We start from the raw sequence: 71,714 nt of genomic DNA on the forward strand, positions 1-71,714 counted from the left end.
CAGTGGTTTAGGGCAGCTGCCATACAGCTCCCTAAGGGCAGGGGGTATCATACTGGGGTGTCCAGCAGTTTTCTATTGGGGCACAGAGGTTGGTATACTAGAGGGCCATGCAACTGCCTTTTGGGGCATTGGAGACGTATTGGGATGCTGCAGCCCGCCACTGGGAATGGGTTTGACATACATGCGGGTTGTCCCATTGCAGTAGGGTCAGAGTGTGGCAATCAATAGGGCAGCCCTTTTGTGTAGCACCACTGCAACGCTTTGTGACGTGGGGCAGTTTGTAGGGTGACCTACTGGTGTGATGTCATCACCCTGCTTTCTGTGACATCGGCAGGCAATTTCCCATGACATCATCATTAAGGTGCTTGGTCAGCGGCCAGTGTTTTTTGCCCTGGCAGGTTGCGCCAAGCCTTTCAGGCGGAAGAACGGGGAGTTCAAGACAGGCATTTAAGAAACATTAGTACCAAAGCGCCAGCCCCGAGCAGCTTGCATGCCTACCCCTAAGCAAGATGGCACCACTGGCTTCACAACGCTCCTCTACCATACGCAGAACTGAGCCGCCCCTAATAAAGATGGCGCAGATCCCACGGCTTGCCACTCGGCGGGCCAGAGACGCTTTACGCATGCGCAGCACTCCAGTTTCGGTCCCAGTGCCGGGGACGGGGCAGCCGAGGCAGTTGCGCCTGCGTGTGACCCGAGAGGCGAGGGGGCGGGGCCTAGTTAGAATTTTGGCGGGTGACCCGGCTGAGGGGAGCGGAGCTGGGCGCGGTAAGTGCGGGGGCTGCCCGGAGCAGGGGGGTCTGGGGCCGTTGGGGGGAGGAGAGATCGCGGGGGTCGGGGATCCGTGGGAGTCCCAGGGGCGGGCGGGGGTCGCCGGAGCGGGGTCCCAGCTGGGGGAGGGGGGCGAGAGGGGGAGTCCACTGGGACACGGGGGTCTGTGCTGGGGTCCCAGGTGGGGCAGGATCGGGGCTCTCATAGGGGGAGGGATCCCCTTGTCATCTCGGGGGGGGGGGTGGGTGGCTGAGGAGGAGTCCCGGGTGGGGAAGGATCGGGGGAGTGAGGGTAGGAGCGGGCTCCAGGGGGAGAGGAGATCAGGGTTGTGGATCCCTGGGAGCGGGAGGGGGAGTCCAGTGGGGGGCAGGTTCTGTGCTGGGGGATGTGGGGTCGGGGTGCGAGGGTGGCTCTGGCAGTGCCCAGGGAAGGGAAGATGCTGGGGGAAGAGTCCTGGATAGTTCTGGGAGGTGTCTCTGTCTGAATGCTCATGAGGCCGGTCACTGCTGTGAAGCATCTCACAGGTGAGTCAAAGAGATGTAGAGTCAGTCAGGAATGAAACCAGCTCCTCCCTGACACACAAGCACACTTATTAAGAAGTGGTGACATCCCCCACCCCAGCTACATGGGATGATGATTAAAATGTTATGGCTCCAGCTCCCTTTGCCTTGCTGCGTGTGGCTATGTGCCAGGATGGACCTTAGCATTGTTATTCTGTAGAAACCTAGGAATTGCCATGCTGGCTAGACCCCAGGTCCATGAAGTCCAGTATCCTGTCTTTGACGGTGGTCAGCACCAAGTGCTTCAGAGGAATGTGCAAGAATTTTGCAGTAGCCAGATGTATGGTAATCTGCCTCCCTGAAAGTCTTATCCTATGCCCTAACATAGAGGTTCTCAAACTGTGGTCCGCGGACTACCAGTGGTCCACAAACTCCATTCAGGTGGTCCACATGTGCATCTTCTCCAGGTATGCACCTTAGAGGATAGTTCCCTCTAAGGTGCATACCTGCGCTTCCACGTACAAGAGAATGAAGGGCCACCTACCTAATTAGTGGAGCCAAGCTGGCATGGCTCCACTAATGAGCTGCCTGGACCCTGGAGAGGATGCACATGTAAGGTGAGGTGGTGGCCTTGGGGGAAATAGGAGGTAGGTGGGAGGGGGCAGTTGGGTGAGAAGAGGGGGTGGAGGGAATTTGGGACGTGCAGGGCCAGAGAAAGAGGCGACTTTCCCCAGCTCCAGGGCCGTGGGCTGCCAGGTAGAGAAGGCCCTCCTTGTTGTACTTAAAGTACTGCACAGGATCTTTTTAGGGAGAATAAGACAAAACGCCACATTTATTAGTAATACATGTATTTCTTAACACTGTATCATATGCATATAATATATTACACTTACACTCACACGCACACACACAAACACACTCCGTCTTGTTGTTACCAATTAGTTGCTCCCCTTAACTTCACTGGCCAGGTGAGTTAGATGGGGGAGGGGGTGGAGCCGGGCTTCTGCCGATCCGGATCGATGCTCCCATGTTGACAAGACGAGACCCGGGGTCTTCTGCAAGACACCTCATTTTTATAGCAGCTTTCCTCTTATGCAAATCTATACCAGATTCAAACTCTGTGTCTGTCCATTGGTCCTTTGTGCTGCTTTCTTTTGAGTGTTGTCCCAATGCTGCAAAGAGGGTGTTTCCAAAAGAAGGTGCTTGCTTCTAACCCCCGAGGCCATCATGTCTGCTTGTCTTTAACGAGCCCACTTGACACGTTTTATTGTCCTTGGGTCTGGCTCCCAGCCCCTCTCCAACAGTTAAGGCTGTCTGGAGGTGCTGCCTTCCATGCCTTGCTCATCCACACCTCATTCATTCAACAGGGCAATTGATTAAGAGTGGAGGGGGGGAGAGCTCTTGTTCTACTGCTAGCAAAAAGAAATTTTTCTTCTATCTTATTCTATCCTTAGGGGCTATAATATTATACCAAGGGCAATGCAAAGTTTCTAAATGAGCCTTTGATACAAAGTCCCATGAAAACAGAGGTCACACATGGGTAGACCCACCACAAGGTTATATGAAGAGGTACAATGTAAAGTCATATGAAAATTATCAGAGATTTATCTACATCCTTCCCAACCCCAGTTTGGGGACTACCGCAGCGGGGAAGAGAGGGAGAGACCCCCCTCCTTTCCAGCCCCAGCTCAGGGGCTGCTGCAGCGGGGGGGGAGGGGGGAATTCTCTCATCGCATTAGAAAGATAAGACTACTGATATTAAAATGTGTTGTGTGCTTTTATTTGTAGAACAAAAAAAATTAATAATTACTTTTTTTTTATATAGTGCTTTTATTCAAAGCGCTTTACAGTAGTTAGCTAACGGTACAAACAACATTTGGAAAGATCATTAAGTTGTCCGCCGAGACCCTCAACAATTTTCAAGCGGTCCGTGGAAAAAAAAAGTTTGAGAACCACTGCATATTTAGCAGCCTATTATGTTTAAGACCTGAAGCTTGAGGGGGTAGCCCTTCCAAAACTCTTGTTTGCATTAAGTTTTAGAGCTCTGGGTATTTTGTATCCATATAAATGTTTAATTTCTTTTAAATCATACTAAATTCATCTGAAGAGAGCTTTGAAAGTTCTAATTTCAAATGTTTATAATTCCCTTTCCTGTGCTACATCAAAAACATTCACCTATCTGGGTGATAGTAATAGTGTGTTGGCCACCATAGTCTCTAAGCATTATTAAGGCTACGTTTTAGTCACGGGTATTTTTAGCAAAAGTCACGGACAGGTCATGGGCAATAAAGAAAAATTCATGGCCTATGATCTGTCCATGACTTTTATTAAAAGTACTAGCGGTGAAAATTCTACCCCCCTGAGAGATGTACATATACCTACCTAACCCCAGGTGTAGACAACACTAGGTTGATGGAAAAAGAATTCCGTCGACCCTCCTCAGGAAGGTGGATGGAGTACCTACACTGGCGGACATAGGGAGTGTCCACACTGAAGTGCTACATAATCACACGTGTGTGTGTGTATAAGAAACTATGCTACTTGATTTTAGTAGTTCTTGTTCTTCCTTCTCCCACTCTGTTTTTGCTGTCCCTTGTATCTTATCTTCTGACTTCAGGAATTAAACTCTTTGGGGCATAGGTCCATATCTGTTTTTCTCAGTAATGCTCCTAGCACGCTTTTGGGTGTTCCACCCCATTTTGTTTATCCACTTGATTCTTTAGTACGGACCAAATGATGTTTTCCCCATTAAATAAACTTTCCAGATTTTTGTTTGATCTCTAAAGCAGTGTTCAATGTCTTTGAAGAAATCTGCTTGTCCAGTAACCTATAATAAGCGATAGGAGAAACTGAGTTCTTCCCACGCACCACCACTTATTTTCTGTCTAATTAATAATAATATCAAAGTTTGGTACTCCAGATTTCTAGGGAAGTGTCCATCTGTTCGAATCATCATATACTGAAATAAAAACAGGTCCATCTATTTTAATGACTGCATGTTGAAAGAAGCATGAGAAACCTAGAAATAAGAGACAGATTTTTAAGAGTGAGAGATATTAACCATTAGAACAAACTATCAAAGGAAGTGGTGGATTCTCCATCTCTTGAAGTTTTCAAATAAACATTGGATGCCTTTCTGGAAGATACTCTGTAATCAAACACAAATTATTCGGTTCAACAGGAGTAACTGAATGAAACTCTATGGGTTGTATTACACAGGAGGTCCCAATAGGAGAGCCATTGGTCCCTTCAGGCCTTAAAAGCTATGAATCTATTAATGTGGTTGGGTGGTTTATTTTTTAAATAAGGAACCTAATGTTCTGATACAGGGGTCTCGAAACTTTGAGACGAGGGCCATATTAGATTTTTGAAGGGGCTTCGTGGGCCAAAGTGACTGTGGAAGAAATTAAATATATGCAAATATATGCAAAATTATAAAAAAAAAACAACACTACTCTACTGTGTCAGAGTTGCATTAAATTCTAAATCAGGTATAAAAGTTAATCGATGCAGGTACTGTGAAATCACACAAAATATTTGTCAATACATTAAAAATCATTTCACATTTTTTTATTTTATTTCTAAAAACTCACATTTGTATCATACAACTGCTGTTTGGTTCTATTAGTGATGTAGTTAAAAGTTAACCATTATGAAATTGTTAATTTCCATCTTCTTTACTCCATTTATTGGAGATGTAATTAAGCATCTGGTTTGTATTTTTACCCTAAGGCAGGGGTCCGGGCCTGCTTGGCTGCAGCAAGGACTCTCCCCTAAGTTGGCTCCCCTTTTGGGGGGACACTGGCTCCCAGAGGCACTCACCCCACTGCACAGCTCAGCTGAGCTACTCCCCCCTCCAAGCTGCTGCCGGCAGCCCCTCCCCCTGCCTGCTCCACGTGCCTACTCAGCTGCGTGCAGCCTGCCTGTTTGCTGCAGCCTGGCAGGTACAAGGAGAAGCAATGGCTCTCCCCTAAGTTGGCTCCCCTTTTGGGGGGACACTGGTTCCCAGAGGCACTCACCCCTCTGCACAGCTCAGCTGTGCTGCTCCCCCGTGTGAGCTCCCTCTGCTTGCTCATGCCTACTCAGCTGTTCGCTTCTCCCCTGTTGGTTGGAGGGCCGGACAAATGGAAGCCCCGGGCTGGATCTGGCCTGCGGGCCGTAGTTTGGAGACCCCTGTTCTGATACAATAAGAAACCAATGTGTGCCTAGTTTATGGACTAAGAAATCATATGTACATGCAAAGTAGAGGAGATAAGCTCCCCATGCTAAGGGAGGCTGTGTTGTCTAATGGTTAAGTCATGAGATTGGCTTCTCATCCCTGCTCTGCCATTAATTTGCTATGTGGTGGTATAGAAATGTAAATTATTTCAGTTTGAAGCTTTGAGAGGATGCTGAAATAATGAAGTGGCCGAGACAGCGACCATTGCTGTTTTAAATAGTTAAACACATTAAGAAATCTGTGATAATTTGTGTCCCTAGTTTATGCATTGAATCCTTGTTTTATTTGTCATGCAAGTTAACAATATTGTTGCTTTTCTCTCCCTAACAGGTGAGATTCTTCCTTTGGGGACTCTGCTGAAGCAGTCCTGTTGAAATCATGGATGGTGAGATCTGCAGTTTTCCTTCCCCCAGCATTTCCTTTTACATCTAGGGCCAATAAATGAGTGTAGTTAGTGAGTTAATGAGTTCAGAGAAGATGGCTGTAAACTGCATTTAACTAGTGTAAAATTAAATCACAGTAATTGTTTATTAGCAGATGCTTTTGAGGTCCAGAGACTAAGGCTATGTCTACACTTGCACTTTTGTCGTTAAAACTTTTTTCGGTCAGGGGTGTGGAAAAAACACACCCCTGGCTGACAAAAGTTTCACCAACAACTGTCCACACTCTTCCACCAACATAACAACTGCCACTCTCTTCCACCAGCATAGAGCGGCTACACAGGAGACCTTACAGCTGTAAGGTCTGTAGTATAGACTTATCCTAAATCCCCTACCAGTCTATTCAAAATGCCTCCGTCAAAATCCTCTTCAATTGAGCTGCCTTGTCACATCTTCAGCATCAAAGGCTAAATCACGCAATTGTTCTTTCCTCTGAATTTCATCTCCCCTCAGTCTGTTTCGTTCCCCTCTCTCTGCTCACATTTCTTTATTGCCTGGTCCCTTCTGGCCCTGCACATATTTCCTTGGTCTTTGATTCCCTTCTTCCCCAGACATGCTGCCCAGCTGCTTGGTCCCCATGCTCTCCTGAATATGCTCCCCTTCTCCTTTGATCCCATTGATATTTCCCGCTGATGACTGGCAGTTCCACCCCCACTATTGGCTCTGATCCCTTTGGACAGCCCCTGTTTCTACTTTTTCAGACCTCCAGACTCTTCTTTGTAATGAGGCTGCCAACAAGGAAATGCTAGCAAAGTGCGGCCTGCCAGCTTTCTGTGGGCCATTGATGGACCACAGTTTGGAAGCCTGTGCAATAAACCAAAAATTAATCTAGAACCAAAATAATATAGAGCATACCTAACAAGCTGTAGAAATCTCCTGTCATTCCCTGTGTTTCTGCTTGCAGCTCCAATCTACCTTTCTTGATCAACATAGCTGACAATTTCTGCTCCTTGCTTTGTTGTTTCCCGTGTAACTTTTTTTATACATAGCGAATTTTAAAGAAATAGTGTCTCAGACACATTGTTTTACATTAGACGAAGAGATTGGAAGCTATTCTGTATTCCATTGTTGTCTTCCTTTTTCCAACAGCAGTTTCACTTGGGGCTAACTTATGGTTTTATAAAAAAAAAAAAATCAGGGCTCTGATTACATCTAATTAGCGATCAACTTTTCTTTGTAATTAGATCTGATTGCAATATCTTGGGCACATATTACATTGCAGTTTTCCTTTAATTGGGCTGTGGTGACTCTTGGTTTGATTGGTTTGTTTCAGGTGATGATGACTTGGAGCTGTTGGCCTCCCTGTTAGAAGAGAATGAGGCAGCTGAGGATGGGACTACTCCTGAAGAGACCACAGCTCACTCAGATGAGGCTGGAGAACCAGATGAGTATGATGAGCTCTTTGACGCAGAGGATGATGCATCCTACACCGAGGAGGTTGATGCCGAGGAGAGTGAAACCAGTGAACAGAAGGAAAATGCATCTGCGTTGTTTGGAGATGTGGATGACCTGACAGAGGAAGAGGAAGAAACTGTACAGGAAATACCCTGTTCTCCAGCTCTCAATCAGGAGAAGGAGAAAAACAATCAAGATTTGCAAGGTTTGCTAAACAGCAATTTTTGTCTGATTTGTCATGCCCTTCAAGCTCATGACCTTCAAATATATATAATCTCTTTACAAGCTGTGGTGATCACTAGAGAGCTGATTAGGGCATACCAGAGGGCTCACGGGATTGGTTAGGGATATAGAGCCCTTCCTCTCAAGGTCTCCAGTTCAACTCCAGCCCTGTTGGGAAGTGGTTGAAAGCTCTCATGAAGACAGTTGAGTGGCCTGGGTTAAGTAAGCATATTGGGTTTAGTCCAGTTTTAAATGTCCACATGGCAAAATTTACCATCCCAAATGCCACCTTTGTCAACAGAAAGACCAAGGACTGAATGAGCCATGGAGACTGAACTACCCCCTCACCCCTAGAGATGGTTCTGGTTAGGATTGAAGTACATTAGCACACCAAAACAGGGAAGCTTATGTGACCACTTGTACCAGTTCTATGGATAAAGAGTTCTTCACCCTCTAAGGCTGTCACTCTGGTAGCTTTCACCAGTACAAAAAAAATCATCACACACTTAAACTTCAACAACAGGCGGTTCATCAGAACTGCTTCTTGTGTGTTTATTGATCTTTGGGGCTGAATCTGATTGGGTTGGTTAAAGTCTTAACATAAAAATCAGCATCAGAGTAACTTAAAGGGGTAGTATCAATGCTATTGTGACTATGCTAAGTTGAGCCATGCGAACACATACAGGTCGCTGGTATACGATCCAGTGCTGGTACTTTTGGGGCTGATACTCAGTACTCCATTGTTTGTATTGAGAGGGAAATATTAATGCACATGGCATAGCATCACCTAACTAGTGTTGATTGTATGAAGAAATACCTTTGTTAAAGAAAAATTCAGCTCCAGGCGGGCTGTTGGGAAAGTCTGTTCTCCCTGTGAATCTTACAAAACTTGAGCTTTCTTTTTATCATGGCTTCAGTCTTTTTTCTCTCTTCCCTTAGAATCACTTCTAAATTCCCATCATTTAGTAAAGCCAATACACTTCCAATAATCTTGTAAATCTTAATCCGTGCTGGTTTCCTGCTATCTTCATGATCTTTTCTCTCTCCTAGATGAACTGAGGAAATTGCAAGAGCAGATGAAGAAGTTACAGGAGCAGTTACAAATGACTGCAATTGGGCAGCCATCCAGCTCAGGCCCTCAGAAAAAAACCCTCGGTAACTAGGTTAACTAAACACATTTTTCATGTCTCTGCATCCAAACTTGTATTTATAGTCAAGTCTTGCAGACAGCTAGGTGTCTAGGCAAAAGATGTCAACTAGTAGAAGGGGGACAGCCCGGTTGAGAGAACACAGGCCTAGATTCTATTCCTTGCTGCTACAAATTTCTTGTGTCACCTTGGGCAAGTCACTGAATCACTGACCCTCAGTTTCCCCATTTTACATGATGCTCTGGAGGGTGTTGTACTGACTCACGTGCATAAAGCTCTTTGAGGTCCTCTGATGGAAGGCGCTACATTGGAGCCCATTGTTAGTAGGCAGTGGTACATTTCACACAACATACACATCAGATTGCTTTGTGGTGTTACTGTGAGTGATACAGCTGTGTGGTGAATGTGGTAGGGATAAAAGGGTCATATTTGGGGCTAGCAATGTGTGTTACCAGAGCTCCAGCTTAATGGTTCATATGTACCTGCTGTCTTGAGTTACTGGAGGATGAGTGGCTGGTTTCTACCCAGCTGTTACATTTAAAATGCAGGCTTCAGGAGCTGGCAGCTATATGGAAAGGTTTCCACATTGATTCCTGTATTTAATTTATACAAGGATGTGTTTAGTTTGGAGCAGTTATTAGAGTTTGTGTCCAGCCAATGAGGTCTCATTAATATTCTTTGTTTTTGTTGACCAGGTAAATCGCCATGTATTCCCTTCAAGGAAAGGAAAACTCCGAAACTCCAGGAGTCACCATGTTTCTCTGCTCAGCTCAACAGTCCTGCTTTATCGATAACCAAACTGGGAGCCCAGAAACCAAAACATTCACCATCAGGTATAGTTCTTAATAACTAGGTTGTGGTGCAGTTAAGCTGCCTTAGCGCTTTGCTGCTGTCTGGTAAATATTAGTTTGGGCTCTCATCTGAGAATATGAAAGTTACACTGTAGATCTGAGGCACTGGCTTAGTCTCTTAAAGCTTGAGTCATTTACAAGTGAACAAGAGCTAGTCCTTGAGATTCCACTACAGGGAACAATCCTGTACTGAGGAGGCAGGGCCAACTAACTGAATAAGTTTTTTCCATCACTAATGTGGGTAATATGGTCTAGATTGGTGTCCCTTGTTAAGTTTAAGTTGCTGTATTTTATAACTGAGAATATTGTTTTTCATTTTTTATGCACATTTTCCTTCTTTTCCCCGCCTGTTGTTTACAGAGAATAAGAGTCCTCCTCCAAGGCCAATATCAAGTTCATCATTTCAACCTCTCAGATCTACTCCTGGGAACAGGCCCAAAATGGCCACCAGACACCGGACTCCCCAAATGCAAGGGAGTTCCAGTGTGACTGATCAGCCAGTCTCTGTGGAAACTTTCTCTGGGCTCAGATTAAGGTCAGTGACCCAAAGCTGTTCTGGGTGTCAAGGGAACATTTTTAAATAACGGGAGAGATGTGATCCTTCTAATGGACTGTCCTAAAGGTGCTTCTTATGTCAAATACATTGTGAATGCGGATCTCGGGCTGTTAGATCAGGGTGAAATTTTTAGTTGGCTGTATTTTATAAATAGCTTTCTCATCCCAGAATGAATATTCTCTGATCAGGGTGGAATGTTAATAATCTAGCAGCAGTATTGGTCGGTAGTTCAGTAATTAGACAGCAACATCTCTGCTGACTTATTTACCATTTTTTGTCCTCTTCTACAGATGCTAACCATGCTGTTCTCACCTAGAGTCCATTTTTAACAATGTAGCAGTCATTTTATTAGACAGTGTGCTTAGAACTGCTTCTGTCACAATATGTTCAGAGCTGGTGGGGAGGCAAGGGAGACATGATGGAGCCTGCTCCAATCAAAATGAATGGGTGTCTTACTATGGACTTCAGTGTGAGCAGGAGGGGGCCCTCAGGAGCTGACCCCATATTCCCAATACTTGTTGTGATCACAAAAGGTCTCTTGCTACTTGAAATGGCTTTCCTCATTGGAAAGAGTGGTGAATTTCCAACTTGCACTCATGCTTGGGCAGCAATATTGTTCAGTCCTTGCTGAAATGAATAGAATTAACCACAGATACAAGTTTAACTTGCTGTGTTGGTATTTGGACACAACTAAATACATCAGCAGCCTTCAAATATTTGTATATGTTTAACACCAGTAACTGACAGGAATTGTTTCAGGTGATCTAAGGTTGTACAGCTAGGAGGAATGGGATGAAATCAGGTGCAGAACATACTTTTCATTGGTTTCAGAGTAGCAGCCGTGTTAGTCTGTGTCCGCAAAAAGAACAGGAGTACTTGTGGCACCTTAGAGACTAACAAATTTATTTGAGCAAAAGCTTTTGTGGGCTACAGCCCACTTCATCGGATGCATAGACTGGAACATACAGCAAGGAGATATTTATACATACAGAGAACATGAAAAGGTGGAAGTGGCCATACCAACTGTAAGATTATCACTTCAAAAGGTTTTTTTTCTCCTGCTGATGATAGCTCATCTCAATTGATTGGCCTCTTACAATTGGTATGGCCACTTCTACCTTTTCATGTTCTCTGTATGTATAAATATCTTCTGTCTGTATGTTCCAGTCTATGCAGCCGATGAAGTGGGCTGTAGCCCATGAAAGCTTTATGCTCAAATACTTTTCATTGACTTCTATTAAACTGTGGAGTGATCTACCGGGGGGATGCTGGGCTCTTTAAGAACAGAGCACTACATACTATACTCCCAAGAACAGTCCTGCAATGATGGTGGTTGGGGATGGGCTAGACGGTCTAATAGGTCTCTTGCTGTAATTTCATGAATATAAAAGCTATTGTACATGGTTTTTAGTCATCTCCCTGTATTGGTGCTAATGTTAGTGGTCTCTATATGCTCTATTTCTTAATGTAGAAAACCCCGTGTGTCATCAGTGGAAATAGACAGGAAAATGGCTGGACGGAAGCTGATCAGACTGTCTCAACTGCAAGGCAAACTGGCTGGGGGGAATCTGGAGGAAACAGACTGGGTAACATTTGGAGTCATAATAAAGAAAATCACCCCTCAGAGCTCAAATAACGTAAGCAGTTTTGTTCTATTCTCAATTAAATGAGGGTATTTTCACTGACAGGTTAATTAGATTTTGCACATTTTGTCAGCCAACTCCACATTCTTGTTTTAATTAAAACAAGCTACTATATTAAATTTGAATATTCTAGTAGTCTAGGTTAATTCAGTGCTGCTAGTGTCAGCTCTCGTATGAGAACCTGGATGTATGGCATAAAATTATCACCTACAGAATGCTGTATAAATCTGCTCATTCTGTTGTGGTATATGCATTCTGTAGGATTATTTCATCTTTATTATGACTTATATTGTTATGAATTGCTAAATTCACTAGCTTTGGCCCCCCAGAAGAGCAGCTACCTCTATGAAAGCAGAAGTCACAATATTAAATAGCACCAAAAAAATAAAACAACCAAACTTCATTTTCATTCTTTATCCTCCAAATTCCAATCACTTGGTCCTGCAGTCCCAAAAGGTGAGTTGATGTGCTAGCTCATGAAATCACAAGATAGAAAAGATCTGTTAGGTAACTTAGTTGTTTCCCCTTCCAATGAAGGATAGTTGCCTATTGTTAGGCTTGGCAGAATTCAGTTTTTATTATTTATAATTTTGACAGATATCAATGTTTATTTTTAAGCATTTTTTTTCTATTTTTATCCATTTAAATTTTCAGTTGTGGGAAATTATGGAGGGGACAAGCAATAACTATTTAATGACCGTAGATGTTGAGATTCAAAAAGTTAAATGGTTATAACTGTTAAAAAAACAAATTGTCAACATCCCATGTCAAAATATACAAAGTACTTAGCCATAAATCAAACTCTAATAAGTTTTCAAACAAAATTTTTATTTCTTTTTGTATTTGTAAATTTTGGTTATTATCATTGGAAATATTTTTGTTGGTTTGCCTGTAAGGTGAAATAGATGTTTGTTGACATTTACCAATTAAAATTCAATCCTTCCAAGCCTACCTATTTTACATTTACTAGGGCTTTGTTCATTCTTGTTCTAAAAGTGCCAAGTCATGGGGCTTCTACCAGTTCTCTTGTGATCATTCTACAGGCTAATATTTTGTCCAGCAGAAGTTTAATGGTTAGACACAGAGCTGAACACAAGGTCTGTGTTCTAGATCCAACTAGGTGGTCTTAGGCAAAACTGCCTCAATTTCATCATCCGTAAAATGGGGTTAACACGTAGTGTACAGGGTTATTATGGATTAATGAGAGTGTGTGCGAAGTGCTGTATGGCTATTAAGTATTGGTAACAGGAGCAAGAACAGCGGTCACAATTACATGTTTTACAATTACCTTTGTAAGTAAATAATGTTGCCACAGTGTTCCCTGGCCTATGCTAAGTATAGAGAACAAAGGCAAAATTGTAACGAGTTTCGTGCAGATGGCTGTAAGCCTGGGCAATATCAGTGGTTTTCTTATTAAGATCTTAAAGGGAAAACCAATGTCTGTTCCAGGGCAAAACTTTCAGTATCTGGCGGCTGAACGACCTGCGTGATCTGAACAGCTGTGTCTCGTTGTTTTTGTTTGGTGATGTCCACAAAGAACACTGGAAGACAGACCAAGGCATGGTCATCGGGCTGCTCAATGCTAATCCCATGAAACCTAAAGAAGGCTCGGATGAGGTAACAGTGGGTTTTTTTTCCCCTTGAACTCATAATTTTATTTGGGCTGTTGCTGGGAAATGTTTCAAAACACTTTGCCCAACTGATGATGGAATTCACAGTGCCCTCAGAAGGAAAAGTGCTTGGAAATTCATATCCCACCCTGCAATGCATTCTATAAAATACCTCCAGCCTTACCACAGCTCCTTGTCTTGTTTCCCTGGAACCCTGAGCATATAAAGCTGGAATTTCCTTTTCCTCACTTGACAATAAATAGATTATCTGTCGAGAGGGTGTCTCGTTTTTCCCCTTTCTTTCCTTTCCTTTTTCCCAATCTGAGCAGAAGCCTAGGAATTTTTACCTCCCTTTTCCATTAGGGCCACTGTTTTTCAGTAATTCTCCCTGTACATGATTTATGGGCTTATAGTGGTATTTGACCTCTTGTCACGATGACTGCCAATCAACTTCTGAGGAAGGCCAACACCCCTTCTGGTACAGGCGCACAGTGGGTTAGCCTGAACCCTCAGTGTACAGTGGGTTAGCCTGGTATAAATCTTTCAATTAAAGTGAACTGTAAAAGGTGCTAACTTCCAGTACTGACATCTGAAGCCCTCTGTCTATCCACAGAATGCATACAGCATGGTCTGTAACAATGCAGCTGGTCATACCAATATAGCTAAGCTCTGTTCCAAGGGTGACCATGTTCAGGGCTGAGCAGGTATTTGGTCTCCATGCCTGTTCAGTCTTTGGCTTCTCTGTGGAGAATACCAGCAGCCGGGCCACTTGATGGTGGCTTTAGTCGGGCAAACTCACGTTCTCTAGAAATTAGGACTGAGACCATCTACTGGCTCATAATACATCAATTTGCTGTCCTGTGGTAAATTACATTTGGTCACTACCAACCTAGACAGGAGCTGAACCAATGACCTGGAGATCAAAGGCTCTGTTTCATTGCCATCCTTTGACCCATCGAGCCCCTCTCCAGAAGTCTGTTTATTGAGCCTTGGGTTTACTCTTTGTGCTGTTTCTTTTTAGATGTGTTTGTCTGTTGATCACCCCCAGAAGATCTTACTTTTGGGTGAAGCTCTGGACCTGGGAACCTGCAAAGCTAGGAAGAAGAGTGGGGACCCATGTACACAGATTGTTAACCTGGTATGTATCTATTAGTCTCTAGGCTGTCATTGAGCTGTTATTGTTGTAGGTCACTGATGAAGGAAAATCTGGCTGGTGCCTTTGAGCCAGTGCTCTGATTCTGTGCATTATTATTGGATTGTAATTCATAACTTGTGTGTGTGTGATTAGTTGTGTCAATGGGCCTGCAGGTGGCTTGCCTCAGTTTCCCCATCTTTCAGGGCTCTCTCAATCAAATTGCTAAAACTCTCTTCTCATGTCCAGAAACGCACCTCCCTCAGGCAAGATTTATTAACAGAATATTCAAAATAAAATTTCTCAAATCCCCATCAAATCTTGACTCCTCATCTTCCTGCTTGGGGTCTCCCAGGCCTTCTCCGCCTCTAGCCTTTTCCCTGAAAACTCAGGGTTCCCTGCTGGAGTCTACTTACTCCCTGCAGCTATTCCCTGCTGTCTCAGGCCTCTGCTGAAGTATCTTATGCCCAAAGACTCTGCAAGCTCTCTCTCCGTGAGCATCCCCCCTTCTCAGCAGCTTCCTGCTTCTCTTTATAGGTGAATCATAGAATGGTAGGACGAGAAGGTTGCTCAAGAGGTCATCTAGTCCAGTCCCCTGCACTCATGGCAGAACTAAGTATTATCTAGACCATCCCTGACAGGTGTTTCTCTCACCTGCTCTTAACCCAGCTGGTTCTACTAACTAAACCCCACACCTCATCTTAGGTGTGGCAGTCAGGGCTAATGATATGAGACTGGCCGGCTCCAGGCCTTTAGGGGCAGGCCACCCCATTAAAAGTGGTAAGGTCAAGAAGGAGGAAATGAAATCTTAATCTAATCTAAATATCCTTTGGCCATCATATGCTATGTTAAGATGTGAGCTTTGACATCTCTGCAAGGGACCTTATGAGAGCACATCCCCTCTGATAATCTTTGGGTTCAGTTCTACCCAGATATATACACAAGCAAATGCATCTTGAAAACTGTTCCCATGTGACTAAGACTCAGTACATGCTCACAGCTCTGATGTCAAGACCACGTATCAAGAGTATAGTGTTGTGAAGAAGGGGGTGTGTGGGTGTAGGGAATATTTTAGTTTCCACTAGCGTCTGAGTTGGTGATAGTTCATCCAGGCTGAGAGATCAGACAGATGTGGGGATGATAAGAGAGAGGAATTGTCCCAATAAGAGCAGAGCCAAGTACCCACAGGTAAGTGTAGAAGGAAAAGAGTACAGACTCAGTACAGAACCTTGAAGGATACCAGCAGAGTGGAGGAGGATTGGAAGTGGGGTAGAAGCATTTGGAGATGGAGGAGGACAGCAATTGTATAAGACGTTTGCAACAACATTGGAACGTGCTTACACATCAGCACATGGAGACATGGGTGTGCAGTATCCTAAACCGCAACTGCATCAATAAACATCTAGTGCCAGCAATAATGAGCCAAGGGGAGGACATTTCCTGGCAGCTAAATTGGCTGGAGGAGGTGACTGGCTGTTGGCTAACAGGCACAATGTGCCTGATCTGGAGGTTCTTGCTACTAGAAACCCTGTACATAGAACCATATAGAGAATGATGTTATTTTGGTTTTGATGGAAAGTTAATGAACACCATGGGTGGAGGGTGCTGTTCACCTTATTGATCCCTCCCTACAGACAGACTAGGACAGTCACTGATTTTAATCTATGTTCTCTCCTGGATTTATATTGAAACATGTCTGTAAACTTTTTTAAATGGCTGTAGGAAACATCTCATTTTTAGTGTTGCTTTTCTTCCATGTCTGTGCTTGTAAAGAAGCTATGTAACTTTGAAGGTCATGAGCCATGGCCACATATATACTGATGACCCAGGTGTCTGTGAGGTCAAACCTTGGACCTTCAGACTTTGAGAATGAGCTATTCTAACAGGGAATATGTAAGACATTAGTGTGTGGGATCTTGTCTACCTCTAGTGACTGGTCCCTGCACTATAACAGCCGTCAACCCACAGTGGTAGAGGCCTGTGTGTCACATTCAGTACTTGCTGGTGACTCATGATGTCTGTACAAGCACAGCTTAGTTACAAAAAGATATTGTTGTTTTTCTCAGGGGAAATGTTATCTATCAATCTCCAGTTAGTCTTCAATAACAGAACTGCCTTATTTCTTTCCTTCAGAATGACTGTGAATATTGCCAGTACCACGTACAATCCCAGTACAAGAGGCTCAGCTCAAAGCGGGCAGATTTACAGTCTAGCTTCTCCAGTGGCCGTGCTCCAAAAAGGATAGCTCGCAAAAATCCCAGCTTGAAGGAGAGGCTCTGTCAGGATGGGTTTTACTATGGAGGTGTTTCTTCGGCAGCCTATGCAGCCTCAGTGTAAGAGAAACTGCTTAATTTCCTTGCAGCCCTTGGCTCTTTGACAGAATTCCCTTCCTAACTACGTATAAGTGTGTCCTGAAGTTATCTTTAAAGAGACCAGCATTCCTTTGGGTTAACTAAATTAACCAAACAGGAATCAAACTGCTCTGAGCCACATCACATTTGGCAGGGAGCCTGCCTGGCCACCCCAGGTAAGCAGAGTCAGTGCTTGGATGGAAAACCTCTTCCTATCCTTGAGGTGGTGTTGGTGAGTCGGTATGTGATGTTCTTACCTCAGAATCCTTACCACAACAATACCGCACTGTGAGGCTGGGGGTGCTGTGCTGCTCTCTTTCAAAGGAGGGGTAAAACTTAAGTCCTGAGCACTTAGGATCATTAAAGATCCCCTGGGCATTTTTAACCACTGTGTCCTGGCTAAATGTTATCTTGGGTAATTACATTCTGATATATATCCCTGTATCTTGTGGTGGTTTTTTTTTTTTTTTTTTTTTGACTTCCTAACCTTAATGATATGATGTTGCTGTGTGTTATTAAATAGTTACTGCCTCGCACCTGGGAGTGGTGGACAAAGTGAACTATATGTATCTGGTTGCTACTTCACATGGGTTCTGAGACTTAATTGGACCCTTTCCAAATCCCAGTGAAGTCAGCAGTGGAAAGACTCCCATTGACTTGAGAGGAAGCTGTATCATGCCCAATACTTGCAAATCATGTTTAGGATTCTCCTAACAATGCTACCTGATTACCTCATTAAATGACGTGTGGCTGTATGTAGCAATCTCTCCTGTCTTTTTCTGGAGCTAATATTAGCCAGATTTCATCAAAGTCTCTGTGTCTCTGGAATACTCAGAAGTGTATATCTAAATCTAGGCAGAAATGGGAAACCCAAGTCTTTGAGATACAAAAGATTACAGCACAATGTCCCTACTTGTGAGGGAAGCACCTGCTCAGAGTGAATGATGGGTAATTGGAGCATTTGGGGAGTTGCTGAGCTGATACTCAAACTCCAGTATTGCTCCTCACCCTTTACTTCACATCTTGGAGCAGCACTCACTTTTTGTGGGGTTTTGTCTCTGTAGTGCAGCAGCTGCAGCCCCTAAGAAGAAGATACAAACCACTCTCACGAATCTGGTCGTAAAAGGAGCTGATGCAATTGTACAAGAAACTAGAGAGAAAATAGGTAACTTTCTTTTTTCCCATCACATGCTTGCCGCCTGCTGTGTGACATGTCTGTGGAGCCCATGATGTGTGAGCTAGTTTAGAGCCTCTGGGAAATTCTGTAGTTACAAAGATGCCCGGTCTGAATTCACTTCCCCAAATGATCGAAACTTCTCCCCCTGGTATCACAGCTGCAGGGAAAAAGGTGCCCAGAGATTGTCCAGTTCTCTTCAAAGTTTGTTTTGCACCTCCCTTTTTATTATACAACCTCCTGCATGCACATAACTCTGGGATAGAAAATTACTGGCCAAAGTCTGGAACTTGAACCATCGAGTCCTTGGCCAGCATGAAAAAGTTACTGCTAGACTGTGGTAGTTCTAAGATCTCCAGTTGTGAATCACTGGCCTGAAAACAAATGATTTAAACCATTGGAAATAGGGTGTTCATGATTTCTGGGGACATTGAGTATGCCCCGAAGAGAGGCATTCTGGGGCGGTCCCAGCACAGTCATGGGAGGTGGGGACCTCGGAGTTCTAATCCTGGCTCTGACACACTTCTTCCATGACATTGAGCAAGTCACTTAACCTCTCTGCCTCCGTTTCCCTTTCTGTAAATAGGATTGCCCTTGTTGGGCTGCCCAGAGGAGAGAGGAAGGCTGGTCTAGTGATTAGGACACTAGTGTGGGACTTGGGAGATTTGGTTCAATTGCCTGCTCCAGTTGGTGTCTTTCTGTGTGATGCTGGACAAGTCACTTGGTATCCCTCTGCTTCAATTCCCCCTTTGTAAAACAGGGATAATAGCACGTCCCTACCTCCCAGGGGCATTGTGAGGATAAATACATTAAAGATAGTGAAGTGCTCAGATACTAGAGTAATGGGCCCATCTAAGTACCAAAAATAAACAGGTGGGATTTTGGGAAGCTAGTTTGTGACCTCTGTTAAGATGAGAGTAATATGTGAGCACTGAATATTATGTTTCATAGCAATTCTCTTGTTAGAAATGTCTGATGCATCAAATGTGAGTGCTGAAGCCAGAGCTTTCCCTTCCTGGTTCTGAGTCTGTTGGGTTTTTTGTGCGCTGCTCCAGGTATGGCGAAGAAACCCATGCCGTGTACTGATGAGTTCAAAGAATTGTTGGCAATGCCAACCTTTGGAGCACGAAACCTCTGCAAACACTTGGCCAAAGCAGATGCAGCAGGTATGTCCAGGTACTCCCGTAACACTCCCCTTTGCAGAGCCGTGGCTCATTCCTTGCAAGTCTCAGTGTCTGTATATTTATTTCAGATGTTCGAGGGAAGCAAGGATCTGCTTTCCAGTCTATCTCCGCTTCAGCACTGATCAAACAACAGAAGCAGCAAATGCTGGAGGCCAGAAAAAAGCGATCAGAAGATATACAGAGGCGGTAAAACTCTCTCCAGCATCTGCTGATGTTTTACAGGCAGACTGTCCTGTAGGGTGGGAGGGTTTAAAGTTTTATAAAACCTAATTTAACTAGGAATATCATGAGGCTTATTTCAATGAACAGCCAAATGCCCCAGCATTGTGCCTGAGAACCAGAAAGGATAAAGCAGGGAGAGTGTTAGAGCAGGAGGCTGGGAACTATGATTCCTGGGATCTGCCCACTCTGTGACTGACCTACCTACTTCACAGGGTTGCGCTGAGCCTTAACATTTGCAAAGTGGTTTGAGCTCTGATTAAAAGGAAACTGACCGGCCTAACTGCGCTATGCAACTATAGCAATACAGGCAAGGCCTCTTTCATTGAACAATGGCTTACAACGTGTCTTCTAAAGTCAATTGTACTATTTCGAGCTTTTTTGATTTGCCAGGGTGACCTATGACTATACTTCAGTGTTTTTTCCTTTTTTAGGTTTCTTCAGACTACAACAAAAACCAATAGCCCAGCTTTACCATCCTCCTCAGGGCTCCGCTCTCCAACCCCAGGGGCTGAATTTCCCAAAGCTGCAAAAATGTCAACCCCTCAAACACCCAGGCTGGGGATAGGCTTCACTGAGGGCGATGATGTCCTCTTCTTTGATGATTCTCCACCTCCAGTACCAAAATTGAATGGTTTAGCAGAAGCTAAAAAGGTAACAATCCCTTTGATTGGTTGGACTTTGAGCTCCTGACATGGGTCATGTTGCAACATGCAGCCTTGACTTCCGAGATCAACCTGTTAAGCTCTGTTGTGCCCCACTGTAAGCTTCTAATTCCTATTAGCTGTTATTGTCCAAGACACATGCTACTAGTATGTCTTTTTGTAAATATTCAAAGTGATAGGATATCTGCTAAAGAAAATCTCTATTAGCCAGGACGGGTAAGGAATGGTGTCCCTAGCCTGTGTTTGTCAGAGGATGGAGATGGACGGCAGGAGAGAGATCACTTGATCATTACCTGTTAGGTTCACTCCCTCTGGGGCACCTGGCATTGGCCACTGTTGGTAGACAGGATACTGGGCTGGATGGACCTTTGGTCTGACCCAGTACGGCCGTTCTTATGTTCTTATCTGCAAGTTTCTTTTAGCGCCCAGTTATTAGAGTGATTTATACAGAAATCTCCAATGATGTTTCCTTGCTGCTTTGAAAATGCAATTTTCTTTTTTCTAGCTCCTCTCTATCTTGTGCGGTATCTTGGTCTGGATCTCAGACATGTAACTCCGTAACACGCCAATGAGAATTATCAGCCTCATTTTACAGATTGGGAAACTGAGTCAGAGGTTGGGAGACTTGGCAAAGGCTCCACTACTAGGAAATGGCAGAGTTGGGATTAGAATTTGGTTGGGATGCCCATGCTCAGTCTAGAACACCTTATTGCCTCTTCCAGTTGACATTTTCCCAGCTGCCTTGGAATTAGGAATGTGTGACCTTGGATACGTGTGTTCAACGTTAACATTTTAGTTCCCATTTTCTAGTTGGCTGCTATAAACAAACTGCGAGCAAAAGGCCAAATCCTCAATAAAACCAACCCAAACAGTGTTAAACGGAAACGACCTGATCTTGCCGATGTTCTGGAGATCACGGAGAGAGTTGAGAAAAACATCCCCTCATCACAAGGTATGAAAGCACAGAACTGACTTTAAAAAGTGAGTGTGTTGTACACACTACCCTCCAAGTATCACCAGGTGCCTTATGACTAGCTATGTTAAGCTCAGCAGCTGCTGATGAATTACTTTTGTAACTAAAATCACACACTGGGTCAAAGAGATTTGGAACTAAAACAGGTTTTAAACCTGATTTTAAAAGGCCTAATTCCATGATGGATCTGGTGACAAAGGTTGGGTATCCTGCTGCTATGGAGACAGACCCTGAAAGCTCTAGGCTTCAATAGCTCCAGCCTCGTATATTCATCGTCTATGGCTCCCATCACCATAGTACCTTAGCACCTCCCAAACGTTCATGAATTTATCCTCCCAGCACCCTCCCGAGGGAGGGAAGTCTGACTCAGTTTCACAGATAGGGAACTGAGACTAAAGGACTTGCCCAATATCATGCAATCTAAATAATAATAAAGCAGCAAATAACTGGGCTTCTGTATAAAAGCAGTGCTCTTTTCTTCTGAGTTCGGTTTGCTCATTTTGCATTATGTGGAACAGTAGCTCAGCGATTTCCCTTTGTATCTAATAGTGGAAATTCCGCTCGGAGTGGACTATTAAAATAGATATCAATATTACCTTTCCAATTGTCCTGTTGCATTATAAAATGTATCTGAAATGGTATTGGATCACTACCTTTAAATCTAACAGAATGCTGAGTATTTAATCTGTCAGAGATCGTGCCCGGAATTTTTAAAAAAATTAAAAATAGGATGAGTGTTGTTGGATTTTCTGCTGTTGGAAGGAATAGAAACACAAAATTTGTAATTCTGGTTTTAAATCTTTAACCTAGTCATGATCTCTAGTTGTGATTTTTTTTTTTTTTAAATGTGTATTAAGTTACTAAGTGCTCCTGGATCATATATGATACAAGAGCTGAGAGCACTGTAGAAACATCAACGTATTTATTCATGAATATATCAAGTATGTTGCAGTCGTTGGCTGGAAGATGTTCTAGCAGAGCAAAGCATTGTATAATGCCTCACCGTCGTCCTCTGAGATAAATATTCTCCCTGTTTCCCTGAAGTGCACACTGCTCCATTTGTCACAATGGAGTCTTAACTCTGAAATCAAGAGATGACAATTTAGGCTGGGAATTCTAATTGTGCCCAATTGACGTAGGAGCAGGAGTCCCACGGACTCTGAGAGGCTTCTTTTCCTAAATCTCCTAATCCCATCCTAAAATGTCATCCTTAGTTTTCAGAGTTAACAATCCATCATGATGAATGGGGTATGCACAAGTCTCTTTGAAAGGCAAAGGGAATTGTGCTCCTAAGTCAGTTAGGCATGATTGAAAATCTCACTTGTAAATGTCACTATTGCTGACTACTTTGCTGTTGATCATTTTATCAGAAATATTTCCTGATGCTTTACTTATCCCACAGCACTTCCCTTGGCTTCTTCAGTATCATCTTTAGCTTGATCCCCACTCTCCCCAAACAACTTCCCCAATACTACTGGCTGTTAGCAGTGCAGCATATTGCAAATGTGGGCTTATCATAAACTGACTATCCCAGTAGGTAACAGGCGCTCTGCTATCCTGATTGACCTTCATAGTTAATTGGTTACAAGCCTCTTCGTTTTATTGAGGCTGTTGCAGAATTTCTAGTCTGCTGCACCAGTGTTCTGCAGAATCCAGGGATAATACTGCAGAATTTAGGTCCAGCTTGGTACAGAATACACTGGGCTTTGATCCTACTCGGGCAAGGAATCCGGCTCTCTGTGAGCTGAGGGGTGAAAACATTATCTACTACCTGCTGTTCTAGGCCTGTTTTCCTCCCATTGCCTCAAGGTTTTATAGTATTTGTAATTGTACACAAATTGCATACTTGGCTAAATCTCATCAAGGAAAGCAATTTAGTGGCTACAGTGTGAGAGTGATTCCTAGCTTTTCCTTCCAGTTCTGCTCCTGACTTGCTGTGTGAATTCTGGTAAGTCACTTAACCTCTGGTTGAGTTTTCCCCTCTGCATGATGGGAATAATACCAATCTCATAAGTGTTGTGACGCTTAACTGTTTGTAAAGTGCTTTGAGATCTGCAGAAGAGGAAGCTGACATTGTTAGTAGCATTTTATTTTCTCTTGTGACCGGATTGGAATTTGGCCTAAGATCTGTAGCTACTGCACTAATTACACATCCTATTCTCATTCACTTCTCCTTTACATACAACCTGAGACATCGCTTCGAGTTCTTGTTGTTTGTAAAGTACAAAAGGATGCTTATGCTTAGAAAGCAGAGCATGATTTTAAACTCACCCCGTGGCACGAACAGCAAACCTCTCTTGTTTCTCTAGCTGCAGATGAACTAGAACCTGCCCAAAAGAAACGTCGAGAACAGCTGGCATATCTGGAGTCTGAAGAGTTCCAGAAAATCCTGAATGCCAAGTCCAAGCACGTGGGCGTCCTTAAGGAGGTAAGTGCTTTGTACATATACTTGCAATGAGAGTTAAAGTTCAGGGTCATTACAAATAATTAGACACTCTAACGTCCAAACCTAGGTGAGTGGTACATGAGCTTTTACAAAATATACATTGAATAGAAATGTTTCCACAATTTAAAAAAATTCCAGTGAAATCCGTTTGTTTGAATTTCCACATTCCCTTGTAGACACTGTAACATTGTGTGAATATTACTCCTGGGGGAATTCTGCGCCACTGCACAATGCAGAATGTGGCTGAGTTCTGGGGGCAAAGGGGTATGGGTGTCTGGGCTGGAGGATGTGCCCTGCGACTGGGCTCTGGGGGGTAGGGGATGAGGGTGTCTGGGAGGGTGCCCGCAGCTAGGCTCTGGGGGAAGATGGAGTGCGGGTGTCTGGGTTGCGTGGGGGGGAGGAACAGCTGAGTTCTGGGAGGAGGTGGGTACGAGTCTCTGAGCTGGGAGGGCTGCGGCTGGGCTCTGGGGAGGGAGGGGTGCAAGTGTCTGGGCTCTGGGGGCTGCCCCACAGCTGTGCTCGGGGAGGGGGGGGGTACAGGTGTCTGGGCTCTGGGGGCTGCCCCACGGCTGTGCTCAGGGAGGAGGGAGGGGGTACAGGTGTCTGGGCTCTGGGGGCTGCCCCACGGCTGTGCTCAGGGAGGAGGGAGGGGGTACAGGTGTCTGGGCTTTGGGGACTGCCCTGTGGCTGGGCTCTGGGGGGTAGGGGATGCAGGTGTCTGAGCTGGGGGGGTACCCCGCAGCTGGGCTCTGGTGGAGGCTGTGTGGGTGTCTGGTCCCTCGGCTGGGCTCTGGAGGGGAGGGGGCAGAGAAACCGGAACTAGGTTGTCATAGGAGTTTCTTTAACTCTCTACTCCTAGGGGGATGATGTTTTGTGTCTGACATAGTTGCTGACAGGTATTTTGAAATAAATTACCAAAATAATTGAAACTGGTGTGATTATATTGTGTTATTTTGACAAATAAAATATGCAGAATTTTGCAGAATTTTAAAATATTGTGTGCAGAATTTTAATATTTTGCTGCAGAATTCCCCCAGGAGTATAATATATGAAAGCTAGGAGGTGAAACGGACTAGTCTAGCATCATTGTTCAAGCTGCATGAGGTGCAAAAAGCCAATGAAAACACAGCTATTAAATATCTAAATTATACTGTCAGGTTTAATATTAGATGGGGTGATAACACCAAGACTTTAGATTTTTAACTTGACAGTGTCCCTTTAAGACACAGTTGCAAAGGTGTGTGTAATAAGTGAGATGCTCACATTGGTTATAATTCTTAGTGTAGTTCTAGCACTTTTCATGGGAGGAGCTCAGAATGCTTTACATGGCCCTATTCTGATTTAAAATCAGTGTATTTGCACAATAGAATATTTTTAATCTTTATATTTATTTTGTAAAATTGACATCTTCTGTTCTAAAGACCAGTTTAGTGTCAGTGTGAACCTACAAGTCCTGATTTTTTAAATTTATTGTTAAAGGCTAGTAACTGCTCTGGCACCTAATAAAAGCTTTTTGAATAAGAATTCTCATTTTCCTTTATTGTCCTTAGCACAATCCTGCAAGTGTTCCTGAGATGCTGAATGTTCAGTGCCCCCATGTAGCATATACACTTAGAAACACCCTGAAATGCAGCTTTGCTTTGAGGAGTGACTAAAACCAGCACACTAGTATGCAAGACAGAGCAGTTGAGGCACCCCCTGGAGCAAACCATCGTGAATCTGCTCCAGGGTGCTGGCCTACGCGTTGTGGGACAGGTGCAATGCCCCTGTGCCCCGCAGCGCCGGCAGGGAGCGTTGTAAGTGGCCAGGGCCGGCTCCGGGGTTTTTGCTGCTCCAAGCGGCGGGGGGGAAAGCCGCGATCGGCGGCACTTCAGCAGCAGCTCCACCATGCCACTTTTCTTCTTCGGTGGCACTTCGGCAGCAGGTCCTTCCTTCCGAGAAGGACCGAGGAACCCGCCTCCGAAGAGCCGGACGTGCCGCCCCTTCCCCTTGGCCGCCCCAAGCACCTGCTTGCTGCACTGGTGCCTGGAGCCGGCCCTGTAAGTGGCAGTGTGCGTGAAGCAGAATGGCTAGTGTGACCACCGTGCAGTATTGCAGTTTGCACTGGCTCAATCCCAGCAGTGCTGGTTGCAGTTATGTGAGTCTCTGGTGTGGCAGAGAAGGCTTTTGAGAGCCCAGGTGACTTCGCATAGCTCCACTGAGGCTGGAGCTGTAACTTCCAGCTCAGGTAGACATTCCCCCGCAAGCTTTGATCGAGTTAGCATGCTAAAAATAGCAGGGTAGCTGTGGCGGGATGGGCTTGCCACCCCGCATACAGTCCTGTCTGAGACCCTAGGTGTGTACACGAGCAGCTGGCCCATGCCATGGTGGCTGCACTGCTATGTTTATAGTGCTGACTTGATCAAAGCTAGTGCAGGAGTGTCTGCCTACGCTGGAAATTACACCTCTAGCAGCAGTGTAGATTTACCCGGAGAGGAGGATTTGACCCACTCCCTGTCATTTTACTGCTAAACTGATCAAATTTGATCTGAAGTCCGAGCCAGAGACTTGAAACACCAAAGCCGGACTAGTTCCTGGTACGAGGGCATTGACACCTTGTCAGCCTCGGTCCCTGTTTTCCTTTACTCACTCTTCTGCAGTTAGCTGCCATCTAGCACCCTGTCTGTCCCCACCTGCCTGACATGCACTCTGTACTAACAGAACATCAGCTTGTGGCCCTCCTCCTCTTCCTCCAGTCTGGCTCGCTCCCCACCCACGCTCCATCCATGTGGCCTCCATCTCTCCCTTTCTGTAAACCATAAGGGAATTGAGGTTTCTCTGGAATCTAGTTCTCCCCTGTGCACAACTGAGCGTGCCAGTTGTCAGCACCAGGAGCCCCAGTCATGGGATAGGACCCCATTGTGCTAGATGCTGGACAAACAGAACAACATGACAGCCCTGTCCCAAAGAGTTTATAATCTAAGCAGTTGTTTTATAGCAGGTCAGCTATTGCAGATATTCATATCTATGGAGTCACTTTGCTCTCCAGAAAATGGACACATGCTTATTTCATTCCACTTCTGTGTTGTAACCATGGCTGCGGGCAGAGGGGTTGCAGAGCCCAAGCCTTTGTGGGCAGTGGTACAGGCGATCCAGTAGATGGCGCTCTTTCCTCTGAGACAGTATCATAGAATCATAGAAGATTAGGGTTGGAAGAGACCTCAGGAGGTCATCTAGTCCAACCCCCTGTTCAAAACAGGACCAGCCCCAACTAAATCAAGCCGGGCCTTAAAAACCTCTAAGAATGGAGATTCCACCACCTCCCTAGGTAACAGTACTGTAACAACTCCCCAGGATGGTGTGAGGGGCACAGTGTGGCTTGAGATGAGATGTGTAAACCGAAGATGCTAATCAGTAAAGATCTCACGGCGCTCTTCGTAAGAGTCTGAATGCTGACTATGGCGGCCTGGGCAAATCCCAGTTCAGGTCATCCTGCATGCCTCCCTGCACTTTACACTTCAGTACAGAAGTGAGTACTGTACCCAAGTTGTGTGTTATCTCAGATGCTGTTTAAGAGCTCTACCTGGGAGATGGCTGCATTTCAGCAGCGTGTGCATTATATACTGTACTTTTTCAAACAAGGAGTGCACACGAAATGGATTATTCGGAGCTTCTGAACATTCATCTGTCTTTCAGAGATTTCAGTCTCTCCGGGGCAGTATGTGGTCATCCTGGCCAACCCACTAGATGTGGAACTGCTTGCACTGTTTCTAGGTGTGCTGTTTGCATATCAGACAACAGCGCCTCTCTTGTGCTCTGGCAGGCTGAGGCTGAGCTGCAGGAACGCTACTTTGAACCTCTGGTGAAAAAGGAACAACTGGAAGAGAAGATGAAGAACATTAAAGAAGTGAAGTGTCGGGTTGTGACGTGCAAAACGGTGAGTGACCCTGGAGCATGAAGGGGCGTGGAGCATGCAGACTGGTTTGAACTGGATTTGAGTGAGGAGTTTAGCTGCTATCTCTGCTGAAGCCTGGATTGGTGATTAGCAAGAAAACTACTTGATCCTTATGAACGTTCTTGATTAGACCAGCTGGAGCGGTGAGTGATACTGCGGGAGTTAGAGCTTTGGTGAAATAGCACAGACTTTGGTATTGCATTTGAGCTTTCCAGAAGCAAAGTGAAGTGCCCCTTTGTGTGCCAATGGGTTCCCAGCACATAAGTCACTCTGGCGAAGATCTGCTTCCCAGCAACTGATTACCAGGTTGTTTCACTTAGATCAGAGTTGATAGTCTCCCATAATTCTTGCCAGTCTGAAACTTTGTACTGGACTCTGGAGTATTCTAGGACTGGGGGAAGAATGAGCTCAGGTGCCTTGGAACATAGCAAAAGGCATCCTAACGACTAGATTCTTTAATCTGCATTTCAGTGGCTCCATTTGGAAGGCAGAGGTGATGTTTTACCATAATTTAAAATGCCATGGGGCTGGGGGAAGTTTCTTCTTGCCTGAATAGTTTGAACCGCTGACATACTTTCTCTCCTATCTGTCTATAGCTACACAGAAGGCTATCTGTACTCTGCACTTTGCAGGGAATTGGGCCAAACATGACAAAAGGTGGTAGTGAAGAAGAGAAAGGGGCAGAATGGGAAGGGTTTGGAGGTAGTGATCTTATTAAGTAGGCCATTCTCTCTGGGCATGCCAGAACGGGAGTTGGGGGGGCATCCTGCTGATCCTGAATGAACACTGTTCTCCTTGGACAGCAGAATAACACTTCTTTCACTTAGTGTCTCTGCTTCTCTCATAGTGTTCTCTCTCTCTCTCTCTCTCTCTCCTTGCAGTGTAAATACACCTATTTCAAGCTCCTAGAGACGTGTGTGAAGGAGAATCATGAATACCACTGGCATGATGGTGTCAAGCGATTCTTCAAGTGTCCTTGTGGAAACAGAGCCTTATCTCTTGACAGGCTACCGAAAAAGCCCTGCAGGTAGGAGGGGCTCCCTGCAATACGTTAGCAGGTTCAATTGCACCAACCAATAATCTGAGGACACTTTATCCAGTAACATTAGCATGTGCTAATGCCCAGAACTGTCACCGCCTGCTGATAAGCATTATGGGAGGGATTTGGGTTAGCTAGAGATCCTCTGTACAGGGCACCAAACTAACCCCAAATCTACACTACAAACTTATATCAGTATAACTACATCGCTCAGGGATGTGAAAAGTCTACAGCTCTGAGCAATGCAGTTATCCCCACCCAACCTCCCGGTGTAGACAGCACTATGTGGGCGGGACAGCTTCTCTCACCGACACAGCTACCGCCTCTCGTGGAGGTGGATTAACTATGCTGACGGGAGACTCTCCTGTCGGTGTAGTAGTGTTTTCATTAAACGGCGACAGCTGCACCGCTGTACATGAAGACAAGCCCTAACACTCCATCTTCCTCTTTCAGCGCCTGTGGCCTCTTCAAATGGGAACGCGATGGAATGCTCAAGGTAAGCCTGGGCCAAAGCTCCCTGTTGCACTGTGGGAACTGGGCTGCTTTTGTTAGTGGGTTTTCCCAAGCTTTGCTTTGGCACTAATCTGAGCTGTCTGAGAAGGGGACAGCTTCTCTATTTAAAAAATAGCCAGGGCCCAAACCACCACACGCTATGGTAAGATGTAAAGTCTTCCACTCCTCCTGAAGTATCTGTAGTGGAATGATGTGGAGACTGACTTGTCCATATGTTGAATGGTAAAAGGCCCGTGCCATCACTGTACGCCCCCTTATGGCCGGGGATGGTGCTGCAGATGTGCCCAGCATTACTTTCTCCGATTGGTGTCAGTAAATTCACCGGCGAGGGGAAGCCAAACGCTAACAAAATGGAAGGAGCATTTGTAACAGCAGATCATACGGCCTACCTCAGGATGCTGGCTCAGAGCTCCCAAACTGCAAGTCCACAAAGCAGTCTCTGAGCTTGGTCAGGCTGGTCTCCGGGACCCTGAGAGAGAGCATGACCACCCATTGCAGCCTACAATGCTTCTAGTCCTCTCGCCCCAGTTCAGCTTCCTTATCCTGTTTAAAGAGGCCAGCCCTAGGGAAAGCTCCCCTGATTACAGCCAGGCTGCTTTGGTTGTGAGCTCCTGCCTGGAGCGGTAGTACATTCCGCGTAGACATTAATGCAAATTTACGACGACTTTGTTTTTCCAAGATGTACCTTACCCCAGTGGTTTTCAACCTTTAGTTATTTGCGGACCCCTAAAACATTTTGAACGGAGGTACAGGTCCCTTTGGAAATTCAACCTGTGGTCCACAGACTCCTACCATAGAAGTCTTAGACTGAAAACCGACTGAACAGAGTTCAGTTACAACTGTTGCATGGTGCTCAGCACGGCATTTGACGTGTCAGAAAGGGCACTAAACTGTGGGCTTCTATGGTAACAACAACACTTTCCGGTTTTGACCTGTAGATGGGGTATTCACGTACAGTCCTTCTGATTGATCCGAAAAATGGAATGCCTTTTCTGGGATCTGAAACTTTATTTTCGTAGTCACCTTTCATGGATCCCTTAGACATAGTCTGCGGACCCCCAGGGATCCATGGACCATAGTTTGAAAACCACTGACTTAGACCAACAAAAGCCAGGGAATTCCAGGCTCAGATGGCTGTCCTGTTCTGGTCACTGACAGTTTAAAAATGATACTGTTGTAAACATAAAATATATTGCTGCCTTGCTTACAAATAACACTTTAGATTTTTAGGTACTTAAGTTTTTTCTGTTTTAACATTTCACTATGCATGCTGTTTTGGAGAAATGTAAGAAGGGAACAGTTCTGATAGTGAAAACAGACTGGTCAGTTTCACTTTTGTGTTTCACAGCCAGTTTCTAGTCCATTTCATTTTCCAAATTCATTTTTTCATGAATTAACATGGTGATGTTGTTTGGATTGAAAAAGCAGGGAGAATGTTAACTAGATGGTTTCCCTTTAACTCACACAGTTTTCACTAGGCTTTGTAGTGTGCTTGTGTAAAATCGTGGTATGGGACTACCAAACCTCCACTTTTATGCCTCAGTATTGTACGTTTCTGTATTTTTTGGCATCCTTAGTTTATTCTTTGCTTTTTGTTGTGTTGGCTCCTTATTTTAACTGGCATGGTCGGAGGTTGCATTTGCAGGATTGTCTGTAGGAACTCTTGAAACATTATGATTTATGTAGCTACTTATTCAGATAATTTAGCCCTCCCATGACTCTTTTGATGATGATACACTGCAGCTGGCTTAGCTTGGATTTAAATCTTCCTTTGTATGTTAATATTTCTAGGAGAAGAAAGGTCCGAAGATTGGTGGAGAAACGCTTTTACCAAGAGGGGAAGAGCAACCCAAATTTCTTAATAACCTTAAGTAATCCACCAGTGATTGTCACAACATACCCCTCATTTTTTGTCTCTGAATTAATCACTTTTTTATCATAAAGCAACTGAGTGCTGGGTTTTGCAACAAACAAGCAGGGCAATCGATTTCTTGGGACAAGGTCTTTCCTCCAGTATCCGGATTGGAATGTCCAGCTTTGAACTTTTTAAACTGATTGAAGAAACCTCATGTGAATTTCTTGTTCATGCCCTTCATTCTTAGGAACGTGCTGTTCACAGTATTTAATTTAGGGAAGAGACATCTAGTATCATGGAATCTGAACCACGAAGTGGTTTCCTCTGGATCCTGAAGTGTGTGTAGAACATTTCATTAGAACCACCCCACCGGACTCGTAAGATGTAAACAATTATGATCTTGGAGGGACCTTTGAAACAGTCTGCAAGTACTTGTAGCATGTCTGTGGTTCATATAGTGGTCCATCATGGGGAACACGTCCATCATGGTGTCTTAATTCAGCTATTCCAGTCCTAGGATGTACTACCTCCCATTGTTACAGGGTGCATAAGCAGCAGCATATAGCAGGTTGAACTTATAGAGGTACATGATGTGGCATGACACTTTCCATTGTTTCCAGAAATCCACAGGGCAAATTTCAAGCTGTTTGTGTGAGTTCTTACTATGTAAAGTTTTCAAAAGGGCCTGAGTGGCACCGGCACTTGACTTTCATCTAAGCCATTCAGGTGCTTTTGAAAGTGGCACCCCCGCCTTCCAGCTGATTGCCCCACATGCATGTAGGCTGCCCGGTGTCGACTGATGACCTGTCATCTTTACAACTGCAGACCCAGAACGTGCCAATTATAAAATGGTAAAATTTAAATTCTTTTAATGAATCAGCCAATATTTTGTCAGTGGCTTTAATGAGCAGACAAAGAACAGATTATTTTAGATAGCTTTTAACCCTTTTTCTAGCGTTTTTTAATATTTTTTTTAATGGATACAAATAGCATAGTCTTTAGGACCCCCTAGGGCCTGACTGTGTGAATCCTTTGTGGGATATTATCTGCTTCACACTGAGCCGCGTGAGCTCCCGAATGCCAGGTCTCCTGCGGAGTTTCCCTAGAAGTACTGGCTGTGTTTGGCAAACGTTACCCTGTTTGACAATCTCCTTGGAAGCAGCCCTGGTTTGTGGCATCAGGGTCCGTCAGATTCCTAAAACCATGAATATATTTGTAGGCGTTCAGACAAACTCCCAGAGACAACGTAAGGTTTGGTTTACACTTAAAAGTTATGTCAGCGTAACTACGTTGGTCAGGGGTCCGAAAAAACCATTCCCAGACCAACAGCTGTGTCGATAAACCCCCTAGTGCTGATGCAGCTATGTTAAAGGAAGAGTGCTTCTGTCTGTGTAGCTGTTGTTGTTCGGGGAGGTGGTGTTCCTTCACCAACAGAAAATCTGTTGATGTGAAAGCTGCATCTACGCTAGGGAGCTATAGTGACATCTCTATGCCAACATAGGCTCCGTCATGTAGACAAACCCTAATGTGTCCAGTGGACTTCTAGGTTGAAAGCGCTTATATTACCCTTTTTTTGCACAAGATACGCAGATGAGGAGTAAGTAATTTGAATTGTAAAGACTTATCTGTACACTCTGCAACCATTAGTGTCCCCAGTTGGTGCTGTTGCCTTCAGTCTTGCCCATCCTATGAGGTTCAGAATCATTGCTTTTAATCCACTGTGTGGAACAGCTGACAAGTGGGTACTGCCATTTATTGACGATTGTAAATATTTAATTGTGACACTTCGGCGTCTCTCGGAATCTTTGTAAATATATTGCACAATAAAGAGCTCCAGGGGTTTAAATGTTACTGTTTGTATTACAATAAATGATAACTCCTGAAGAGCTTTTGTTTTTTGATCAATTCTTTTAGGCAGGTTGACAGACGCAAGGAGCTAGGCTGGGGAGCCTAGCCCAGCAAGACCAGCTAGCAGAAGTCTGCCTCAGTGGTGTCCCAGCACACCAGGTGTCATCCCAGGGGGTCCAGCCCGTCACAAAGGTGGCTGTACTTTTATACTCTTGGGGAAACAGAATTCCTTCTCCAAACTTCTAGTGTTGCTATCACCATGGTAGGCACATACCTAGGTAGGAATGTTTTAAGAGAGCCAAGAAATGAAATATCTCCGACAGGAGCATTTAATTTCCGCAGTGGTGCTCAGAGCACTAATATTAATTCCCTGTGTACAAATGTGATAGGTATGCGGCACAGCACCATGCTTAACCTGCAGAAGCATTGGACGAGGCCGGGGGAGGGAAGGATCAGGAGGTCTTAGGCACTGGTTTCAGGGTTTGAGTGATAACATCCCATGTCTCAAGGAAGGGCATCAGACAAGAGTTGCCCCAGAGTCCCAGGACTAGAACCAGTGACTAGACTCTGCCTAGATCCAGTTGGCTTGGAAGCATGTGGGACCCAGCAACTGGGTCCACTCACAACAGGCCACTGGGTTAGTGGATCGGTTTGTAACAACCCCAATCCTGCAATCCTTTGTGGCTGCAAAGGATTGTGGGTCACAGCAAGAAATGATGACTGTCAATTTGGTCTGGGTGAGATAGGGGTTAGAAAACCTTGTTCTAGTGCAGTGAGTGGGGCCTGGCAGGCATGAACTCCTTGGTTCTAATTCACCTTGCTATGTGGCCAAGTCCAAGTCACTTAACCTCTGTCTTCCCCTCTCTATGGAGGATAACATACCTCAATCATAGAGGTGTGGTAGGGATTAATTAATATCTGCAAGCACAGAGATTTCTTTGTTTGGACAATGTTATCAGGTATTCAACTGATAAGTCCTGTTAAATCAGCTCGGTAATCATTATAAACATTCATCTAGTGGTATCCTTCAGGGTAAAAGTACTAAGACTCCCATTGACTTCAATGGCCTTTGGATAAATGATCTGCACCAAAAGGGGTAAGAAACGTTTGCCTTTTTTTTGCAACAGTGTTACACTGTTGACTCATATTAACTTGCGATCCATTATGACCCCCAGATCCCTTTCCGCAGTACTCCTTCCTAGGCAGTCATTTCCCATTTTGTATGTGTGCAACTGATTGTTCCTTCCTAAGTGAAGTACTTTGTATTTGTCCTTATTGAATTTAATCCTATTTACTTCAGACCCATTTCTACAGTTTGCTACCCTTCCCAGCTTGGTATCATCCACAAAATGTTATAAGGGTACTCTCTATGCCAGGGGTCGGCACCCTGGTGGGCCGGGCCAGTTTGTTTACCTGCCATGTTGGCAGGTTCAGCCGATTGCGGCTCCAACTGGCCGTGGTTCGCTGTCCCAGGCCAATGGGGGCTGCGGGAAGCGGCGTGGGCTGAGGAATGTGCTGGCCCTGGCTTCCCGCCGCTCCCATTGGCCTGGGACGGCGAACTGTGGCCAGTGGGAGCCGCGATCGGCTGAACCCTCCGGACACAGCAGGTAAACAAACTGGCCCGGCCCGCCAGGGTGCTTACCCTGGCAAACCGCGTGCCAGAGGTTGTCGACCCCTGCTCTATGCCATTATCTAAATCATCGATAATGATATTGAAGAGAACTGGATCCAGAACTGATCCCTGCGGGACCCCACTCGATATGTCCTTCCAGCTTGAGTGTGAACCACTGATAACTACTCTCTGGGAATGGTTTTCCAACCAGTTATGCACCCACCTTATAATAGCTTCATCTAGGTTGTATTTCCCTAGTTTGTTTATGAGCAGGTCATGCAAGACAGTATCAAATGCCTTACTAAAGTCAAGATATGCCACATCTACCGCTTCCCCCTATCCACAAGGCTTGTTACCCTGTCAAAGCTATTAGGTTGGTTTGTCATAATTGATTCTTCACAAATCCATGCTGACTGTTACTTATCACCTTATTTTCTTCTAGGTGTCTGCAAATTGATTGCTTAATTATTTGCTCTATTATCTTTCTGGGTACTGAAGGGTTATCCTTTTCCCCCTTTTTATTGATTGGCACTATATTTGCCCTTTTCCAGTCCTCTAGAATCTCTCCTGTCTTCCATGACGTTTTGAAGATAATCGCTAAATGCCTCAGATATCTTCTCAGTCACTCCTTGAGTATTCTAGGATGCATTTCATCAGGACCTGGTGACTTGAAGACATTTAACTTGTCTAGGTAATTTTTAACTTTTTCTTTCCCTATTTTAGCCTCTGATCTTACCTCATTTTCACTGGCATTCACTATGTTAGACATCCAATCGCTACTAACTTTTATGGTGAAAACCGAAACACAAAAGTCATGTAGCACTTCTGCCATTTCCACATTTTTTGTTGTTTTTTTTCCACCTCATTGAGTAAGTGGCCTACCCTGTCCTTGGTCTTCCTCTTGCTTGTAATGCATTTGTAGAATATTTTCTTGTTACCCTTTATGTCTCTAGCTAATTTGATCTCCTTGTGTGCCTTCGCCTTTCTTATTTTGTTCCTACATACTTGCATTATTTGTTTATATTCATCCTTTGTAATTTGACGTGGTTTCCACTTTTTGGGGACTCTTTTTGAGTTTCAGATAGTTGAAGATCTCCTGGTTAAGCCAGGGTGGTCTCTTGCCATACTTCCTATCTTTCTTATGCAGTGGGATAGTTTGCTCTTGTGACCTTAATAGTGTCTCTTTGAAAAACTGCCAACTCTCTTGAACTGTTTAGACTTGCTTCCCATGGGCTCTTATCTACCAACTCCCTGAATTTGCTAAAGTCTGTCCTCTTGAAATCTATGATCTTCATTCTGCTGTTTTCCCTCCTAATAGTACTATGGACATGATCTTTGTCATAAGGCAGGTCCAGGAAAAAAGTTTAGAGGAGAATATGGATCTGTATGCAGTTTTTATTGACTTGACCAAAGCTTTTGATACGGTCAACAGAGAGGGTCTATGGGCTATAAACTGGGCTGCCCAAGAAGGTTCATACAAATCATCCGTCTTTTCCATGACCACATGACAGTGCAAGTACTGTCCAATGGTGACTCTTCTGACATATTTGAAATCTCAAATGGAGTGAAGCAAGGCTGTGTACTTGCTCCAGTGCTGTTCAACTTGTTCTTTGCCTGTATCCTCAGTCATGCCACAAGGGACTTGGAATGGGGGATACATATCCGCTACTGACTCGATGGCTCCCTCTGATCTTCAAAGACTCAATGCAAAGACCAAGATGCTAAGACCAAGACTTCTCATCAAGGCACTTTTTGAAGATGACTGTGCCTTGATGGCCCATAGACAGGTCTTTGTTGATAGGTTTTCTGAAGCATCCCAGCTCTTTGGCCTCACCATCAGTTTCAGGAAGACAGAGGTCTTGTTCCAACCAGCACCTCATTCCAATGCCCCAGCACCAGCCATCTCCATCCAAGGCACACAGCTGAAAAATGTGAATCAGTTCAAGTATTTGGACAGTACCATCTCTAGTGCCAGTTCCCTTAATAAGGAAATCGCCTCCAGAATTAGTAAAGACAGCCAGGCCCTTGGCCAACTCCAAACACAAGTCCTTAACCAACACAACATTCATCTCTCCACCAAATTGAAGATCTATAGTGCAGTGGTTCTAACATCTGTCCTGTATGGTTCTGAGATGTGAACTCTTTATAGTCGGCACATTAAACAGCTTGAGCAATTTCACATGTGCTCCCTCCGTTCAATAATGGGCATTTGCTGTCAGGCCAGAGTGACCAATATTAAGGTCCTTGAGAGAGCAAACACAACCAGCATTGAGGAAATGTTATTGAGAGCACAACTTAGATTGAACCGGACATGTCATCAGAATGGAAGACCACTGTCTCCCAAAACAGATCTGGTATGGGGAGCTCAGTCAGGGCCAAAGAAAGAAGGGTCGTCCGCATAAGCACTTCAAAGATAACCTGAAGAGCAGTCTCCAGTGGGCTGGCATCAATCTCAAAGAACTCGAGCAAATGGCTCAGAACAGGACTCACTGGCAGTATCTGACCAGATCAGCATCTAACAGGTTTGAGCGTGATCGACAAAATCATCTCCAGACTGCACGTGAAAGGTGCCACAGAGCTGCATCATCAAACATCATAGACCTGGACTTCCCATGCCCTCCGTGCAGCTGACTCTGCATCAGGGATCGAACATTGGAATCATATGCATAGCCAGAGATGAGAATTGCGACAATATCATCATCATCATCCGTGATGGACTACCAACAGCTGTTTTCCCTCCTACTATTCCTTAGAATCATGAACTCTATCATTTCATAGAATCATAGGACTGGAAGGGAACTCGAGAGGTCATCTAATCTAGTCGCCTACACTCATGGCAGGACTACGTATTACCTAGAGCATCCCTGACAGGTGTTTGTCTAACCTGCTCTTAAAAATCTCCAACGATGGAGATTCCACAAGGCAATCTATTCCACTGCTTAACCACCCTGACAGTTAGGAAGTTTTTCCTAATGCCCAACCTAAACCTCCCTTGCTGCAATTTAAGCCCATTGCTTCTTGTCCTATCCTCAGAGGTTAAGAACAATTTTTCTCCCCTCCTCTTTGTAACATACTTGAAAACTGTTATCATATCCTCTCTGACTTCTCTTTCCCCGATTTCATGATCCCTTTCACCCAAGCTGCCTTCCACTTTCAAATTCTCAACCAATTCTGCCCTATTTGTCAAAATAAAATCTAGAACAACCTCTCTCCTAGTGACTTTCTCCATCTTCTGAAATAAAAAACGGTCTCCAATACATTCCAAGAACTTGTTGGATAATCTGTGCCCTGCTGTGTTATTTTCCCAACAGATGTCTGGGTAGCTGAAGTCCCCCATCACCACCAAGTCCTGTGCTTTGAATGATTTTGTTAGTTGTTTAAAAAAGTCTCATCCAGCTTCTTCTGCCTGGTTAGGCGGTCTGTAGTAGATCCCTACCATGACATCACTCTTGTTTTTACCCCTTTTAACCTTACCCAGAGATTGTCAACAAGTCTGTCTCCTATTTCCATCTCAATCCCCGTCCAAGTGTGTACATTTTTGATATATAAGGCAACACCTCCTCCCTTTTTTCCCTGCCTGTCCTTCCTGAGCAAGCTGTACCCTTCTATACCAATATTCCAGTCATGTGTATTATCCCACCAAGTCTCTGTGATGCCAACTATGTCTTAATAGTTCTGTTTATTAACTAGCATTTCTAGTTCTTTCTGCTTATTTCCCATACTTCTCGCATTAATATACAGACATCAGATACTGGTTTGATTTCCCTCCTACGTTCCCTGTTGTCTCTCCCTTATCCCTGCTATAATGGCCAATGCTCCCGCTAGATTCCAACCCTTCTCCCAGGTCTTCATGTTTTTGACTTACCTGTGGGCTTTTGCCACCTGCCCCCATTGAACCTAGTCTAAAGCTCTCCTCACTAGGTTAGCCAATCTGTATCCAAATGTGCTCTTCCCCTTCCTCGATAGGTGGATCCCATCTCTGCTTAGCAGCCCTTCTTCCTTGAGCAGCATCCCGTGGTCAAGGAAACTGAACCCCACCATCCTCGCAGCAGCCTCCGACTGCCAGAAGACGGGTGGGGAAGACAGGGATGGCTCACTCCAACTGCCCCATTCTGTCCCCCCGCCCCCCCCCCCCCCCCAAAGCCCTGGTACTGGCCACTCTTAGAAACTGGCTAGATGGACCCAGTATGGCAGTTCTTATTTGCTTCTACTCTGATGTATTAATTTTGGCCACATGGTCAGTCAAATCATTGGACTAAATAAACTGCAATTCTGAATATGAAAAACATACTCTATGATGAGGGCATTATTTGGATTTGGAGTGCCAGCTAATAGATCACCTGGTACTGGAATTCCTAGCTAGGAAATGTTTACCCGGCCATGGGATTATTTCTTTTTTTCCAGATGCAAACTGCCAAGTATGCGTATCAAAAGGGATGGGAGCGGTTCAAGCCCTTTTATAATACCTCATATCTAATCAAACTTGTTTTAATAGATGGGCTAAACATTTCTTCCCTTCAAACTTCATCTCCCCTTTGGAGCATTGGTTGAAAAGAAAAACCTGCGCTGCTGAAACAAATCTTCTTACCTGGCCCTTTACAAATGCTGTGGGAAAAAATGAAACCTTTCACATTTTAACTTTCTGCTGCAATCAGTTCAGTCTCATTAACTATTAAGTAAAAACAGTTTAATGACAATTTAATACAATTTTGAAAACAGTAGCTAAAGCACCTTCATTTTTCTTTGTTTTTCAATTCAAGATTATATGAAACTACAGCAATTATAGCTCAGATTTGTAATCAAAGTGCCAACCTGGCATTACAGGCACTGAAGCATTCAACCTGCAGCATGTTTCCATAACAGGCTTTCTAGCCAAATGAGCAGTATCTCATTTTAGTGCTTGGCTGAGGTTGTTTTAGTGATTCATTTCAATGCAAGGGCTGGAAGGCAGCTCTTTTAACCTGTTTACAGCTTGGTACCCACACAAAACTTTCCTGAATCATGCTACTGGAGTCATTTTCTTTATTTTAAAAGCAAGTGCTAGTTTCCACACAAAGGTGGGTGTGGTAGAGGAATGCCCTGGAAAATGCAGTAATACTTGTGCATTGGTATATAATCACTGCACTGACAGTGGAGCAGCAAGTGGCAGTCACGCTGTGTAAACATGCAATGCCGGAAGTCATTTTGGAGTGGGAAATTCCACTGTGGGGGCAGTTGTCATGCAAGTGTGCAGGGCCATTAATCGTCTCCTGCTATGCAGGACTGTGACTCTTGGCAATGTGTAGGATCTAATGGATGGCTTTGCAGCTATGGGGTTCCCGTACTGTGGTGGAGTAACAGACATCATGCATATCCCTATTTTGGCCCCAGAACACCTTGCCACGGAGTACATCACCAAAAAGGGCTAATTTCCCAAGGTTTCTTGTCTCTTCCCCCATCTATGCTGAAGGCAACGAGAACGCTGGAGCTGAGGAGACTGGTCCCCAGGCTAACAGAGAGATCCTGTGTATGAAAGACTATAACCAACTTAGGGTGACCAGATGTCTCGATTTTATAGGGACAGTCCTGATTTTTGGGTCTTTTTTTTATATAGACTCCTATTACCCCCGAACCCCTGTTCCGATTTTTCACATTTGCTGTCTGGTCACCCTAAACCAACTTGCAGTATCCAGAGGGGTGAGTAAAACTGCTTAGTCTAGATATTGCCTAGGGGTGAGAATTTAGCCTGCATGCTTATCTTTTCTTTTCTTTTGGTAACTACTCTGATTTTTGTATGTCACTTATAATCACTTAAAATCTATCTTTTTGTAATCAATAAACTTATTCTCATGTTTATTCTTACCAGTGAGTTTGACTGAAGTGCTTGGTCAATCTGCTCAGGTTTCAAAGGCATGTCCACTTTCCATTGGTGAAGTGGTGAACCAATTAATAAACGCGCATTGCTCAAGAAAGGGTCCTGAGCAGTGCAAGATGGTATATTCTGGTGGTATGAGGTTGGGAGCTGGGGCTATTTGGCTGGGGTCTTTCTGTGTGTGATTTGTGAGTGGCTGTGGGAGCATTCATGCAATCTAGCTGGGTGTGGGGCTCCACATATGGTTGTAATGAGTGGTAACAGCACCTGGAGGGGTTTGTTGCTTGTCACCAGTAAGATATTATGAGTGACAACCCAGATTAGTGAGTTAAAGGGGCAGAGTGGTCCCACAGTCCAGGTTACACCCCGGGGATCCCATCACACCTCTGTTTGCCCAGATTGAATGTAATTAGATCATGATCACTGGTCCTTAGGCAGCCACCAACTTCCAGTCCAGTGATTAATTCATCTTTATCTGGGGCAGCTCTAGCCTTTTTGCCGCCCCAAGCACGGCAGGCAGGGCACCCCCCGCGGCTTGCCGCCCCAGGCACGCGCTTGGAGCGCTGATGCCTGGAGCCGCTGCTGATATTTATCCATCATAATGAAGTGCAAAATGTGATAACTTTTATGTTAGAAAATAATCTATAATTTTTAGAAACTCTAATGATGTTTTACTATTGGCTGTATGAGACCTCCAGTAGTTGTCTCTCAAAATGAAGTCCTGCATAAGAACAGTTTTATCTCCAGAGTTCAGCAAGGTCTTTAAAGAGTAACTCATCCTGTTCTCTGGTTTGATTCGGTCGTCTGTAACAGACCCCCACCACAGTATCCCCTCCAGGGCTTTGTTAGCACATTGATCCATATGCATTTGAATTCCTGTGGCTCTGCGTTATCAGTTTTTAAACAGGTAATGATCTGTTTAATGTAGAATGTCAAACCACCCCCCCCCCCCTTTTGCCCACGCTTTCCTTCTTGACTAGGGTAGGGGGATTTATAACATTCCCATTATGACAGGTTATACCCCTCGGGTGCAGTCTGGGAGCCGTTGGAACAGCTGTGCCCCCTAACAATTCAGCTGGGTTGGCCACTCACACTGCTCTGCTGATGATACAGCCAGCCTCCCAGGCCCTCTTATCACCCAACATGACAGCAGATGGCGCCACACACCCAATGGAGTCACCGTCATGCTTTACCTAAGCCACTCATGGACCGGCAATGGAGGCCTCAGCCAATTTCCCAGCTCCCCAACCTTACACCTTTACTGGAGTATAAGCCCTGAATTATGCCATCTTGCACTGCACAGGGATCTATACGGTGCAAGCTCATTGATTAATCGGCTTACCCCTGGATGTGTGGAAGATATGCACCAAGCCTGTGTTAACTGAGCTGATCTTTTCCAAACACTTCACTCAAAAACCCACTGGTTACGATAAAACAAGTTTATTAACTACAGAAAGATGCATTTTAAGTGAGTATAAGTTATAACAAACAGATCAAAGCAGGTTACCTAGGAAATAAAACAAAATGGCAAACTAAGACGTATACAAACTAGATAGGGTTTGAATCAGCAATATCTCGCCCTGACTGATGCTAGAAGCCAGTTTACAGATTATTGAGGCCCAGGCTGCATTTGCTGTGCAGCCTGGGTCCCCCTCCCCCATTCCAAGTCCTTTGTCTTCCCGAGGTTCTTTCAGGTGTTGAGTTGTGGGGAAGTGAAGACAAGTTATGATGTCACTCCCCATCTTTTTATAGATTCTTCCAGCTTGCTGGAAAGTCCATGCATATGACGTGGGGGGGTCCAGCCTCCATTGGCCAAACATTCTCCATTGCCTACATGCGCCCTCTGAGGAAACTTGCTTATACGGAGTTCCTGTGTTCAGGGCCGGCTCCAGGGTTTTGGCCGCCCCAAGCAGCCAAAAAAAAAAAAGCCGCGATCGCGATCTGTGGCGACAATTTGGCGGAAGGTCCTTTGCTCCGAGCGGGAGTGAAGAACCGTCCGCCAAATTGCCGCCAAATAGCTGGACCTGCTGCCCCTCTCCGGAGTGGCCGCCCCAAGCACCTGCTTGCCAAGCTGGTGCCTGGAGCCGGCCCTGCCTGTGTTAGTGGATTCTTCCCTCGATGGGTGTTGATGACAGCAATTAACACTGTCTGGCTACTCCATTGTCGTACCTGGAAGGCTGCTTTTGGGTGTTTCCAGCCTCACATCGTACCTTAGTAACTTACACATAGCAAGGTTTCATAACTTCACATGCAATGATAACACATACAGTTCAACGAGATATTGATGTTTAGCAGATCAAGACTTTTAGAATGATACCTCACAAGGCATGCTTTGTACAAAACATATCCTAATTATATAACAGTGGTGGATCTGGCATTCAAACCCCCTGCTTAGCAAGTGCAGTTCAGTTGACGGTGACCAGCACTTAATTTGTAATGAAAGAGGTGCTGAAGCTGAAGCAATTAGGTGCCAGGGCTCAAGTAAGTTTTTTACTTTCATAACTGAGGTGGCAAACCCAGAGCTCCTGCGGCTATGAACTGCCACGCCTGGATATGCTGGGCTCAGCCCTGGTAAGTCCTAGAACAAACTAAGCACTGAGTGTGACCCCCTCAATAAGGACAGGCTAAGTACAGTTCTGCTGCCCTTTACTCATACAATAAGGATAACAACATTTTATTACCCACGCATTACTTTTTGCTATGACCTTTTGAGATCATGTTGTCAGTTTTCATAAGTTAAGCAGGGCTGGGTAAGAGAAGTATTTGGATGGAAACCCTGGTAAGAAAAACCTAAGGTGCGACAATCCTGATGGAAGTGGTGGTAGGTCAGCAGATGACCTTTCCTCTGAGTCTGTAAGGAGCTGAAACCTTTGCATTATGTTCAGAGAAAGATTGTGCTTCTGAAGTTGTTGTCTCTTAAATATGACTTAAAATGGACCAACTGTAGCTGAGTAGGAGTGTTTGCCCAATTAAAAATTGTTCAAAACACTACGTTTATCACAGTCTGCTTACCCTGTCGTTTCAATAGGACTAGATAGTGTCCACTTCTTATCCAAAAACGTTCTGTATTGTTAAACGGTTGTGGTGTTTCAAAGGTCTTACATTTCAATAGTGGGTGAAATAATTCCTATATGTAGGGTGACCAGACAGCAAGTGTGAAAAATTGGGACGGGGTGGGGGGTAATAGGAGCCTATATAAGAAAAAGACCCAAAAATCGGGACTGTCCCTATAAAATTGGGACATCTGGTCACCCTACCTGTATGTTACTAGTTATTATTCAGATTATAGTAGTTCCCAGATGCCCTGAACAAGACAAAGGTCCCTTAGTTGTAGGTAGTTTACATACACTTAGTCAGACAGAATCCCTTCCTCACAATCTAAAAATAACACAAGACCCAACAAATAAATGTAACAATAAATAGGATGGAATGGAGGAGAAAGGAGGAGAGAAATGGTAATAAAGTCACTCGATAACATAGACCAATGATGTGATAATACTTTCTATAGGATTTTGGGTTCCCTCTGGATGAAAGAAGCTATGTATATTCTCTCTCCTAGTTTGCCTCAGTGTGAAAATCCCCTGTAAGGATTAGTTATCCTAGAACGTTTTATCCCATTTTTATTTTTAAGATAATGAAATGAACTAATATAGTATTTGCAAACAATCAGTTCCATTTTCCTCATGCCCCAGGGGATGTTGAAAGATCTGGAAGTATAATAAGTATAGAGCTGAGCAAATGAGTGATCAAAGGATTTTAACTTCTTTTTCTCTTCATAAATTGTCTCCGAACAGCTCATGATTTTCTGAAATGTATTCATTATTCAGTCAGTAATTTCTGCAAGTGATTCTTGATTCATAGATTGTGCTGGAGTATTGTATCTGATATGGAAAAGTAGAACTGTGTTGGTTAGGTTTTATTGAGCACATAAGTCAGTTGCAGGGCTGGCGCAACCCATTAGGCAACCTAGGCAGTTGCCTAGGACGCTGCGATTTGGTGGGCGGCGACCGCGGCGGTATTTCCGCGGCGGGACCTTCCGCCACCTCTGTGGGGGGGCGGCATTTTGGGGCGGCGGAAAAGCTGGCGGCGCTCCTGGTCAGTTGGTATGATGCTTTTCCCTTCAGCTCTTAGGCCTATTTTAGCTAACGTATAAAAGTCTAGTATAGACTGTTACCCGGGGTTCTTTCAACCCAAAGCTCTAGGTAACTTTACTCTGTGCGAGGAGGTGTCAGGAAATAAATCAGGGGAGACACGGCCGTCCAACCAATAGATGGGTGGCACAAACAGGACAACACAAGAGTGCTTTCACTTAAAGCTAAACTTTACTAGTCTCAAGCACTTACACACGTCCGCAACAAGATTAGTAAAACACCCCCAACCCTTGATAATTACTAAAGCTGAGTGTGGCTCTCGAGTGACACAGCAGCAGCCCATCTGCCGCTGGGGAACACAAGATGCATCCAGAGGGAGAGACCAGTCCTGAAGAGTCCCCCCCAAAGGAGAGTCCCACCTATCTCAAGCTTTTCCCCCTTATTTATACATTAGTAATACAAATGACATGTCCCTTAAAGAAACCTTGTTAAGTAAGCAGTTTCAAGCAAGAGGTTCCTTCTGATTATTGATTAACCAGGTGTGGATTTTTCCAGAACTTGCAGCCTTGAGACCTCAATAGACATTCCTGGGGCATATCCTACTCTTTTAAAATGCATGTATCAGCAACTTCAACACAATCCTTATCAGGAAGGACGCGGGGTCAAGCTGCTCTTTCTGTGGCACCCCAAAAAAACGCCTCCCCTCCTGCCTTGGTCAAAAACCCCCTCCCCTCCATGCATGGCCACTTTACAGCCTGCTGACTAGGTTGCTTTTTAACAATAAGCCATAGTGGTTTCAAGCACTTTGCTGGTTTGCCAAAGTCTCCCCGTACAAGACAAAGTCCACTGCCCTTAACACATGCTAAATTGGTCGATAGAGCTGAGCCACATATGGAATTTCTGTCCCCTGTGAAATTACAAGATTTCAAAATTTGATTTAGTCCCAAATCAAGATAAAATGTCAAAATGTTTTTATGAAACAAAATATTCCAGAATATTTCATTTCAACCATATGGAAACAGTTTGTTTCGACTTTTATGTTAATAAATCCAAACAGTTAAGTCAAAATGAAATGTATTGACTTTAGCAAAAAAACTGTTCTGACCATATCCAAACGTTAAGAAAATTTCGACACAATCGTTACATTCCTGTGATATGTTTCCATTTTGTCAAATTAGCATTTTCCGATGGAAATGGCTCCTGAAAATTTTCTATCAGTTTTTCAATTTTCTTCAATTTTTTGAAGACTGCTGAGTTAAAGACCGGGCTAAACTCGATCAATTTAGCATATGTGGAATTTATGCACCTTGTCTACACTAGACTTTTGAAATGTGTTAACTAACATGTGCAACCATCATGCCTTAAATCCTACTCCAGACAAGACCTTGGAGTCATGTGTTCTTGTAAATACTTGCAATTATGAATTTGAAATAAGTTGTCTGAAAGTATTCTCCAATATTGCTTTTTGCAATTTTCTGTTTCCATTTCTTTGAATAAAATGATTCACTAAAATATTTATGGTCAGCAAACACAACAGAGATATAAACATACTGAAACAAATTTGTTGAAAAATCCATCCGAAATGAATATGGATTGAAATTGCATACAGTAGTTACCCAGTTTAGTTAGATGGGCTCAAAGCTTCTTTCCTGAAAGTGGCAATCTCTTTTAAACGTGCCAGCCCCATTCTAAATGTAGCAAACCATTCCTCAGTGCATTAAAGAGAGAATTAGACATTTGTGGCATTATTCTACTCTCACTTCAGGTCCCTCTTACACACTGACTTTAAGGGAGTTACCCTTGTTTTCCATTGGTGTAAGTGAGAGGAAAACTGGCTCACAAATTCTGTAATTAAGTAAGTATTTTAGTGCACCACTTAAGAATTTTGCTGCAGAACTAAATAAATTTTCAAACACTAACTAATCTGGATAGACGGGGAGAAACTGCAGCAGAATTAGATCACAAGTCAACAAAATCTAAACTTGGATCTGAAATCTATGATAATATTTTAGAGAGATTATTAAACATCCATAAAATACCAGAGCATTTTACTTTTATTCATTTTGTTGGAACATCAGACTCTGTAACTTGAAAAAGTTTCCTACTTTCCGGAACCCTTGAGTCCTGTTCATTCCAGAGCCATGAATCAGCAGGGGATGGAAGAATACTGTGTTTCCCTTCTCCATAATGAGGCGAACCCTGAGAAGGCTTTTATCCTATTCAGAGATTCCATAGTACACCTTCTGAACACCACCCTAGAAACAAACAGAAAATGAATTTACTTCATGGGAGAACTAGCATCTATAAAACTGCTGCCGCATCTCAGCTTTGGAAAACTCTGCACTATTCTATTTCAGGTCTTTGTTTGATTGACACTAGAGTTGATGTTTACTAACCTGCTATGTCTGAGGCTTGCAGCTAAGTGGTAGATCCTATGTATTGCATGTGGTGCTTTGAACAGAATCGTAGAATATCAGGGTTGGAAGGGACCTCAGGAGGTCATCTAGTCCAACCCCCTGGCTCAAAGCAGGACTAATCCCCAGACAGATTTTTGCCCCAGATCCCTAAATGGCTCCCCTCAAGGATTGAGCTCACAACCCTGGATTTAGCAGGCCAATGCTCAAACAACTGAGTTATCCTTCCCCCTACACATCCAGGGAGGAGGATGACGTTATGTGAAAGACACTTTGTCCACAAGGTATTGAAAGCTCAAGAATGAAAGTAAGATTCCGTATGAAAATATTCTTAAACCACATTGGATCAAAATCTCCAAACCATCATCTCAAGGCAGGAGGAAACACTGAGTGAGCTCATTGCACACTGCTATTAAAGCCTCTCTCAGGCCATGCTGTGAGAGTTGCGATTGGCAGAGGCACTCAAACTAGAATTCCTTTCATTAGAAAGAAGCGGGGGCTGCTGGCTGAGCATTTTCCATGAGCGACTTTGGGCACTAGAATAAGCTTCCGTCCACTGATCCAAAATAATCTGTTGACCCCTATATAGCAAGGAGAGCTTTGGATGGGCAACACTCCTTGGTTTTTCGTACAAGTATAAATAAATAAATGAATGACTTACAGTTGGTCTTTGTGACCCAGAGCAAAAACTTTCTCTAACTCCCGGGGCTGAGACTTAGATTCTTTAGACACACTGGATACAAAAATATTCTCAAAATAAAACAATTTAGGGACAGCCAGACTGGATCAGATCCAAGGTTCATCTAGTCCAGTATCCTGCCTCTGACAGTGACCAGAACCAGATCCTTCTGAGGAAAGCATAAGAACTTTCTTCCCTGGACAGGAAAGGTTGGGTGACAGAGGATGGATCACACGATGACGGCCTGTTCTGTTCATTCCCTCTGGAGCACCATTGTCGGAGGACAGGATACTGGTCTAGCTGGACCTTTGATCTGACCCAGTAGGGCTGTTCTTATGTTTATATGTTCTTGAGGTTTTGGCTAACAACAGTGAAGGATTTGCACAACTCATCTCCAACTTTGTTATGAATAAAAAGAAAACCAACCTCCAAAAAACAAGACCTCAATTAATTTCACATGTCGTTTCTATTCCCACTTGCAATTTGACCTGCTATTCAGGGTATTGGTGCTCTTTCAGGGAACCCTTCTGTGTTCCTGGCAACACGCACAAACAGCCTTTGCTGCCATCTATGTGCTCCAGGGCAGTCCAGGCACACACGAAGCATTCTGCCGGCCTGATGGGGAAGTACTGTAAATCCTGAGGCAGGGATGGCGAGACCTCTTAGAATAAAAAGCACGTCAGTCTTAGCACTATATGAAAGTTTCTTACTGTTCACATCATGAACTTTTGACCAGCTCTCATATTTACACAAGTTTCAGAGATTTCAAGGCCCGAGTAGACCATTATGATAATCTAGTTTGACCTTTTGCATAACACAGGCCATAGAATTTCACACAGTAATTCCTGCGCCAAGCCCATATCTTATATAATTGAGCTACCCAATTTCCCCTGCTCTGAAGCTTTAAGAAACAGGGATGTGCTATTTTGTTACGATATGTTGGCTTCTCCTTGCCTGGGGCTGTTATAGAAAATGTATTGGCATGCCTGCCATAAGTTGCCTAACCCTGAGCTACAACATAATTTTTAGAAAGACATCCAATCTTGATCAAGTAATCATGAGGCTTCAGTTTTCCCAAAACATCCTTGCAAAAAAAAAAAAAAATCATTCACATGAAGAAAAAAAAAAAGATTGTAAACACTGCACAAGCTGTGAAGCTAGTGCCATTCAGAATTCACCAAATTTGCAGAAAACTTTTGTTCACTTTCTCCCAGCTTGGCCTAATGTCATTATAAACATTTCATTTTTAAAAACAATTCCCCCTGAAAACAGTTTGTGATTTAGATGTAAAGAGTTTCCTGTCCTGTTTGCAAACCTAACATTGTGCCATTGCCTGATAGCCAAAAAGTAGAACTTCACCAGCCTGTTTTCATTGCCCAAGCTGTATGAAATATAAAACGCAAATACATAGAATAAAAAGTAAATTAGATTCTCAAATTTATTTCACTTTTAACAAACTAGCACATTAATAATATCACACTTTACATAAGGACATTTGCGTGATTTTCTCACTGCTGTGTGCAAAATTGCACATTTAACCAGTGCATGCTATCACCAATTGGTAATTGAATTAATAAACTTAGAAAATAAGGCCATTTACTTTTAACTTGATAGTGACCTTTTATACAGAACTAAAAGGCTTTTCCCCTCCTGAAACATATCCTTACCAGAATCTGGAGGTTTATTTATCAGCATTGAATGCAGTGCCATGATGTTTGGCCCTGGGAAGCACTCAACATATTTTAGGATCTATGGGAAAAAAATGTTTTAAAAATCAGGAAGTCCGTGTTGTAACATCCATTGAATCCAGTGAAAACGGACTATCTCTTATAGTATCTACTGCTTTGAAAATGGCTTAGAGATTTTAACTATAACATTTAAGCATCTTATATCAGGTTTTGATGTCAGCACTAGAAGATGTTACACATTTGTTGGTAATTTTCTAAATTTGCCCCCAAGACTTATACTTACTTACACATGCTTAAACTTAAACACAAGAGGAGTGCCATTGACTTCAGTGGAATTACTTGTGAGAGTAAAATTAAGCATGGGAATAAGCGTTTGCAGGGTTGGAGCCTTTGCCTATAAAGTATAGATGGTCTACTAAAGCAACATCATCCATAGTGCAACTAGCAACACGAGTCCAGCCTGATTACAGAGAAAGGGGTAAAGAAATGCAGACAACAAGGAGAAAGTGAATGAAGTGGCAGACTGATGTTTAAGCAGACCTTGCTGCTTTTTAAAATCCTTTATGGTGTGGACTCAGGCTAGATTGATTTGAGCTCCCTGGGAAGGAGCTGTTTTTCGGTTGTGTATCCGTACAGCGCCCGGTGCAGTGGAACTCTGGGGTATGATTGGAACCCTTAGGTTCCTATGGCAGTACAAATAAACAAATACAGAAATAACAATACATTCAAGGTCTCTTCCTTGAGCCTAATCCCCAACAGCTGTCCATGCTCAGACACTAGCTGCGTTTTAGGGATTCCACCACTCTGCAGGCAATCACATTTCCCTTGAAGTACTCCCTGGGCTTGTCTTTATTGGCTTGTATTGGAGAGTGGGTTTTTACAGTACTACATTGGTATTTTTATTGTGTTTATTAATTGTTATTCAGTGCCCTGACCACCTCAGAAATAGGCTGCTTCATAAATAAGCGTATTAACTAACCTATAATAGTGCTTTTCATTCAAAGTTGCTTCCCTTCTGCGTTGAAGGATTAGCCAGCAAACTCAGCATGACATGTCGCTCGTATTTCTCCCTGAGATTCTTTCCATGGTCAGGTAAGACATGGCTAATATTAGTGTTACCATGTAGCTTGCTAGAATTAAGGTCATGTGAGTGCTTGTCTAGAAGGCTGTTTATAAACTGGGTGTAAAATTTGCTTAGCAATTTACCATCCAATTAGATCAGGTTTAGTCCCACGGGTACTGTGCAGTTCCTTCAATTGTTCCTTCAGCTGTGACTCAGATAATGTACTCGATCCCAGGATATACTTGTGCAGTTTCTAACCCTTCACTAGTGACGTCACTGGGGGATCCAACTGCAGCAGCCACTGACTCTGGAATGACAATGATTTCCCTCCTTTTTCTGCGCCTGGCCCCAGAAGATGTGCGGGCAGGTGTGTACGATCTCTCACTCCCACAGCTTTTCCCAGCACAACAGATCTAGCTGCAAAGGGTGCTGTCGGGAGGATCATGCTCAAATCAGAGCCCTCCACTCTTCCTCCCCTACCCACTGCAACATAGTGGGATGGAAGGAGCGTTCAGCGCCGTTCTCCCACCAGTTTGAGCTCTCCTTTACTAATATTGTGTACAGAAGTATTCGCTGCAGGCTATTTACTTGTACTTGCTTGTTACTTACTTGCCGTATTAAAAACCCCACACTTCAGCTGGACCAATAATGAACATCAGGTGTCCAGTTACAATCCAGTTGATATGGCATTGAAGGATGAAATACGTAAATAATACAGCACTCGTTTATCCGTTCTGCATTTCCCTATACATTCCACATCCGTTCTCTTTAGCAGTGTGAGATGACTTGCTGAGAGTGCAGAACATCTGTAGCGTATGTCTTGACGAAGAAAAGGGTACGTTCTTCAAATGTGTTAGTTCAATCAAGTGGCTTTTCCATCACCGTATGTTCTGTTAAGATGCAGGCTAACATAATAGGGCTCAAAAAAAGAACTAGATAAATGCATGGAGAATAGGTCCATCAATGGCTCATAGACTCACAGACTCTAAGGTCAGAAGGGACCATTATGATCATCTAGTCTGACCTCCCGCAAGATGTGGGCCACAAAAGCTGACCCACCCACTCCTGGAAGAATTCTCTCCCTTGACTCAGCTGTTGAAGTCCCCAAATCATGATTTAAAGACTTCAAATCGCTGAGAATCCTCCAGCAAGCGACCCCTGCGCCATGCTGCGGAGGAAGGCGAAAAACCTCCAGGGCCTCTCCCAATCTACCCTGGAGGAAAATTCCTTCCCGACCCCAAATATGGCGATCAGCTGAACCCCGAGCATGCGGGCAAGATTCTCTAGCCAGACCCTCTGGAAAAAGTTCTCTGTAGTAACTTTTAATATCCCATCATTGACCATTGTTACTAATTATCAACGATGGCACGTTATTGACCTATTGACTAAAATCACTTTATCCCATCAAACCATCCCCTCCATAAACTTATCAAGCTTAATCTTAAAGCCAGAGAGGTCTTTCGCCCCCACTGTTTCCTTCGGAAGGCTGTTCCAAAACTTCACCCCTCTGATGGTTAGAAACCTTCGTCTAATTTCAAGCCTAAACTTCCCGACGACCAGTTTATATCCATCCATTCTCGTGTCCACATTAGTACTGAGCTGAAATAATTCCTCTCCCTCCCTGGTATTTATCCCTCTGATATATTTAAAGAGAGCAATCATATCCCCCCTCAGCCTTCTTTTGGTTACGGTAAACAAACCGAGCTCCTCGAGTCTCCTTTCATACGACAGATTTTCCATTCCTCGGATCATCCTAGTGGCCCTTCTTTGTACCCGTTCCAGTTTGATTTCATCCTTTTTAAACATGGGAGACCAGAACTGCACACAGTACTCCAAATGAGGTCTCACCAGTGCCTTGTATAAAGGAACCAGCACCTCCCTATCCCTACTAGAAATACCTCGCCTAATGCATCCCAAGACCTCATTAGCTTTTTTCACGGCCACGTCACATTGCCGACTCATAGTCATCCTGCGATCAACCAGGACTCCGAGGTCCTTCTCCTCTTCCGTTACTCCCAACTGATGCATCCCCAGCTTATAATTAAAATTCTTGTTAATCATCCCTAAATGCATAACCTTACACTTCTCACTATTAAATTTCATCCTATTACTATTAGTCCAGTTTACAAGGTCATCCAAATCTCCCTGCAGGATATCTCCAAATTGGCAATACTTCCCAACTTTGTGTCATCCGCAAACTTTATCAGCCCATTCCTACATTTGGTTCCAAGGTCAGTAATGAATAGATTAAATAAAATCGGACCCAAAACCGAACCTTGAGGAACTCCGCTGGTAACCTCCCTCCAGCCTGACAGTTCACCTTTCAGTACGACCCGCTGCAGTCTCCCCTTTAACCAGTTCTTTATCCACCTCTGGATTTTCATATCGATCCCCATCTTTTCCAATTTAACCAATAATTCCTCATGCGGTACCGTATCAAACGCTTTGCTGAAATCGAGGTATATTAGATCCACCGCATTTCCTTTATCTAAGAAATCTGTTACTTTCTCAAAGAAGGAGATCAGGTTGGTTTGGCACGATCTACCTTTTGTAAAACCGTGTTGTAATTTGTCCCAATTGGCATTGACCTCAAGGTCCTTAACTACTTTCTCCTTCAAAATTTTTTCCAAGACCTTGCATATTACAGATGTTAAACTAACAGGCCTGTAGTTACCCGGGTCACTTTTTTTCCCCTTCTTGAAAATAGGAACCACATTAGCTGTTCTCCAGTCAAATGGTACCACCCCCGAGTTTACAGATTCATTAAAAATTATCGCTAACGGGCTTGCAATTTCTCGCGCCAGTTCCGTTAATATTCTCGGATGAAGATCATCCGGTCCGCCCAATTTAGTCCCGTTAAGCTGTTCGAGTTTGGCTTCTACCTCGGATATGGTAATGTCAATCCCCACTCTTTTATTCTCATCCGTCTCGCTTCCACTATTCCTCAGCCTTTCATTAGCCTCATTAAATACCGATGCAAAATATTCATTTAGATATTGTGCCATGCCTAGATTATCCTTAATCTCCACTCCATCTACAGTCTTAAGCGGTCCCACTTCTTCTTTCTTTGTTTTCTTCCTATTTATATGACTAATAGCCAGGATGAGCAGGAATGGTGTCCCTAGCCTCTGTTTGCCAGAAGCTGGGACTAGGCGATGGGATGGATCACTTGATGATTACCTGTTCTGTTCATTTCCTCTGGGGCACCTGGCATTGGCCACTGTCGGAAGACAGGATACTGGGCTAGATGGACCTTTGGTCTGACCCAGTAGGATCGTTCTTATGTTCTTATATTTGAAACTACGTTAACTGGCCCAGATCAAGCCTGAGAGGAGCCTAGGCTAGAACAGGGCTTCAAATATATTAGCATTAGAGGTGGTTAGAATATCGGGGGAAGGGGGTCAGTGGAAAATGTTGGCCTTTCATTGAAAAACTGAAAGCCCAAACTCCAGAAATTTGTCATCCAGAAGCTTTTTGGTTTTCAGCAGTTGGACAAAAAATTATTTTTTTCCTGCCAACCAAATCAATTTTCAGGTTTCCCACAAAAAGTCAGGTTTTTTTTGAGGAAAGCAGACACTTAGAGAAAAAGTTGTGTTTTCTCCAAAAAAGTAATTTTCCTTTGAAATGAAGCTTTGACATATTTTTTTCAATCAGCCCCAGTTAACCTGCATCTCATTCCTAGCAAGGCTTTTCAATGGTGTTCAGATAACTCAGTTGAGCTAATACATATCCTCAAGACGGGGCCTTTCAGCCACAAGGCATCATCTCTCTTTTAGGAACTCCTGGTACACAGAAGTTTAGGAAAGATGAGTGTTAAATAGTAGTACACATTCGAATGCACTTTGTAAACTGTACAATGTCTTGGCATGAACTGCAGTAAAATCCAGTTAGTTACTTTGAGAACTCACATATATGGATTCCTTTTTCTGAAAATAAAAGCTTCCTAGTAACTAGTCATTTTTAACATATATGCCAAAAGTTATTTGTAAAACCAAACCCCACCAGAATGTTGTGTTTTTTGATCTGAGGCAGGGAGCAGTATCTGAAGAGCATTTCAAATTTTCCTGGAAATTCTGAATTTTAATAACCAATTTTTCATCTAGAATGTTGTTTGATTTAGTGGCGTCCCAATCACTCGATAACATCAGTCTCTCTTGCACCTTTGTTGCAGACCTTTATAAACTCAGTTCTGGAGGGTGGAGGAGAAGAAGAAAACACATTAAAACCATTTTAGTTTTCAGGCATTGCCACCTCACTATTTTAAAACATATTACCCCAGATTCTCTGCTTTGGCAGTTTTGTGTTACCAGGTGGAAAGCTGCCCTAACCGGGTAGCAGAGGATGTTCCCTGACACAGCGGACTCCTCAATTGTGGTACAGCCAGTAACTTTAGGTAGGCATGTTGAACATAAGAGCATAAGAAGGGCCATACTGGTCAGACCAATGGTCCATGTGGCCCAGTATCCAGTCTTCCAATAGTGGCCAGTGCCAAGTGCTTCAGAGGGAATGAACAGAACAAGACAATTATCAAGTGATTCATCCTCTGTTGTCCTCTCCAAGCTTCTGGCAGTCAGAGGCTAGGGACACCCAGAGCATGGGGTTGCATCCCTGACCATCTTGGCTAATAGCCATTGATGGACCTGGCAAGGCAAGGTAGCATACCAGGGACAAGAGAATGTGAAAGATGTGTGGCACTCACAGCACTCTGCCCTATCCTCAGCCAGTGCGAAACTTGGAGCAGCTAAGGCCTTGCAGGGCCGGCTCCAGGCACCAGCTGAGCAAGCTGGTGCTTGGGGCTGCAGACTGTTCGAGGTGGCATTCTGCCCAATCCTCATAGACTCATAGACTTTAAGGTCAGAAGGGACCATTATGATCATCTGGTCTGACCCCCTGCATGCTGCAGGCCATAAAACCGTCCCTACCCCTTCCCTGGACTCTGCTGCTGAAGTCCCCAATCCTGTTATTAGTGACTTCAATCGGCAGAGACCCTCCTGCTAGAGATCCCTGCCCCATGCTGCGGAGGAAGGCGAAAAACCTCCAGAGGCTCAGCCAATCTGCCCTGGAGGAAAATTCCTTCCCGACCCCAAATATGGCGATCAGTAAGACCCCGAGCATATAGGCAAGAGTCTCCATCCTGACCCCTTTTAGCCATTATGCTATTTACCTACCATTGCTTGGTTTTCCTTGACTACTATGTTTTACCATTAAACCATTCCCTCCATAAACTTATCTAACTTAATCTTAAAACCAGACAGGTCCCTCGGGCGGCACGGCTGCTTTTTTGTTGTTGTTGTTCTTGTTCCACTCTGGCCGCCCTGTAGGGGGCAGCGGCGCAGAGAACCAGAGCGCCCTGCAGGGCAGTCCTCTTCCTTCCCTCCCCGCCGACTGGAGCGGAGCCCTCGCGGCAGGCGGCAGGAGGCGGCGCAGCGGGAGGGGCTGCGTGGCAGTACCCCTGCTGTAGCCCTGGCCGCCCCCTTCTCTGGCCCAGGATTAGATGAGCAGATGGGTGGCCCAGAGACAGTTTTCTTCCCTTACTCACAGAGCAGAGGAGAAAAGCAGGGGGCCGATAACCTGGGCCATGTGGGTGTCTCAGCTGCTTTATACAGTTCACCCTCGGCAGAGCTGAGGACCTGGCCCACTTTCTTTCTGTTATTTAATTGAAGCAATAAATCCTTGATTACTGAGATGCTTCTGTCTTGTGACAATCCAGGACAGTCCAAATTAGTGGTGGTCTGAAATAATCTGATTGTATTGCTGCAGCTTATCACAGTGTACCTGAAGCGATCAATGTCTTTCTCAGACTCTTAACCATAATGTAACCATTTTCCTCATAAAAGCATCTCTCTTCTAGGGTTAGAAGATCGTTCTCCAGACTGCACCTGTGAGGGAAATAAAAAATCTGCAGGGAACTCGTGTAGGCAAGAAGTGATCTGAACAGAATGTTCTCAGCAGTTAAAGGAAGAGAATGGAGTTCATGACAAAATGTCAGCAGTTAAGGTTACTAAATCTCCGTAACTTGATACTAGGCCCAGTGGAGAATCTTCCGTGAGGTTCGGATAAAAGAGGGACGATGCCATGGAAATGGCTGAGTCTGCCTTGTGCACGGTAGGGAGAAGATCCTTGAGAAGATCTTGGAAGGATGATGGGCCAGTGAGTTCAGTGCTATGCACTTGCGTGTTTGCAAGATTGTGTTCTAAGGGCCAGATTGTCAAAGGAGTCTAAACATGCAGGTAGGCCCTTAGTGGGATTTTTCAAAAGCACCTAAGCAGGTTACGTGCTTAACTGCCATTGAGTTAGGGGATTCTTGGAGCTTTAGAAAATCCCACTAGGCTTTTATTGCATCTTTAGGAGCATAAATACTTTTGGAAATCTGACCTTAAATGATTCTCTCACACGATTCTTTCCTTCTCTGTAACCGCAAGCTACTTCTAGCTGAACACTGAAACTCATTTTGTAATCGGTGTTACTAATATTAACACAGATTTCTAAACAACTCAGAAAACGTCTCAGCAAGCTCTGAGTCAGAATAAAGAATTCTAATCATGAAGCTGTTTTTTTATATCTAAATCAGAAACAGATTGATATACCATCTATGTGGTTAGCCAGAATTAATCTTCAAGCTGAATAACAAAGTCAAATGTCACTGACTGGAACTTTGTAGGGCATTTCACAGGAACAGTTGGTGTTGAAGTAGGAAGTGTGATCTAGAGTATAAATCAAGGCAAATAAAGCAAGTCCGATAACTGATAGATTACATTTTAAGACATCTGAAAACAGTTTTATAACCCTAGAATCTGATGCGCGCCCACTCACCAGTGAAATCGCTAAGCGCCACATCATGCCGTTCGTTTTTAAGTGGAACCCTCTTCTTGGAAACCACTGGGGAGATCTGTTGAAAAAAATCAGTAACACAGTATAGCTGTAGCCATTGTCTTTGCTGGGAATTTAATTAGGAGCTTGCCCATTTCTATCCTACTCTTTGCTCCACCTACCCAGTTGCTTTGTAATGCCTCTAAAAAAACCTTTGTTAGTTTAGGGTTAAGGTTGCCAAAATCATTAAAAATTAAGAATGTCCCCAACCAAACCCTGTAGTGATCCATGTAACTAGAACCCAGGTCTACTGAGCTGGGGCCAGCTGACATTGTCATGCTGTATGCAAAGCCATATCCAAGGAGCCCGGTGGAGCTTAGGCACCGCAGGAAGTACCGCCCAAAGGGTCCAGATTGGCCATGCACATCCTGCAGTCCTCTGATTGGCCATGCACACTATTTAACCCTGGAGGGTGCCTCAGGAACTGTTGTCTAGACAACCACACAGACTTCTGGCCTGCTGTGACGCCAGACCTCACCTTGCTTTTTGATCTCCAGTCTCTGACCCGCCCGACTCTGACCCTGACTCTTTCCTCCTGATTCCAGCCCGGTACTACAACTGCTCTCAGCTCTCCGACACCAGCCTGACTCTGTCCTGGTTCTTGCGTATCAATCCTGGCTCTTCCCCACTAGGGAAGAAAGCTGCCAGGTTGTCACCGATCCCTTATGTACTGATTATTGCTGTGACCAGTGCAAAGCCCGGCAGCTCGTTTCTGTCAAACCCACACTAAGGGCTAGATTTTTCAGAAGAGCTCAGCTCCTATTTAGCATAGGTGGCCAGATTTTCAAGACCGTTCACCACAGTGGGTGCTGAATGCTTTTGAAAACCTGGCCCCAGTTGTGGGTGCTGAGCACTTGTAAATGCGCCCCTAAGTGAGCCACAACTTTTCACTAGTTTAAACATGATCTGTTTTACTTATTTAAAAAGATCCCACTGCCGCCGAGATGTGTACCTCTTGTCAGTGGAGACTCGTATTATTATACCATCTTTCCCTCCACCATTCCCTCCCTGCTGCTTGTTACCCCCAGGCAGTGTGTATTATAATTACATTGAGGTTGGAAGCTCTTTGGAGCAGGGACCACATCTTCCTAGGACTTCGGCGAAGTGCCTCTGATGGTTTGGAACCCTACAAAATAATGATAATGGCTGGAGACCGGACCATTTGGCAGTTCTAGAAAGCAAAATTGAGTGCAGAGGGTATAGGAAGTGCACAGAGACAAATAGCCTTCCCCAAAACAACTCGTCTGAAGGGGCAAACTTGGTGGAGATAGTTTGTGGGAAAGGTGCCAGTCCCGGGGTATGGTAGAGGAGAGTAGGTATTTCTTGGGCACCCATGTCATGCTCAGCACGGTACAGATTTATAGGAAGACACAATCCTTGCCCCAAGGGCCCTATTCTCTGTACAGAAAAGTCCTGTAGAATTTAATCAGCATGAAACTTATAGGATTCTATAGATACTGAATAGAGTTCAGTAAAAATTACTCCAAAACCCAATAGAAGTCCTGGTTTAAACATTCTCTAGAAAGGTTTTGAGTCCAGGACTTTCCCATAAGGGAGGCAGTGCCGTTCAGTGGCTAGGCCTCTGGTTGGGAGTCAGCAGGTCTGAGCACTAACAACCCTAACCTTGCTTTATAAAGAGCTTTGAGAGCTACAGATGAAAAGCACCAAAAAGATGCTAGGTATTATGATTAGTAAAAAAATAAATAAACCACGGAGACACACCATCTGTGAAGCCAACGGGGTCAGTGTGTCCTTCCCACCCACCTGACAAGACAGACAGACAGAGAAAATCCTCAACCCAACCTGCAGATTTAAAACACACTTTCACCCATTCAGCACTGGACACAGGCCCACAGCAGAGACTTACGAAGGGACAACATCTCTCCGTGGGAGGGATACACAAGTACCAGAAGGGGAAGAGATTGTTGCTGAGTCCAGCGCTACCCAGACCCGTCCCTTCTCCCCAAGCCCCCGGCCTTGCTCCGCCCATTCCCCACAAGGTCCAGCCCCTGCACCATCCCTTCTCCCCAGCCCCCATGCTCTTACAGCCTCTTTCACCAGGGCCCGCTCCTGCGCTGCCGCTTCCCCACAAGACCCTGACCTCTCTTGCTCCTCTGTGCCCCCTCCTCGTCGCTCGCTGTCATGGCCAGTAAAAAGTGGGAGGGCATAACCTGCCTACTTTTAAAAGTGGGAGGGGCATGGTCCCATGCCCCCCCCTCTTCCATTCCAGCAGCCATGTCTGTGGGAAACACAGACCTAGAGGTATCAATCCCAAACCTAGAGGTATCAATTTTGGAGCCTTGACCCAGATATCAGATATACAAGTTTGGACGTTAGCAGCATGGATCTATAACAAATTTTGACAGCCAAATCTTACCAATTGTTCAGATTGGCTTGGGTTTATGTTCACTGAAGGGTTTATACACATAGTTACGATAAATACAAAGGGTTAAGTTGGAAGGCGATTTCTAGTGTGTTGCTGTAAGGCTTGGTGAGAGTAAACATCACCGCAATGGAATTCATGGATGGTACTCAAGCGTGTGAGACTCTGCCCCTCCCCCGCCCGAGCAGCCTCATATCTATCAGTGTCACAAAGGGCTTGCTCCTGCCTTTTTAATCGGTCAACATGTGAAGGCGAGGGGCAGATCATGATGAAATCTGCAGTAAGCATCTTCGGACCTAAGCACAGAGCTTGCTTCCTTCTTCCTACCACTCCTGAGCCTGTTTGTTTCAGGAATGAAAAAGTGCTGCAGAAGCTCCCAGCCCTGCCATTGGCTCTGCCAGATATACCTCTGCATTCTTATTCGCTGAGCAAAGAATGGGCCGGTGAGGGGAGGTGGGAGAGAAGCAAACGACATGGAAAGGAGCGAGTAATGTCGCTCCCAGATGGTGGTATGAAACTCAGCGGGGGAAGGAGTCCCCCTCCGCCCCCCCTTAAATGGCACCCCTGAGTTTACCTGGCCTTAAAAGTGTCATCTCTGAGAAAACTGCACTTGGTGCAAAATGGAGCACCTCATCTTCTCAGTGACATGGATTGCCATGAGCATGTTACGCCTGACTTCCATTCGCTCTGCTGGTGCTTCCTTTAGACTACTCCATTGAGTTTAAGGTCTTGATCCTCATTTTCAAGGCCCTAAGTGGTCTGGGCCAGGGATATCTAAAGGATCTCCAGGACTCTGTAGGCACAATGGAATGAAGTACCGGAGTGAAGTTTGTTTGTGCTGGAGCCAGGGCTTTCTCAGAAGAATGGAGGAGAAACTCAACTGACACATTAATTCCATGGTTCTCAAACTTATTTGATCATGCCCCGCTTCTTTGTGTCTATAATATGAAGGAAACTGAATTACTTTCTGATCCCTGCAAGTGATCCTGACTCATCACATTTGCCCTACATTGAAAGGTGGTACAGCCAAGGTTTTTATAGATCTCTGAGTAGAGAGCTCCAGGTGCCTTTCCCGGTTAAGTGCATTTGGAAAAGAAAGTAACTAGCTCTTAGCACTAGCATTTCTGCAGGGATTTCCCTCCTTTGGTTAATAGCAGGATAATTAGCCAAAGCTTCCAGTGGTGCTATGCTTAGATTTGCAAGCTAGCAGCATAGTTAAGTGTTTAATCCTCCCTGTTGTGAGATATTACATTTTAAAAATGTGTCCCCTCCCCCAGCCCTTGGTCCTCCACAAAGATATTGTTGTGCTGGGGCATCTTTCCATGTGTTCCCTGTGTTCTCCTTCCCTCATTCCTATAAGAATTGCTGGTTTGAGAAGGTTTCCCCATGAGAGAAATTGTCTCTCCATGCCTCCTCCCCATGAACAACTGCCACAGGCTCTGATTAATTTTGCCCCAGTTAACAGAGCTTCTAGTATACAGATAAGAACATAAGAATGGCCATACTGGGTCAGATTAATAGTCCATCTAGCCAGAATCCTGTCTTCTGACAGTGCCCAATGCCAGGTGCTACAGAGGGAATTACCAGAACAGGTAATCATCAAGTGATCCATCCCCTGTTGTCTGTTTCCAGCCAGGGGTGCTGGAACAATTTTTATAGTGGGGTGCTGAGAGCCATTTAACCAAACTGTAAACCCTGTATATGATGGAAACCACTTCAAGCCAGGGGGTGTGGCAGCACCCCCAGCACCCCTAGTTCCAGTACCTATGTTCCCAGCTTCTAGCAAACAGAGGCTAGGGTCACCATCCCTGCCCATTCTGGCTAATAGCCATTGATGGACCTATCCTCCAGATGGAAGATCCCTAGTGTGATCCTAGCTCGTACTAGAATGATGGTGGAGCACTATTTCACTAGGAGGGTGGTGAAGCACTGGAACGGGTTACCTAGGGAGGTGGTGGAATCTCCTTCCTTAGAGGTTTTTAAGGCCCGGCTTGACAAAGTTGGCTTGATTTAGTTGGTGTTGGTCCTGCTTTGAGCAGGGGATTGGACTAGAAGACCTCCTGAGGTCTTTTCCAACCCTAATATTCTATGAAGCTATGTTTATTGATAAACAGCCATTATAGAAAGTGAAGATAGTTATTTAATGGCTGGCTAGAAAAGGAATAATGTAGAGGAATCATTTCTACTGTGTAAACGCAAGTCTAAGGGTAGTTTCAAACTTTCTTCTTATTATTTTTCCTGCATATAACTTACATCACTAGCTGCTTGTGCATCTTGAAGGGACTGATGATAGTTAAAAAGGAAGTTATATTCTTTCACACATACAGAATTTCCATTATTTATAAGATTAGTAAGGAGAAGTAATATTGAGTGATATTGCAGAAGCTAATACTACTGTTTAATTAACAACTATTAGAATGTTAATACAGTTCCTTTTTTTCCACTTAAAATAAAACATTATAGAGACCCTGGGATTACAGCAAACATAGCTTTTCTTTTCAGTGATTCCCAAGATACAGTGATTTAAAAAAAACACATTCTTATCTGTTTACATGGGACAAATTCTAAACAGCCTAAACTATCCTGATTTATACGTGTCTCAAGGACCTAATTTTGTCTGCATTGTTCCACTTTTGTGCTTTAAATCCAGACTTTGTCACACATACAAGCACCTCAAAATACAAAGCAAAGCAGCATCCTATGAGAAGCTCTATCTATTAAAACAGAGTCAATGCAAATAATATAGGAGGAGGGCTTGGTGGAGTAGATTCCACAGTGGGATCCATGACATGGCCAAGACTTTGGAAACGTGGTTGCTTCTTTGGTGTCCTGTGAACGGCTTAGTCAGCAAATATTTAACTTTTTTTTAGTTCACGCTTCTCACATCTAGATGTGGTGACGGTTGTACATGTAAGACGGGTAGAGACCGTCGTAGTGATATTGACGCCATTGCTCGATCTGTTCCCGGCTTCTCTCCTGCTGCTCTGTAAATGGGGGTGGGAGCGGAAAGAACAAGAGACAATGTGAACTGCGATTCATTTTCTGACAACCAACTAATCTAATGCCAAATGTGCTAGCAGCATTGAAATGGTGGCAAGGACTGTTGGCTCTCAAATCTCCGACTGTGCATCCCTGTCTCTCAAGCGGTATGTAACATATAAAGGGAGGTTGTGGGGTAGTTTAAGCCCAATGTGCTTCCCCAAAGACGGAGGGTTTGAATGTAGGTGTTTGGCCCATTGTAAGGACAGCTGTCACTTGCAATGTTCAGCTCTGAATCCTTGTTTTGTGACTCTGGTCCACCTCTGATTTGGGAGCTTTCCTCAGCCCCATCTTTCAGTTGGAGTTTTAAAAAAACAAAAACAACAAATGTCAATGCAAATCTTGGTCAAAAGCACGAACTTGCACCTATTCTCATGATACATCCATGTGATGTGGCACTCACACAGTTTGGTGGTGGGTGCCGGTGCCAGTGCCAGTATAGGAGCCTAGAGAGAGATTTTTGCAGGATTTCCTTGCAAAACCCAAGCCTGCTCAGTTTTCTTGAAACAGGGTCTGGGTTTGCTCAGAAGTTTAGTGTTCATGAACATTAGCAAACCTTGCAACGTGCAGAGTTTCTAGACTGTAACAAAAAAGAGGTAAATTACATGGGCCTCTGGGTTTTGTTGTGAATATTTTGCACAGCATGACCCTCTTCCTACCTCCAACATATACTGGATCCAAGCTTACTATTTCAGGTTGATCTATCTAGGTACCTACCCGCCCCATCACTACAGTAGCTTTGTATTAACCTTGCAAACACACAATTAATGGGAGGGTTTTAATGTTCACTATGCGTGATCTTGGGGAAGTGGCGAAAGGTTGCCTTACATTTTATTTATTTCGATGTATGGTTCGTCAAATCATTCATTAACCCTTTAGCTGCTGGTCTGCCATAGGCCATGGTGCCACCCGTTTATATGCTACTGAAGTCACTGGAATGGTCCTAGCTGGCACATTTGATAGCACAGCAGGATGCATCACCTTGGCGTTGGGCTCTAGATGACCTAAGTTACTCTGAATGTCACACAATGGTGTCACTCACATTTGCCAACTGGGCTTTGAGTGTTCCAGATACGTCCCCCGTATATCTGGATCACATGGCTGCGTGAAGTCCAGATTAACTATCTGATGGATAAAGAATGCTCAAGCTATTGTCAAGTTAGCCTGCACCTGCTGTGCTGCTGAATGTAACAGGTGTGTGCTGATCACCCATTAACAAGTGTAAATTTTGGACTTCACATAAACTTTGGATAGGTGCATCTTAATATCCACACTCACTTAAGTACTTATTTGGTTGGACAATGCCGGTATTCTAAGGTTAATTTCAGTAGTATGGCACAGGCCCACCGCAGCACAGTGTGTCCAGTGCCGGGACTAGCAGGTAAAGGATAAAAATGGTCATCAGGTTTTTAGGCTTCTTAAGGCTACATTTAATTTCCTAAGGGCAGGTCTACACTATGGGGTTAAGTCAACCTAAGTTACGCAACTCCAGCTACGTGAATAACATAGCTGGAGTCAACGTACCTTAGGTCGACTTATTGCGGTGTCTACACCATGCTGGGTCGATGGTAGAAACTCTCCCACTGACTTACCTTATGCTTCTCATTCCAGTGGAGTAGCAGAGTCGACAGGAGAGCGATCAGCGATTGATTTAGTGCGTCTTCACAAGACCTGCTAAATCAACCCCCGGTGGATCGATTGCCACAGCATCGATCCATGGTAAGTGGAGACAAGCCCCGAGTCTCTTTTTTTCTCGAAGGCACAAATATAGACATTTTCCAAAGCACCATTTTAAAACAGTGTGGAGAGAGCACTGGACTGGGACCCGGGAGACCTGGAGTCTATTCCTAGCTGTGCTACTGGCCTGCTGAGTGGCCTTGGGCAAGTCATTTCACCATTATCTGCCTCGGTTTCCCCATCTGTAAAATGGGGATAATGATAGCGACTGTCTCTGTAAAGCGCTTTGAGATCTACTGATGAAAGGTGCTATATAAGAGGTGGATATTATTTATTTTAACTGGAAAGTCAGACTATTTTGTCAATCTTCTCAAAACAATAGACTTTCATATTCTGTACATGTGTCTCCAGGATAATTCTGGCATGAAACCAAAAATGTAATAAAGATGGGGCAATAAAAATAACTAACGCTTTTGGGTGAGTTCTTACCATTAGAATCATTTTCCTCTTTAAAAAGAATGTACAGCAGTGCTGCTTAGAATTTGTCTTGGTTAGCACCTCGATGGGAGGTTTCAGAAATACCTCAATGGATGTGTTTATTATGCCATCAAGTGAAAACCAGTCCCTTCCGTTGCTGTCTTTACTTTTGACCACTTCACCGAACAGTCATCCCACAAATGGTTTTCCCTACTCATTCTCTGGAAGAAACTAGCTGAAATGTCTATAAGGCCACTTGGTCATTTCTTTTGGGAAGGTCTGTCATGGAATGCTTTCTTACTGCAAGTATAGTCTCCACCGTACAGAAAAAATATGGAGGCATATCTGAAAGACCGTTGTCATAGGGTCATCCCTATCTCATAGTAATGGGAGTGCATCACACAAGAGCACTGGGTTTACTAACGAAATAACTGCGCTGTTAATGTCCCCCATTCGTACCCTGTCAATGAGGTCTTGGGTCTAAAGTTTGTTATGGGCAAAGTGAGAAAAGTATCAAGTGTAGGGAAAAAATATACATAGAAAGAAATGCTGCCATGACTGGAAGAAAGACAACCACGAAGAAAGAAAACTGTTCTTGTTTTATTTAGATGTCTATTTCCAGAAATTTGGAGGAACTATTTAGTTGCATACAACTAGTCTAAAAAGTCAATTTAAAAGTAATTTTGTCCTCTTTGTTCTCTTCAAGAACCCCTTCTAGACTGGATTATCTCATATTTTTGTTGGATAAATATACAAAAAAACTGGACATCTTTCCACTTATATCAATACAATGGCTAAGAAGCAAAAATATTTTCATTAGTGACTTGAATAATGGAATGGAGAGTATGCTTATAATATATGTAGATGACCCCAAGGTAGGAGGTGTTGCAAGTACTTTGGAGGACAAGATTAGAATTCCAAACGACATGGATAAATTGGAGAATTGGTCTGAAGTCAATAAGATGAAATTCAATAAAGATAAGTGCAAAGTACTACATTTAGGAAGGAAAAATGAAATGCACAAAATGGGAAATAACTGGCTAGGCAGTAGCACGGCTGAAGAGGATCTGGAAGTTGCAATGGATCCCAAATTGAATGTGAATCAACAATGTGTTGCGGTTGCGAAAAAGGCTAATATCATGCTGGGGTGTATTAACAGTAGTGTTGTGTGTAAGACATGGAAGATAATAGTCTACTCGGCACTAGTGCAGCTTCAGCTGGAGTTTGTGTCCTGTTCTAGGAGCCACACTCTAGGAAAGTTGTGGACAAACTGGAGAAAGTCCAGAGGAGCGCAACAAAAACGATCAAAGGTTTAGAACATCTGACTAAGAGGAAAGATGGGAAAAAATTGCCTTGTTTTGGCTTGAGGAAAGAAGGCTGAGGGGGGACCTTGTAACAGTCACCAAATATGTGAAGGGGTGTTATAAAGAGGACAGTGATCAATTGTTCTCCATGTCCACTGAAGATAGGACAAGAAGGAACGGGCTTAATCTGTAGCCTGGGAGATTTGGGTTAGATATTAGGAAAAACTTTCTAACTCTAAGGGTAGTTAAACTCTGGAATAGGCTTTCAAGGGAGGTTGTGGAATCCCCGTCACTGGAGGATTTTAAGGACAGGTTGAACAAACACCTGTCAGGGATGGTCTAGGTTTACTTGGTAAGCGTGAGGGGCTGGACTTGATGACCTCTTGAGGTCCCTTCCAGACCTACATTTCTATGATGTTCTACTTTGCCTTTCTCTAACATTGTTCATTCAGGGATCCGAAAGTGATTTACAAGCATTAATTAATCAGGCCCCACAGTTCCTCTCTGATGTAGCCTAACTTTACAGATGGGTAAACTAGGCAAGTCATTCCTCAATGTCACACAGCAAGTCATTGGCTCATGTTCTGGGCTTCTGCTCAAATTTTTAGAGCACTGGACTGAGAGTCAGGTGACCTGGGTTCTAGTCCCAGTTCTGTTGTTTGACCTTTATCAGAACACGTATCCCCACTGTGTATTGGTTTATCCATGTGCTAATCTTTAATTGATAAATGCAGGGAAATTGCTAGTAAAAGCTGCCTCTCACCTCCTTGTTCTATGATACTGCATGCAGCCGGCATTTAAAACTACCCACTCTTCAATCTCCTGCGGTTTTGTATAGTGATTCTATTGCTAAACACAGAGTGCTACTGTCATGCACATTCCTCAGATGGAAGTGTTACCATGCAGGATGCAAAGCCCAATTGAAACCAGAGGGGTTTCAGATATGTGGGATGTGGAATGCCCCCAAATGATGGCCTCCAGGTACAGTGTGTGGCATGGAGGAGTTGCTGCTCATACTGGTTAGCGGTGACTTTATAAGAGCAGTCTGCTGGCTAGAATGTGTGGAAGCAGTGAGGAAATGCAATCCAAGAGACATTCTCCATTCCTAAATTCCCATCCCAATAAACGGAAGCCTGATTCCAGCAGCGCTTTTCATCTTAAGGCAATAAATAAAACCTCATGGAATAGGCTTTCGCAGTGGCAGTGTCCTCCAGGCAGTGACAGTGAAGAGACTCCATAGAATCACTCCGAGGAAATGCAAACCTGGAATCCCATTATATCTTCCTAACTAGAATTAGAGCATCACCAGTAGGTGGGGATATAAATCATATGGTATAGGACAGAACATTGAGCCTGTGGGAATGAACGATGTGAAACCTCTATAGAATTTGGCAAGAGTTGCTCTCTCGAGCAAAGAGTTTGATTGCAAGTTCTTTGGGGCAGGGGCTGTCATTTATTATACGTTTGTACAGCACCTAGCGTAACAGGGCCCAACCTCATTGTGGCCTTTAGGTGCTGCCACCATATCAATGTTAAATAACAATGATAATAATAATATCCTGCCAGCCTCCATCTAAAGTTTCACAATTTGTTGTTTTGCTGTTCTTACCTTTACGTTCTTCCTTGACAAAATTCTCAAACTCGTTCCTTTGCTCTTCAAAGTACTCCCTCCTTTGCTCGTCAGCAATCAGCATTTGCCGGGTCTCCGCTGCGTAAGAGATGTTGATCGTATTAGCAACAAAAAAATCTTAAGAAGCCAGAGCATAACTTTTGTCCTCAAAACCCAATGAATCTGATTAGCCTTGTATAGCCGCACCTGTATCCTGGGCTTTCACTGCAGGCTTAGTTGTTAAAATCCTTGTTTACAGGAGGCTTTCTAAGAACTAGACAATCTGTATTTCATCATCCCGTTGTGCAGCACAATGAAACAATACATGCAATGATGCTGGTAGAGAAATTGCTAGCTCCTGTGTTATGCCTTTTAAATTCCATAGGTAAAACACAGGTTGTTCTAATTTAGTTTGGTGGATTGTAGTTATCATATTTGGCCAATGATTTAAAACCCTGTGATAATGATTTAAAACCCTGTGATAAATGTCTACTAGTTAAAACTTCCTAATAAAAATTTCCCAATGAAAATGAAATCTTATGACATTAGCTGGCTTTGGGGTATTATTACAATGTCAAAATGCATACCATGTTTGTTGAAAAGTTCGCTATGTTTTCAAATAGACAGGAGCCCAAATTGAAGCCTCTGATACAGTCAACCTTTAATTTCAGGGTGTGTATTGGAATCAAAGCCTTGATTCCGAACCTGATTGTGTTTTGGGATTGTGTTCCCAATCTTTGACCCTGCTCTGTGCCCTTTCAGCTGTTCCAATGGGGGACAGAGAGCTGGCTGAAACAGCTGGCTGGAGAACTGCTCTTCCACAGGGGAATTCCAGGGTGGCAAAGATGACATAGCAGGCTCCTCCTCTCGTGGCATAGTCATCTCCTCTTCTCTGGGGCATGCTGGGGCAGGAGGTGGTATGGCAAGAGTCCCTTGTGCTCCAGCAATCCTGGTCGACCGAATAGCTCCTAGGGGGCTATAAACAGCCAGCATAATTTAGAGTAGACTTCAAGTCTCTCTAAATTGCACTGGGGGCCAAACCGGACCCTGGCTGTCCCCAAGACTGGCGAGGCAGCAAGATGACCTAATACCCTTCTGTCTCTACCTTTTGGATCTTGAACCAAGGATCTGGCCCTGGTTTGGATATAGCCCCAGATGGTGGAAATCTTGTGTGACTTTCTTCAGTCACACTATTTCCGCCCAAGATGGCAGAAAGTGAACAGGAAAAGCTAATTTTGTGAGATTTCCGCCATTTTGGGTTGAAATCTCATTAAAACAGCTAGGAAGATGACATCATCTTGCCCTGGTTTGGTCATTTGCACCTTGCCTGGTGATAATTTAGGGTCCAATCTTAGAAGGGTCCTCTCTCCCAGAAGATGAATTTTTCGGGAAAGTGAGTTTTAGTTGAAATTTGGTAAGATTTTCTTTCCCTCTGTTTCTTACATCACTCTTTCTCTCTCTCCTTTTACCTGTTGGCTTGCATGAAAATGCAAAGTAAATAACCAGTTTCTATTTACAGCCATTCTTAAAATATGGCTTTATAAATTATGGTCTTGCTCAGTGGATGGGCAGACCTAGATAGGGTAACTTTGGTTTAGGGACCCAGGAGAATTTTTACCAGATAGTTTGTTGAATCAATTCCCAAAGAGTTCAAGTGTTTTTTCAGGCAATAAGCAACATGAACAAGATAAAAGCTCCAACCACAGACCACTCATTTCCCCTGTACTAGTGCTTTGCTGCAGAGGTAGCAACCCACACTTGTGACAAGGAAGGTTAAACTCTCAAGAACCAGGCCTGTCCCGTCCCACCCTATTATCAAATAGGATGCAACCAAAGAAAAGGCTCTCAGACAATTGAATAAATCTCATTGTACACATGAGACTGGGAATGGAACTGAGAGAATCCTGAAGACTGTTACTGGATAACTGAGGGCGCAAGCCAAAGGAGCCTGTTTGAACGACAATGGAGTTGGCTAATCCTGCCCCTTCCAAAGATTGCCATGAGTCAATATTGTCTAGGAGAGATTCTGGGAAGGAACACTTGTAAATGACAATGGAAAGCAAGAGCTGTGACCACTTTATAGAAAGCCTTTGCCATACACTTGTATGGTTCCTAGTGTAACACCAACAGACCCTGGTCATCAGCGGGCAGGATTGAACCGGGGAGCTCTGGAGCTTAGTGCATGAGCCTCTACCGCATGAGCTAAAAGCCAACTGGCTGTTAGCTCAGGCTGTAGAACAGACTCATTTTCTCTCTCTCTTTAAGTGGCTTGGTGCCACTAGATGGGACAGAACACCACACCCAGAAGGTGTGTGGGTTACACTGGCACAATGGGGCGTCACCGTGGGGGCAATGTAAATGTTAAATACTGATAATCAAGTCTAATCCTATAAACAAATGAAATTGTTTGTATTGACGGCCCTACATGTCATTAGTGGAAAGACTATAGGTATTCAAAATAGAGAAGGTCCAACAGGTCTCCTTAGCCAATGCAAAAAGAACATGAAAGAACAATATTCCAGTCCAGTGCTTCAGAGGCAGAGCAAAGTGAATTTCAGATGAGTAGAAAGAAGTGAGGGATGGAATCCAGGAAGCAAACTTGAGGAGGTGGAAAATGAATGCTTTTCCTTGAGATAGAATAAGCAGGAGGAGTTCACGCAACAGAGCAGAGCTAAATTCTGTATCGTGCTAGACTTGGCACCAATGAAAGAAAATTGCAATTAGCTCATTTTCTTTGGGTTTGTTTAAGGTATAGATATTGATAATAGGTATTAAATCAATTCCCATGTGTAGGTATTTTTAAAAGTAGTTGAACACCTGAAAGTTAAGAAACCTGCTTTGTGACATTGGAAAAGAGATGAATGTAAGAATAGCTTTGAGAAAGTGGATTATAAATATATTGGCTTGAAAGAAGAAGGTAACATCACCACTGATTAAAGAACTGTAGGAAATAGATGAGAATGGCTGAGGAAAATGGAAGGGAACAAGTATTGAGTTAATCTTCTGTTCCAAGATCTATCGTAGTTCTGGATGAGGTATCGACCCCAAGGTAGAGCACTGCACAATTAGTTATATTTGGAAGGTGTTCCTCTGAAACATCCAGTAATATTGGCCACTGTTGGCAGATGGGCCTGTGGTCTGCTCCAGTCTGCCAACTACTTAAGGTCTCGTGTTTCTGGACTCAACCTAGAATAAACAGTATTTTATGTTCTCCTTCTCATTGGCATCACTTTGAATGTGTACCAATGCTGGGGTACAGGTCTTTGCTTGTTGGGGGAAGGGGAAAACCGCCCTTACATTTAGCATATGATCATCTATGTTGGTACTCAGACTCGGTTCAGATGTGGACTGATTAGACTGGAAGTTTAGCAGTCTTCAGTTGGGTTTCAGGTTGGGTTTGGGCAACTGGAAATATCCTTATTTCCGGACAGTGCTGGAGAGGCACAGGCTCCTTGCATTTTTTTTTTTTTTATGATGAGTGATAGGAAAAAAACCTGATGGGTCAAATTCCTCTTTCACCTACAGCAGCATAAATCCAGTGTAACACCACTCGGAGTAACTGAAAGAAAAATATGGGCCAGTGCCTCTTTCTAAAACATCAGGCTACAGAATAAGGAAGATGTACTATAAGCTTCCCGAATGTGCCTCAATTTTGATCTGCCATGCACATTGCCAGTCAGATCCAGGACACCAGGACATCTCCAACGTATAATTTTCTGTTCATGCTAAATATTCCCAGAGGATTAGGACAAAAAGCACCATGCTCCTCTTAACCCATAATGTAGGGATGTGATCGGAATTGTGCACCGATGAAAGGCTGGTAATGTAACCAACTGTGCCATCTGATGCTAGTGTTGGACAAGAATGAGTACCTCCAAACTATCTTGAGTGGGAGGAAATTGTTCTGGTTCCCATCAGCCAAAGCCTGGCTGTATCTCTATCTGGATGCAACCCTTTATAGAATAAACCAGTACTTGTTTGATGGAGGGTGAGTAGCCTATTTTTCTGCCATGGTTCAGAGACACTTCTACATCACTTAATAGCAAAGGAAGTGCCTGACAGTTAGCCCTTTGTGTTACAGGACACAAATATCATGAAACTGTTTAATTTATTAAGCACTTTATTGCCAAGCACATGTGTGCTGCACATGGTGAGAGGGGAGGCCATCAACAGTAAAATCATAATCTGGGCCCAGTGTCCCAGCTAAAGCTCCCCATCACCAGATCACTAATGCATGGAAGGATGGATGGAAATGGAGGTTCTTGGTTA

At 44.0% G+C, this 71,714-nt stretch overlaps 2 protein-coding genes and 1 pseudogene across 4 annotated transcripts in view; 1 reads left to right on the forward strand and 2 right to left on the reverse strand.

The window, feature by feature from the left end:
* The first annotated feature begins 630 nt into the window (after positions 1 to 630).
* Positions 631 to 32,726, forward strand: MCM10 (minichromosome maintenance 10 replication initiation factor). 3 transcript variants are annotated; one of them, XM_008172226.4, is made up of 20 exons: positions 631 to 768; positions 5,821 to 5,875; positions 7,204 to 7,530; positions 8,598 to 8,702; positions 9,391 to 9,528; positions 9,907 to 10,081; positions 11,574 to 11,739; positions 13,195 to 13,362; positions 14,377 to 14,493; positions 16,621 to 16,820; positions 17,903 to 18,003; positions 19,068 to 19,178; positions 19,265 to 19,382; positions 19,850 to 20,069; positions 20,891 to 21,032; positions 23,363 to 23,481; positions 27,302 to 27,415; positions 28,315 to 28,460; positions 28,926 to 28,968; positions 30,777 to 32,726. In XM_008172226.4, exons 2-20 carry the CDS (start codon positions 5,869 to 5,871, stop codon positions 30,858 to 30,860), a joined length of 2,601 nt encoding a protein of 866 aa, XP_008170448.2. In that variant the 5' UTR covers positions 631 to 768; positions 5,821 to 5,868; the 3' UTR covers positions 30,861 to 32,726. The 3 variants fall into 3 exon arrangements, with proteins under 3 accessions (XP_008170448.2, XP_042715380.2, XP_042715379.2); XM_042859446.2 differs by having other exon boundaries at positions 19,265 to 19,379; XM_042859445.2 differs by lacking the exon at positions 631 to 768 and adding an exon at positions 1,219 to 1,295.
* Positions 32,727 to 46,296: 13,570 nt separating this feature from the next.
* On the reverse strand, positions 46,297 to 54,231 carry LOC101942228 (phytanoyl-CoA dioxygenase, peroxisomal-like; annotated as a pseudogene).
* A 7,479-nt stretch (positions 54,232 to 61,710) lies between these two features.
* The window catches only part of UCMA (upper zone of growth plate and cartilage matrix associated), a 12,720-nt gene continuing 2,716 nt past the window's right edge, over positions 61,711 to 71,714 (reverse strand). The window contains exons 4-5 of the mRNA XM_005305019.4: positions 67,446 to 67,544; positions 61,711 to 62,323 (exon numbers count right to left, since the gene is read on the reverse strand). Of these exons, the coding sequence (XP_005305076.1) occupies positions 62,226 to 62,323; positions 67,446 to 67,544 (197 nt within the window). The 3' untranslated portion in view covers positions 61,711 to 62,225. The remainder of the gene's footprint in view (positions 62,324 to 67,445; positions 67,545 to 71,714) is intronic.

This window comes from Chrysemys picta, chromosome 1 (genome assembly GCF_011386835.1).
Source record: "Chrysemys picta bellii isolate R12L10 chromosome 1, ASM1138683v2, whole genome shotgun sequence".
Taxonomy (NCBI): Eukaryota; Metazoa; Chordata; order Testudines; family Emydidae; genus Chrysemys; species Chrysemys picta.

What these genes read in the sequence shown, in the direction of transcription:
- MCM10 (XM_008172226.4), top strand. An exon ending in TTCTCTGGGCTCAGATTAAG is followed by an intron (nt 10,082 to 11,573) that starts GTCAGTGACCCA and finishes TTCTTAATGTAG; the next exon opens with AAAACCCCGTGTGTCATCAG. An exon ending in AAACATCCCCTCATCACAAG is followed by an intron (nt 21,033 to 23,362) that starts GTATGAAAGCAC and finishes TTGTTTCTCTAG; the next exon opens with CTGCAGATGAACTAGAACCT.